This window comes from Alosa pseudoharengus, unplaced genomic scaffold, assembly GCF_046254945.1.
Source record: "Alosa pseudoharengus isolate Yale_2024_CS ecotype anadromous, Long Island Sound unplaced genomic scaffold, YU_APseudo_1.1 YU_APseudo_1.1_scf_6, whole genome shotgun sequence".
In the NCBI taxonomy this organism is placed as follows: domain Eukaryota; kingdom Metazoa; phylum Chordata; class Actinopteri; order Clupeiformes; family Clupeidae; genus Alosa; species Alosa pseudoharengus.
This window is the reverse complement of record NW_027468848.1, coordinates 20,520,139-20,588,059: the sequence shown is the minus strand read 5'-3', so window position 1 is coordinate 20,588,059 and position 67,921 is coordinate 20,520,139. Positions and strand designations below refer to the sequence as shown.

General features: G+C 41.0%; 8 protein-coding genes and 2 long non-coding RNA genes across 13 annotated transcripts in view; 8 read left to right on the top strand and 2 right to left on the bottom strand.

Moving 5' to 3' along the window:
- Positions 1–2,180: 2,180 nt before the first annotated feature.
- Positions 2,181–9,099, top strand: rchy1 (ring finger and CHY zinc finger domain containing 1). The gene is made up of 9 exons (XM_076270469.1): positions 2,181–2,253; positions 2,793–2,915; positions 3,024–3,139; positions 3,672–3,750; positions 4,106–4,150; positions 6,973–7,031; positions 7,126–7,155; positions 7,347–7,467; positions 8,142–9,099. The coding sequence occupies exons 1-9, from the start codon at positions 2,200–2,202 to the stop codon at positions 8,307–8,309; spliced, it is 795 nt and encodes a 264-aa protein (XP_076126584.1). The 5' UTR covers positions 2,181–2,199; the 3' UTR covers positions 8,310–9,099.
- Positions 9,100–26,726: 17,627 nt separating this feature from the next.
- On the bottom strand, positions 26,727–27,454 carry LOC143105750 (uncharacterized). Its single transcript, XR_012983531.1, has 3 exons — positions 27,399–27,454; positions 27,225–27,282; positions 26,727–27,124 (listed from the first exon to the last, which is right to left on the bottom strand). It is a non-coding gene; the product is annotated as an uncharacterized LOC143105750 (long non-coding RNA).
- Positions 27,455–32,552: 5,098 nt separating this feature from the next.
- lrp13 (low-density lipoprotein receptor related-protein 13) lies at positions 32,553–39,456 on the bottom strand. The gene is made up of 16 exons (XM_076271319.1): positions 39,381–39,456; positions 38,931–39,143; positions 37,859–38,032; positions 37,324–37,536; positions 36,408–36,637; positions 36,051–36,180; positions 35,741–35,934; positions 35,469–35,655; positions 35,172–35,381; positions 34,865–35,048; positions 34,357–34,558; positions 34,084–34,248; positions 33,766–33,966; positions 33,293–33,586; positions 32,840–33,101; positions 32,553–32,698 (listed from the first exon to the last, which is right to left on the bottom strand). Exons 1-16 carry the CDS (start codon positions 39,454–39,456, stop codon positions 32,553–32,555), a joined length of 3,081 nt encoding a protein of 1,026 aa, XP_076127434.1.
- A 624-nt stretch (positions 39,457–40,080) lies between these two features.
- Positions 40,081–41,079, top strand: LOC143106285 (immediate early response 3-interacting protein 1-like). Its single transcript, XM_076270531.1, has 3 exons — positions 40,081–40,191; positions 40,397–40,498; positions 40,614–41,079. The coding sequence occupies exons 1-3, from the start codon at positions 40,101–40,103 to the stop codon at positions 40,667–40,669; spliced, it is 249 nt and encodes an 82-aa protein (XP_076126646.1). The 5' UTR covers positions 40,081–40,100; the 3' UTR covers positions 40,670–41,079.
- A 124-nt stretch (positions 41,080–41,203) lies between these two features.
- On the top strand, positions 41,204–43,699 carry LOC143106284 (uncharacterized). Of its 2 annotated transcripts, XM_076270529.1 has the most exons (6): positions 41,204–41,321; positions 41,426–41,699; positions 41,993–42,156; positions 42,465–42,704; positions 42,861–43,052; positions 43,415–43,699. In XM_076270529.1, exons 2-6 carry the CDS (start codon positions 41,455–41,457, stop codon positions 43,606–43,608), a joined length of 1,035 nt encoding a protein of 344 aa, XP_076126644.1. In that variant the 5' UTR covers positions 41,204–41,321; positions 41,426–41,454; the 3' UTR covers positions 43,609–43,699. The 2 variants fall into 2 exon arrangements, with proteins under 2 accessions (XP_076126644.1, XP_076126645.1); XM_076270530.1 differs by having other exon boundaries at positions 41,204–41,699; positions 42,864–43,052.
- Positions 43,700–46,475: 2,776 nt separating this feature from the next.
- Positions 46,476–47,450, top strand: LOC143106303 (uncharacterized). Its single transcript, XM_076270564.1, has one exon. It carries the CDS (start codon positions 46,481–46,483, stop codon positions 47,177–47,179), a length of 699 nt encoding a protein of 232 aa, XP_076126679.1. The 5' UTR covers positions 46,476–46,480; the 3' UTR covers positions 47,180–47,450.
- A 2,270-nt stretch (positions 47,451–49,720) lies between these two features.
- On the top strand, positions 49,721–57,427 carry susd1 (sushi domain containing 1). 3 transcript variants are annotated; one of them, XM_076270083.1, is made up of 21 exons: positions 49,721–49,937; positions 50,459–50,542; positions 50,650–50,793; positions 51,342–51,497; positions 51,661–51,813; positions 51,929–52,108; positions 52,327–52,515; positions 52,718–52,897; positions 53,114–53,293; positions 53,534–53,713; positions 53,882–54,061; positions 54,209–54,388; positions 54,531–54,710; positions 55,012–55,176; positions 55,424–55,509; positions 55,673–55,859; positions 56,068–56,161; positions 56,323–56,578; positions 56,831–56,870; positions 57,111–57,204; positions 57,304–57,427. In XM_076270083.1, exons 2-21 carry the CDS (start codon positions 50,479–50,481, stop codon positions 57,317–57,319), a joined length of 2,904 nt encoding a protein of 967 aa, XP_076126198.1. In that variant the 5' UTR covers positions 49,721–49,937; positions 50,459–50,478; the 3' UTR covers positions 57,320–57,427. The 3 variants fall into 3 exon arrangements, with proteins under 3 accessions (XP_076126198.1, XP_076126199.1, XP_076126200.1); XM_076270084.1 differs by lacking the exons at positions 53,534–53,713; positions 53,882–54,061; positions 54,209–54,388 and having other exon boundaries at positions 49,724–49,937; XM_076270085.1 differs by lacking the exons at positions 52,327–52,515; positions 52,718–52,897; positions 53,114–53,293; ... (2 more) ...; positions 54,209–54,388; positions 54,531–54,710 and having other exon boundaries at positions 49,730–49,937.
- A 1,143-nt stretch (positions 57,428–58,570) lies between these two features.
- On the top strand, positions 58,571–59,273 carry LOC143105908 (uncharacterized). The gene is made up of 3 exons (XR_012983569.1): positions 58,571–58,630; positions 58,755–58,948; positions 59,170–59,273. It is a non-coding gene; the product is annotated as an uncharacterized LOC143105908 (long non-coding RNA).
- A 3,195-nt stretch (positions 59,274–62,468) lies between these two features.
- Positions 62,469–65,089, top strand: LOC143106555 (protein shortage in chiasmata 1 ortholog-like). The gene is made up of 6 exons (XM_076270878.1): positions 62,469–62,596; positions 62,851–63,159; positions 63,643–63,816; positions 64,158–64,250; positions 64,479–64,660; positions 64,856–65,089. The coding sequence occupies exons 1-6, from the start codon at positions 62,515–62,517 to the stop codon at positions 64,961–64,963; spliced, it is 948 nt and encodes a 315-aa protein (XP_076126993.1). The 5' UTR covers positions 62,469–62,514; the 3' UTR covers positions 64,964–65,089.
- A 1,899-nt stretch (positions 65,090–66,988) lies between these two features.
- LOC143105911 (uncharacterized) overlaps positions 66,989–67,921 on the top strand; it is a 7,159-nt gene continuing 6,226 nt past the window's right edge. The window contains exon 1 of the mRNA XM_076270052.1: positions 66,989–67,726. Within this exon, the coding sequence (XP_076126167.1) occupies positions 67,599–67,726 (128 nt within the window). The 5' untranslated portion in view covers positions 66,989–67,598. The remainder of the gene's footprint in view (positions 67,727–67,921) is intronic.

The window sequence follows — 67,921 nt, the reverse complement described above, 5'->3', positions numbered from 1 at the left end:
AGCACTGAGGATGTTTCAGTATGCAGGGTTGCATGTCTAACAGGGCTCTCTGGGAAGACCCATGTGCTTATAGAGCATTTTAAATACCATTATCCCCCCCTAAGCTCATGCTGTTGCTGTGACGTCTTAGCTGTGTCTTGTGGCCATGAATGTCTTTGGTCTTGACGTTAGAGTTTAGGCTCATTCCAAGTTCAATTTTAAAGATAATATGCTGATGACAAAACACAGGAGTTCATTATTCGTTTCCTTTGTTAGCTAAAACACTGATGAATGTTCATGCTTACAATGTTCCCTATATAATGCTTCACTAAATTCAGCCCTCAAAAGTAATAACAATACTATTAAATATTTTCTTAAACATAAAAATGACTTCCATGTAGCTCATGTCATAACTATAAGAGAATATTTCCCAAATAAATGGAGAGTATTGAGGATAGGGGGCATTTATAATGTACAGTAATTCCATTCAAGAAGAAACAAATCTCTTCACAGAAAAATAGGTCTTATGTGTCACGGAATCCACAAGTCAAAGAGGAGATATGAAAAAATCTTTTTTCGTACATGACTCTGACATAAATTAATACTAAAATAGGATTAAGGTATTGGAGAAATCATATTAACAGCTTAATAACAAATAAGACAACTGTTACATAATACATCTGCAAATGCCATGACCAGAATCAGAATGCACATGAGTTTAACTTGCCAAATGATTTGGGCTTTCAGGGGAGGTCTTAGCTATGTGATAGTAGGTCAGAAACTCAGTGGGGTGTGATTAGATTTCAAGTCAGGTTCAAAGGACTTCCTTAGTTCACTTTTAATATGGATGGTCTTGATCTGCCACACATAGGAGAATATATTAATAAGCTATCAATCAACCTGCAAAACAAAAGAATGTCCATTTATGCTCGTAGTCGGATCCTGAAACTTTCAGCTATTTTGTGAATCTAGAGCATTGTCCTGTGTGCAGCTTAGGCATGCTTAACAGATTAACTCCTCCCATAGATCAGATTAGAGACAGTTATCATTTTAGGACAACAGGAACAATGTATGTTTCTAATCTCTGTGTGGCAGATGTACATTCCCCTTGTTGCTATATTGTTGATTGTAAAAGGTCATGCTTAGGTTGTGCCTTAGTTATAGATAGATGTTATGGTCTAGTAATTGATTGTAGAAGGTCAGGGTTTTGTTTTAGGCCTATTAGGGACATTGTTTTATTAGGGACATTAGGCCTACAACTAGTAGCTACTACAATTACTTAAACATATATGAATTTATAAACACACTATAAAATGCAACAAAATCTGTTCTAGGCCTATTTTAATGGTCAATCTGGATTGTTCAGAGAAAACAGCCCTACACATTTCAGAAAATTAAATGAAATATGACAAAATTAAAATGCTGCTTGTTCTTGTAGGGGTGAGGGTTCACATGGAGGTGCAAGAGGATATTCAATTCCAACACAGGCTACCTGATGAGGCTGAGAATAGGCCCCTGTGTGTAGGCTAGCGTGTGGGAGAAAAATTATCTAAAGAGATTGGGCCAACGTGGATATAAATAAATCATGTCAACAGATGGGTAGCCTATGTGTAAATGTTTCTGCACTGTAGGCCTACAATCTGGCTATACTCTGAACCTTGTAGCCTATAGGCTACTTGACAACTGACAACTCACTCTCATAGAGCACCTTACAATGCACACTGAATTACAGGCTCAATCCTGCCCTGTCATGCTTGCATCCTTAAGTTCACTGTGTTGATTTAGTTTATATAGTATATTTAGTATTTTAGTATCATGTTTATCTTCCACTGTCTCTATTGTAGCCTACAGTGGAGTTTTTTTGTAGGCCTATTACTTTTTCTGCTGTAAGTGTATGTTGTGTGTGATGTCTCATGTCTGTATGCTAGTGAGACGTTGACTTTCCCCTTGGGGATCAATAAAGTATCTATCTATCTATCTATCTATCTATCTGATCTCTGGCATCAGTCATAGTCTATATTTTTAGGCTACACCGGTGTGTCCATGGTATCAGGGATTCAGGGTATCAGATGAGGAAAAGAAGTATGAAAGACTAGGCTATTCTTAATTTCATGGGCCTATATCGTTTTTTTCTTTTAGAGTTGCGCACTCTGGGATGTGTTGCCGTTCCTCAATTTGGCCTGACGTAAAGTTAAGTCTCGTAGCCTATCAACACAAAATATGGCTGCCACCGAAGTTGGGTGTGAACACTACGTGCGCAGCTGTCGGCTGAAAGTGAGATTTCATTTACTTAGCAAAACTACAGTGTTACACATTAACCTTTGAACAGACAATTGTGTGTGCCCACTGTTTAATGCCAAATTACTTCTCAATGATCGGGTTAGGTGCTCATGCAATGGAAACAAACGTGCTATCGCTAGCTAGCTACTAGCAGTCAACTTGCAGCGAAATGATAACACTACAAGCTAACAATCAAGTAAAGCGGCATGAGCAAGGTTCCAAATTAGTCCTGTAAAGTAGCTAGTTGAAGTTGTTCGTAAGGAAACTCATCTGCATTTACATTCTTAATAACAACGGAAAAACGATAGATATGTGCCCGGGAAATGTCATTGAGATTTAACATCAGACTTTGAAGCTGCAAGATAGCGGGTCAGCTAGCTAACTAGCTAGTTATCCTCACTGTCATAATGTTTCTCAGTGGTTGGTTGCGCATGTAATGTGTTAAAGAGGTTAACGTGTGGGTTTGCAGTTTACAGTGCCGTTTGTATGTTGTTACACAACCATTATCATCAATAAATCATGTCATGGCATAGGCACCTTGCTGTGGGAAGTTCTACGTGTGTAGACTGTGCCATGATGCTGTAGAAGAAGACCATCAAATGGATCGATTCCAGGTTAAGGAGGTCCAGTGCATCGTGTGCAATGCCATACAAGAGGTAACTTCATTCTAAGTTCATGTAAATTGCTGTTGTTAGTATTGCTTTCCAAAAGGTTATGTCTTATTACACATCGGACGCAAATTACTCAATGTTGTTTCATTACAGGCGCAACATTCTTGCAAGGAGTGTAACGTGGAATTTGGGGAATATTATTGCGGTATTTGCCATTTGTTTGACAAGGATAAGAAGCAGTATCATTGCAAACCTTGTGGAATATGCAGGTAACGTAAGATGCCTATGTGTTTGCTAGGTTTTTGATTGAGATGTGATTGTGATCCTGCTTGTCCATGCTAGTATATGTGATCATGGAACACACCATCACTGTAGTCCTTAAGATAAGTAGGCCTACCAAAAGAGAAAGAGAGAATATATCAGAGCCATTAGACAATAGCAGCTTATTTCCTCTTGTTATCAGACTCATAATTAGCTGATGGCATTGTCTGCTATGCCATTCACTCATACATTTAATTCCCCATACGTGATTTCATATTGCGGTTTTTGTGCATTAATTGGCTTGTAGAGGTCTATGTTACTTGTACAATATAATATGTACAGTAATATTATTGGACACTGTCAGTATATTATCTGTATTGTATTGTGTATAATTTAAGCTATCTGGCCTATAGACATTTTCCATATTCATTCCTCATGTGTGCTAACACACTTGTTCAATAAAACCTGATTTTTAGTCAGATGTGTAACCTGGCATTTGTTAGAGACTCATCATAGCATACCATATTTTTTCTTTCACAGGATTGGACCAAGGGAGAAGTACTTTCACTGTGAGAAGTGCAATCTGTGTTTAGCCTGTAATCTTCAAGGCAATCATAAGGTATTGAGGTCTTCATGTCCAAGCCACTAGTGGCAAACGTGTTCGCCAGTGATTTGCCACCACACTTAGCCAATAATGGCAAACTTCCAGTGAGCTTCTGGTTACAAACCTAATTTGCATATTACATTGCTGCAAATTTGCTGCAACATTGCCAAACGTTAACCACAACTGTTTGCCAGAAACCTAATTTGCATGTGAAAATATGACCTTGCCGCAAATTTGCAGCAACTGTTTGCCAGAGACCTGAAATTTCTGTAAGGGGATGTTTGCTGTATGTGACAAAAATGCTTTATCTTAGAAACCGCGCAACATCGCTTAGAGCACCTGTAATATTTGATCTTTCTTTGGATTTTAGTGTGTGGAGAATGTGTCCAGACAGAATTGCCCAGTTTGCATGGAGGTAAGGTGACACCTTTTAAAACTGTAATACTACTATCTTGGGACTGTCTTGGGGTTTTAGTTAACATCTGGAGGGCAATTGAGTTGTTTGTTTTAAGACATGCTCTTAAATGTTGGTGGGTGTATGTTGAGTGAATACAAGATTTGCCTGCATCATGACCTCTGTGCTCCAATGATTTGACTTGCCACAGAGAAATATAAAGAGCAATGTTTTATATCCCACAGAGTTTAGTATTACCGTATTTTCCGGACTATAAGTCGCTCCGGAGTAAGTCACATTAGTCAAAAAATGTGTCATGAACAGGAAAAAACATATATAAGTCGCACTGGACTATAAGTCGCATTTATTTAGAAATGTATTTCACAAAATCCAAAACCAAAAACAGAGACTTTGTAACTGGACTATTGAGGCCAAAAAGATAAATGTTAATGAAGACGAAGGAGTGAAGGCAGCCAAGAGGAGGGCCGGAAAGTCTAATTGTAAAGCAAAAGATTCACTGAAAAAAAATGCCATGTGGTACACCAAAATTTAGCTAAAATGTGGAGAATACAATGCAATCAAGCATTTTGGGCAATGTGGAGTCACAAGCTGGCAGCAGATTAATGTTCATGAGAGAGAAAAACATGGTTTTAAAAGGACGTGACCGAAGCAAGCCAGACATAGACCTATAGGCCCGAAGGTAATTGTAAAGCAATTTACAAAAGATTCACTGAACAAAAATGCTGATATAGTACATGAAAATTTAGCTAAAAATGTGGAGAACGCAATGCAATCAAGCATTTTGGGCAATGTGGAGTCACAAGCTAGCAGCAGATTAAATGCTCACGAGAGAGAAATAGACGGTTTTAAAAGGACGTGACCAAAGCGCAAACCAGGCGATCGGCCTATAGGCCCGACAGTAATTGTAAAGCAATTTACAAAAGATTCACTGAACAAAAATGTAGATGTGGTACATGAAAATGTAGCTAAAAATGTGGAGAATGCAATGCAATCAAGCATTTTGGGCGATGTGGAGTGACAAGCTGGCAGCAGATTAAATGCCCACGAGAGAGAAAAAGATGCGGTTTTAAAAAGACGTGCACAGACTGGTTTTAATTAGGGCTGTCAATCGATTAAAAAAATTAATCTAATTAATTACATACTCTGTGATTAATTAATCTAAATTAATCGCATATATGATTTTTGCTGTGAAAGTATTTTAAATATTTAAATTCAAATGAATCATTGAATAATCAGCATTAGTGACATTAAAGTTCAAAAACTCTTTTATTATTATTTTAATAATGGCCATAATAATCTATGATATGACCTAATATGCTGAGGAAATAAATTTAAAAGTGCTTCGGGAAGAAGTTTTTTTTATCACATACATTGCAGAGGACTTTATTTTAATCAACACTTTATTTTTTATCAACACCATCAGGCCGTTTTTGAAAAGTAAATGTTCCAATCAATGATAACATTACAAAAGATTCACTGAACAAAAATGCTGATGTGGTACATGAAAATTTAGCTAAAAATGTGGAGAATGCAATGCAAGCAAGCATTTTGGACGATATATTGGCACAAGCTGGCAGCAGAAGAAATACTCGGCTGGCCACCTCCGAGAGAGCGAGAGAAAAAAATATGCGCATTTAAAACCAGGGCCTACATTTCAGAGCGGGATTGCGGGTATTGCGCAGAAGTTATTAAGTATTGAGCATAATAATAAAAGTCCCACAACTCCATCATAATAAGAGAAATTCACACACATGTTACAGCGCTGTCTGATAATGTTAATCCAATAATGGAGCGGCCTAAAAGTGTGACTATTGACTGGACGGACCAACTCTGACTTCAACTGAACCCCATACACACACGCACGCACGCACGCACGCGCGCGCGCAGACCACTTTGCGGGTGCCTCTCTCTCTCTCTCTCTCTCCCTCTCTCTCACCGCTTAAGTCAAATTATAGCCTAGGTGCTTCTACATCAACCGCGATCGACAGGAAAGGAAAACAAACGTTTAGCGATCAGGAACCGTCAGGAATTTTGCGAACACAGAAGCAGAAGCAGCCTATAATGCGAGAGAACATGGATGTGTTCTCCATTTGAGGAACGTTATAATCGATTGTGGATGTGAACAGACAGATGAAACTTGAAACTTTTGTGTATGCTTGTTTGGAATGTGTGTTTGCGGGCCGCACACAAAGTAGCCTGCTGGCGCTGCAAAGGTGAATAGATTTGTAGCACTTGCCAAAAAATTTGTACCATTGTTAAAACCTTTAAAATATCTAAACAATCACAAGTAGGGCAGTTCATCACAGTCCATCCTTTGCAACTGGACTGATGAAAGGTACACCTGTAGGCTACAATAAGCCCTTTTCGCTCCCCACTTTGATGCAGCATAGATCTTCATTATATCAGTCATCTTTCCCCTAAAAGGGGGCATTTACGTGCAGCACATACAACGTTCCATTCCATTCGTCAGTGCGTATTGTTTAGTTTCCGGTCTAGCTAGATCCGTGTGGTGTTGTAGTTGTTCTAACGTTACTAGTTTGTTACACCAAAAAGAACGTTAATCTTGCGATAAAAAAATTGATGCCGTTAAAATAGGTTTACGTTAACGCCGTTAATAACGTGTTTAACTGACAGCACTAATTTTTTCATATATAAGTCGCACCTGACTATAAGTCGCAGGGCCAGCCAAACTATGAAAAAAAGTGTGACTTATAGTCCGGAAAATACGGTAATAAAATATTGGCTTTTGAGACTTATTTATTTTACTTTTTATTGGGTATTTGTTCTCGAATTAAGTGTTTTTGATCTTGCATTGTTTTCAGGACATTCATACATCTAGGATAGGAGCTGATGTGCTTCCTTGTGGTCATTTACTTCATAAGTACGTGTTATACGTTTTGCCAATTTTATATAACATAACATATCATATAACATCATGCAGCATAAAAAATACCAACATTTGTTTTCATTTGCAGAACTTGCTTCATAGAGATGTGCAAAACAGGGTAATGGATATTTCTTTTCTTATACAAAAATAAAAAATATATGAAAAGTGGTGTCTTGTTATCAGTTCTTCAGTAGCAGTAGCAGTTGTCGTTCTAGTTGTATATATGTTTAACAAGTATTATGTTCTTTGTGCATGCCAATAAAAAGTGAATGGTAAGTGGTCATGACTTCTCTATTGCCCTATATATAGTGCCTACCGCTGCCCACTCTGTATGCACTCCGCTTGTGATATGCAGGCTTATTGGGAAGAGAGGGACAAGGAAATTGCCCAGTCACCAATGCCTACTGAGTACCAGGATGCTACTGTCAAGGTATTTTATATTGATATAATGATTGACTGCTATACACATAATAGTCTGAAAAAAATGCTCAGGCTTTGTTTACACCACTGACCCGTGTTCAACTAGAAATTCCACTAATCTCTAGGTCACAATCATTGTACTCCAATTTGATCTTATCGGGTCATAATATAGTATACGGCCAGTCTATTTTGTTAAACGCTGCATTTCTTTATTTCATCCGGTCGCTCATTACAAACTTGATTTTTTTAAAAACTTTTTCTGGCCCTTTTTTTCTATAGCCACGTTTACACTTCTATTCCGATTAGAAACAGAATAACGACTCAATTGGACTGAAAATTGTCTTATAAACACCTCAATTGGAATGAAAATTCCTGATCCGATCAGAATTGGAATGAAAGAGGTGGTGTAGTCTGCTCCTATTCCGAATGAACACCCATGTATACGGTCATTCGGATTGACTGCTGTATCTTCTCAAAGAAATGTAACAACAACGGCTATTCTGATCAAAGATTCGAAAGCGCTTGAGAGCATCTGATTGGAATAGAACGTACCCCATGTAAACAGATGGCACAAATTTTTCAATCGGAATAGTTTAATCAGAATGACAAATGTAAAATGGCTTATGTTATAGCATGTTTAGGCTTTCTGATCAATCTCATGTTGATTCTCTTGTTCCATTTTAGATCATTTGCAATGACTGCCAAGCTCATTGCATGGTGCCCTTCCATGTCCTGGGTTTAAAGTGTAGCGGTTGTGGATCGTACAACACGGCACAGGATGGGGGACTGATCCAGCCTCCACAACCAGAGCCTCAAGAGCCTCAACAGCAGGATGCATCTCCCGATCCTTGACCCATTTACCTCATTACCTCCCATGTCAGACTCTGAATGCAAGGATGCACACTCCCTTCACAGTCATGTATAAAGTTTGAGATGATGCCGAGAAACCCAGTTGCTGTAATCAAAATCTCAGGACACTTATCAGAATTCATGCCCATAATAAAAGTGAGTAGAACATTTCCCCCTTAGGTTTTTTTTTAACATATAGAAGTATATTAACTATCAGTAATTGTAGCATTCATTAAATGCCAACAAGCTACATTCAGCTAGAAGTGATGACTGTATAAAATGAGAAGATGGCTAATTTAATCCAGTCTCTAAACCACTAATACTATTGTGAAACATACTGACAATGACAGCATTTTATTATTTTCAGTACTCTTGCTAGGGAAGTACCTGCACATGTCTCCTTGTCTGAATTATTCAAATGTTTGTACTCACCATCATAAAATGTTAACATCAGTCCATATTTCCTGTTTGTTTAGAGGGTTTAGTGTATAAAATGCAAATATTGATCATAAAGAAAGTGGTCACAGAGTACAGTGATGTCACAATTAAAAGTAACAATAATGAAGGAACCGGACTTGTGATCATGCATTTCCGTTGACAGTTGTTTATAGTTGAATTTCTTTATTGAAGAATGTCTCTGCTGCTTTCCACCTGGTGTCTACAGGAGCTATTGAATCTGAAGGTATTTGCATTAATAAAAGATGGCAAAACATCCAACATGAATTCAGTTTTGATAGCAACTAGAAGATGTAACAAATGAAAGATTTTAAAATTAAATAAAGATTTTATGCAATATTGTATTGAATTGCATGGTATATTTACAGTGTATTCAATCACATTCTGTGTTGGAATAGAATTTATGGGATGTATGTATAAAATACTGTGCAAAAGTCTTTACCCAAAAGCTGACCCTGTGGTGTTGAGAGCAGCTTGCAGCTTGTGCCACAGAATGACAAGGGGATAAGGTCTTCGATGTGTCAAAGTGTCATCATCTCCGTCCTAATTATGATTCTAATGTGTCCCAGCCAGATCCAGAACCAACCAGCTCCATTAACACTTTTCCCCATGTGTGACCAGTCATTATAACACTGCAAAAAGTACAAATCTAATGGTAGAGACTGGAACCAGAACCAAAAGTATGCATTTTTGTGTTTCCTGTATCTTCTGGACATAAAGAGAAATAAATATATGTGATCGTGTAACATTGCTAAAAAACTAATATAATAGGTGCCTAAGATTTTTGCACAGTACTATACATACATATATATGTGGTACCTTTATTGTGATCCATCTTGAAATCTATTTTTGGAAATACCAGCATATTATGCTTAGCCATTGTTAAACTTTTAATCACCAGTGGCTGGAGTGCTATTGGCAGAAGGGACATCTCTTCCTTCCTTGGAGATTATTGAGCCTTGGGTGATTGCAGTTGGAAATGCAGAAGTAGAATCTTGGGTTTCAGGCATAGTTGTAGAAGTAGAATGTTCGGTGTTTTCAGGTGGAGCTATAGATGCAGGTTCTTGCGTATTTTCGGTTTGAGTTGTAGGGGTAAATGCTTCAGTGGTGTCCATTGAAGTTGTTGAAGCCAATTTTTTTATGTTTTCACTTGAGTTGTAGAATCAGATTCTTGAGTGGTGTCAGTTGGATTAGTAGAATCAGATTTGTGGTTGGTTTCAAATGAAGTTGTTGATGGAGGTTCTTGATTGCTCTCAGGAGTCATAGGTGGAGATTCATGAGTGGTTTCAGATTGAGTTGTAGATGAAGGTTCTTGAGAGCTTGCAGATGGAGGTTCTTGAGTGCTTTCAGATGAAGTTGCAGAAGGAGGCTCTTGAGTGCTTTTAGATGGAGTTGAAGATGGAGATTCATGAGTGGTTTCAGATGGAGTTGTAGATAAAGGTTCTTGAGAGCTTGCAGATGGAGGTTCTTGAGTGCTTTCAGATGAAGTTGCAGATGGAGGCTCTTGAGTGCTTTTAGATGGAGTTGAAGATGGAGGTTCTTGAGTGCTTTCAGATGGGGTTGTAGATGGACGTTTTTGAGTGTTTGCAGATGGAGGCTTTTGAGTGCTTTCAGATGGAGTTGCAGATGGAGGTTCTTGAGTGCTTTTGGATGGAGTTGTAGAAGTAGATTGTTGAGGGCTTTCAAATGCAGATGGAGGTTCTTGAGTGCTTTCGTATGGAGTTGCAGATGGAGGTTCTTGAGTGGTTTCAGGTGGGGTTCTAGATTGAAGTTCTTTAGTTCTTTGAGATGGGGTTGTAGATGGAGGTCCTTGAATGCTTTCATTAGGACTTGCAGATGGAGGATCTTGAGGGCTTTCAGATGGGGTTGCAGATGAAGGTTCTTGAGTGCTTTTGGATAAAGTTGTAGAAGTAGGTTCTTGAGGGCTTTCAAATGTAGTTGCAGATGGAGGTTCTTGAGTGCTTTTGGATGTTTTGGAGTTGTAGAAGTAGATTTGTGGGTGGTGTAAGTTGAAGTTGTAGAAATAGATTCATGAGTGCTTTGAAATGTAGTTTCAGATGAAGATTCTTGAGTACTTTTATATGGGGTTGTAGATTGAGGTTGTTGAGTGCTTTCAGATGGAGTTGCTGTTGTAGGTTGTTGAGTGCTTTGAGATGGTATTGTAGATGGAAGCTCTTGAGTGCTTTCATTTGGACTTGCAGATGGAGGATCTTGAGGGATTTCAGATGGGGTTGCAGATGGAGGTTCTTGGATGCTTTTGGATGGATTTGTAGAGATAGATTCTTTGGTGCTTTCAAATGTATTTGCAGGTGTAGGTTCTTGAGTGGTTTCAGATTTAGTTGCAGATGGAGGTTCTTGAGTGCTTTGAGATGGGGTGGTAGATAAATGTTCTTGAGTGGTTTCAGTTGAAGTTGCAGATGGAGGTTCTTGAGGGCTTGCAGATGGGGTTGCAGATGGAGGTTCTTGAGTGCTTTTGGATGAAGTTGTAGAAGCGGATTCTTGAGTGCTTTCAAATGTAGTTGCAAATTGAGGTTCTTGAGTACTTTAGTATGGAGTTGCAGATGGAGGTTCTTGAGTGCTTTTGGATGGAGTTGCAGAAGCGGATTCTTGAGTGCTTTCAAATGTAGTTGCAAATTGAGGTTCTTGAGTACTTTTGTATGGAGTTGCAGATGGAGATTCTTGAGTGCTTTTGGATGGAGTTGCAAATGGAGGTTCTTGGGTGCTTTTGGATGGATTTTTAGAGATAGATTCTTGAGTGCTTTCAAATGTAGTTGCAGATGGAGGTTCTTGAGTGGTTTCAGATTTAGTTGCAGATGGATGTTCTTGAGTGCTTTGAGATGGGGTGGTAGATAAAAGTTCTTGAGTGGTGTCAGTTGAAGTTGCAGATGGAGGTTCTTGAGGGCTTTCAGATAGGGTTGCAGATGGAGGTTCTTGAGTGCTTTTGGATGAAGTTGTAGAAGCAGATTCTTGAGTGCTTTCAAATGTAGTTGCAGATGGAGGTTCTTTTGTGCTTTTGTATGGAGTTGCAGATGGAGGTTCTTGAGTGCTTTTAGAAGGAGTTGCAGATGGAGGTTCTTGAGTGCTTTTGGATGTAGTTGTAGAAGTAGGTTCTTAAGGGCTTTCAAATGTAGTTGCAGATGGAGGTTCTTGAGTGCTTTTGGATGTTTTGGAGTTGTAGAAGTAGATTTGTGGGTGGTGTAAGTTGAAGTTGTAGAAATAGATTCATGAGTGCTTTGAAATGTAGTTTCAGATGAAGGTTCTTGAGTACTTTTATATGGGGTTGTAGATTGAGGTTCTTGTGTGCTTTCAGATGGAGTTGCTGTTGGAGGTTGTTGAGTGCTTTGAGATGGTATTGTAGATGGAAGCTCTTGAGTGCTTTCATTTGGACTTGCAGATGGAGGATCTTGAGGGATTTCAGATGGGGTTGCAGATGGAGGTTCTTGGGTGCTTTTGGATGGATTTGTAGAGATAGATTCTTTAGTGCTTTCAAATGTAGTTGCAGGTGGAGGTTCTTGAGTGGTTTCAGATTTAGTTGCAGATGGAGGTTCTTGAGTGCTTTGAGATGGGGTGGTAGATAAAAGTTCTTGAGTGGTTTCAGTTGAAGTTGCAGATGGAGGTTCTTGAGGGCTTTCAGATGGGGTTGCAGATGGAGGTTCTTGAGTGCTTTTGGATGAAGTTGTAGAAGCGGATTCTTGAGTGCTTTCAAATGTAGTTGCAAATTGAAGTTCTTGAGTACTTTTGTATGGAGTTGCAGATGGAGGTTCTTGAGTGCTTTTGGATGGAGTTGCAAAGGGAGGTTCTTGAGTGCTTTCAAATGTAGTTGCAGGTGGAGGTTCTTGAGTGGTTTCAGATTTAGTTGCAGATGGAGGTTCTTGAGTGCTTTGAGATGGGGTGGTAGATAAAAGTTCTTGAGTGGTTTCAGTTGAAGTTGCAAATGGAGGTTCTTGAGGGCTTTCAGATGGGGTTGCAGATGGAGGTTCTTGAGTGCTTTTGGATGAAGTTGTAGAAGCGGATTCTTGAGTGCTTTCAAATGTAGTTGCAAATTGAAGTTCTTGAGTACTTTTGTATGGAGTTGCAGATGGAGGTTCTTGAGTGCTTTTGGATGGAGTTGCAAATGGAGGTTCTTGGGTGCTTTTTGATGGATTTTTAGAGATAGATTCTTGAGTGCTTTCAAATGTAGTTGCAGATGGAGGTTCTTGAGTGGTTTCAGATGTAGTTGCAGATGGATGTTCTTGAGTGCTTTGAGATGGGGTGGTAGATAAAAGTTCTTGAGTGGTTTCAGTTGAAGTTGCAGATGGAGGTTCTTGAGGGCTTTCAGATAGGGTTGCAGATGGAGGTTCTTGAGTGCTTTTGGATGAAGTTGTAGAAGCAGATTCTTGAGTGCTTTCAAATGTAGTTGCAGATGGAGGTTCTTTTGTGCTTTTGTATGGAGTTGCAGATGGAGGTTCTTGAGTGCTTTTAGAAGGAGTTGCAGATGGAGGTTCTTGAGTGCTTTTGGATGGAGTTGTAGAAGTAGGTTCTTGAGGGCTTTCAAATGTAGTTGCAGATGGAGGTTCTTGTGCTTTTGGATGGAGTTGTAGAAGTAGATTTGTGGGTGGTGTAAGTTGAAGTTGTAGTAATAGATTCATGAGTGCTTTGAAATGTAGTTTCAGATGAAGGTTCTCGAGTACTTTTATATGGTGTTGCAGATTGAGGTTCTTGAGTGCTTTCAGATGGAGTTTCTGTTGAGGTTCTTGAGTGCTTTGAGATGGTATTGTAGATGGAAGCTCTTGAGCGGTTTTAGTTGTAGTTGCAGATGGAAGTTCTTCAGGGATTTCAGATGGGGTTGCAGATGGAGGTTCTTGAGTGCTTTTGGATGGAGTTGCAGATGGAGGTTCTTGAGTGGTTTCAGTTGGGGTTGTAGATTGAAGTTCTTTAGTTCTTTGAGATGGGGTTGTAGATGGAGGTCCTTGAGTGCTTTCATTAGGACTTGCAGATAGAGGATCTTGAGGGCTTTCAGATGGGGTTGCAGATGGAGGTTCTTGAGTGCTTTTTGAATAAAGTTGTAGAAGTAGATTCTTGGGTGCTTTTGTATGGAGTTGCAGATGGAGGTTCTTGAGTGCTTTTGGATGAAGTTGTAGAAGCAGATTCTTGAGTGCTTTCAAATGTAGTTGCAGATGGTTGTTCTTGGGTGCTTTCATATGGAGTTGCAGATGGAGGTTCTTGAGTGCTTTTGGATGGAGTTGTAGAAGTAGGTTCTTGAGGGCTTTCAAATGTAGTTGCAGATGCAGGTTCTTGAGTGCTTTTGGATGGAGTTGTAGAAGTAGATTTGTGGGTGGTGTAAGTTGAAGTTGTAGAAATAGATTCATGAGTGCTTTGAAATGTAGTTTGTAGCGAACTGCTCTGCAGAACGCTAATTTTGAGGCCCAATTTCATGAATGAACCGTGACGTCACCTTAATTGGGGGCGTATCTGTAGTATTTAGTAGCCGTAGTCGGAAGTGTCAATGGAGAGTGTGAATGGCGGAGACCTGAACAGAGTTGTGGAATGTACGCGAGCCTGGAGAAATAAGTAGCCTATTGTGCTTAACGTAAATAAGCGGTTTCAAGTCGAGTTAGTATTTACTTGTCGTTAGAATCCGTGAATCGTCTGCCTCGTCTTCATTCGTGGATTCGTGGGATTATGCTTGTTTTGGATACCTGCATCATCTAAACGACCCTCGGATCAAAGTTAGCCTAATTCCATCACGGGAGAAATCGAAAAGGGACCTATCGTCTCGGGCATATTACATATCCCTGTGGACCTGGACAGGATCACCTTTTCTAACGCAGCGCAATTGCATACATCAACGAGGAAACGCACAATCAAACCAACTCGCTCGCCAGGTACTTTCTCTCACTCTCTTACCCTCTCGCTCGACCAACGCACGTCAATCTCCAATCGCCAACTACGCATTCAACAAACGCATACACGCATACACACACTCATACACGGACATATTTTGTTTGTTTGTCTTGTCTGATTTGTATGTTCATGGTATGTAGATTACAGTTACGCTGAGTTCCAAATAGGGTTATCATGTGGCAGATGTGTAAACTATTTAAAAGGGGCTGTAGCCGCTGACATGTCTTGTGCATATTGTTTTGATGGACATTTTTTGTGTTGAACTTCTAAAAACAAAGACCGTGGGAAAGTGAATTGTACTCGTGACTCTGAATCCTTATTTCTATGATTTATTGCTGGCGGTGTTGACCCCAGTTAAGTGGCAGGATTTAAGGCCTGTCTGGCACCTGAATTGCAGTACCTGGGGCTCGCCACCGTTACAAGTTTCAGATGAAGGTTCTTGAGTACTTTTATATGGTGTTGCGGATTGAGGTTCTTGAGTGCTTTCAGATGGAGTTTCTGTTGGAGGTTCTTGAGTGCTTTGAGAGGGTATTGTAGATGGAAGCTCTTGAGCGGTTTTAGTTGTAGTTGCAGATTGAGGTTCTTGAGGGATTTCAGATGGGGTTGCAGATGGAGGTTCTTGAGTGCTTTTGGATGGAGTTGCAGATGGAGGCTCTTGAGTGGTTTCAGGTGGGGTTGTAAATTGAAGTTCTTTAGTTCTTTGAGATGGGGTTGTAGATGGAGGTCCTTGAGTGCTTTCATTAGGACTTGCAGATGGAGGATCTTGAGGGCTTTCAGATGGGGTTGCAGATGGAGGTTCTTGAGTGCTTTTGGATAAAGTTGTAGAAGTAGATTCTTGGGTGCTTTTGTATGGAGTTGCAGATGGAGGTTCTTGAGTGCTTTTGGATCGAGTTGTAGAAGTAGATTTGTGGGTGGTGTAAGTTATAAGTACTGTATATATACTTTTTTGATCCCGTGAGGGAAATTTGGTCTCTGCATTTAACCCAATCGGTGAATTAGTGAAACACAAACAGCACACAGTGAGGTGAAGCACACACTAATCCCGGTGCAGTGAGCTGCCAGCTACAACAGCGGCACTCGGGGAGCAGTGAGGGGTTAAGTGCCTTGCTCAAGGGCACTTCGGCCGTGGCCCACTGGTCCTCCGGTTACAAGTCCAGAGTGCTAACCAGTGGGCCATGGCTGCCCCTTGTTGAAGGTGTAGAAATAGATTCATGAGTGCTTTGAAATGTAGTTTCAGATGAAGGTTCTTGAGTGCTTTTATATGGTGTTGCAGATTGAGGTTCTTGAGTGCTTTGAGATGGTATTGTAGATGGAAGCTCTTGAGTGCTTTCATTTGGACTTGCAGATGGAGGATCTTTAGGGATTTCAGATGGGGTTGCAGATGGAGGTTCTTGAGTGCTTTTGGATGAAGTTGTAAAAGTAGATTCTTGAGTGCTTTCAAATGTAGTTGCAGATGGAGCTTCTTGAGTGCTTTCGTATGGAGTTGCAGATGGAGGTTCTTGAGTGCTTTTGGATGGAGTTGCAAATAGAGCTTCTTGGGTGCTTTTGGATGGATTTGTAGAAGTAGATTCTTGAGTGCTTTCAAATGTAGTTGCAGATGGAGATTCTTGAGTGGTTTCAGATTTAGTTGCAGGTTGCAGCTTTCTTCTAGGTTCTCTATTACTTTTATATGGTGTTGCAGATTGAGGTTCTTGAGTGCTTTCAGATGGAGTTTCTGTTGGAGGTTCTTGAGTGCTTTGAGATGGGGTGGTAGATAAAAGTTCTTTAGTGGTTTCAGTTGAATTTGTAGATGGAAGTTCTTGAGGGCTTTCAGATGGGGTTGCAGATGGAGGTTCTTGAGTGTTTTTGGATGAAGTTGTAGAAGCAGATTCTTGAGTGCTTTGAAATGTAGTTGCAGATGGAGCTTCTTGAGTGCTTTCGTATGGAGTTGCAGATGGAGGTTCTTGAGTGGTTTCAGATTTAGTTGCAGGTTGCAGCTTTCTTCTAGGTTCTCTATTACTTTTATATGGTGTTGCAGATTGAGGTTCTTGAGTGCTTTCAGATGGAGTTTCTGTTGGAGGTTCTTGAGTGCTTTGAGATGGGGTGGTAGATAAAAGTTCTTTAGTGGTTTCAGTTGAATTTGTAGATGGAAGTTCTTGAGGGCTTTCAGATGGGGTTGCAGATGGAGGTTCTTGAGTGTTTTTGGATGAAGTTGTAGAAGCAGATTCTTGAGTGCTTTCAAATGTAGTTGCAGATGGAGCTTCTTGAGTGCTTTCGTATGGAGTTGCAGATGGAGGTTCTTGAGTGCTTTTGGATGAAGTTGTAAAAGTAGATTCTTGAGTGCTTTCAAATGTAGTTGCAGATGGAGCTTCTTGAGTGCTTTCGTATGGAGTTGCAGATGGAGGTTCTTGAGTGCTTTTGGATGGAGTTGCAAATAGAGGTTCTTGGATGCTTTTGGATGGATTTGTAGAAGTAGATTCTTGAGTGCTTTCAAATGTAGTTGCAGATGGAGATTCTTGAGTGGTTTCCGATTTAGTTGCAGGTTGCAGCTTTCTTCTAGGTTCTCTATTACTTTTATATGGTGTTGCAGATTGAGGTTCTTGAGTGTTTTCAGATGGAGTTTCTGTTGGAGGTTCTTGAGTGCTTTGAGATGGGGTGGTAGATAAAAGTTCTTTAGTGGTTTCAGTTGAATTTGTAGATGGAAGTTCTTGAGGGCTTTCAGATGGGGTTGCAGATGGAGGTTCTTGAGTGTTTTTGGATGAAGTTGTAGAAGCAGATTCTTGAGTGCTTTCAAATGTAGTTGCAGATGGACCTTCTTGAGTGCTTTCGTATGGAGTTGCAGATGGAGGTTCTTGAGTGGTTTCAGATTTAGTTGCAGGTTGCAGCTTTCTTCTAGGTTCTCTATTACTTTTATATGGTGTTGCAGATTGAGGTTCTTGAGTGCTTTCAGATGGAGTTTCTGTTGGAGGTTCTTGAGTGTTTTGAGATGGGGTGGTAGATAAAAGTTCTTTAGTGGTTTCAGTTGAATTTGTAGATGGAAGTTCTTGAGGGCTTTCAGATGGGGTTGCAGATGGAGGTTCTTGAGTGTTTTTGGATGAAGTTGTAGAAGCAGATTCTTGAGTGCTTTCAAATGTAGTTGCAGATGGAGCTTCTTGAGTGCTTTCGTATGGAGTTGCAGATGGAGGTTCTTGAGTGGTTTCAGATTTAGTTGCAGGTTGCAGCTTTCTTCTAGGTTCTCTATTACTTTTATATGGTGTTGCAGATTGAGGTTCTTGAGTGCTTTCAGATGGAGTTTCTGTTGGAGGTTCTTGAGTGCTTTGAGATGGGGTGGTAGATAAAAGTTCTTTAGTGGTTTCAGTTGAATTTGTAGATGGAAGTTCTTGAGGGCTTTCAGATGGGGTTGCAGATGGAGGTTCTTGAGTGTTTTTGGATGGAGTTGCAGATGGAGTTCCTTGAGTGCTTTCAGATGGGTTTGCAGATGGAGGTTCTTGAGTGCTTTCAAATGTAGTTGCAGATGGTGGTTCTTGAGTTTGTTTGTATGGAGTTGCAGATGGAGGTTCTTGAGTGCTTTTGTATGGAGTTGCAGATGGAGTTCCTTGAGTGCTTTCAGATGGGTTTGCAGATGGAGGTTCTTGAGTGCTTTTGGATGGAGTTGTAGAAGTAGATTCTGGGGTGGTGTAAGTTGAAGTTGTAGACATTGATTCTTGAGTGCTTTTAAATGTAGTTGCAGATGTAGGTTCTTTAGTGCTTCCAAATGGCGTTGCAGATGGAGATTCTTGAGGGCTTCCAGATGAGGTTGCAGATGAAGGTTTTTGAGTGCTTTCAGATGGAGTTGCAGGTAGAGGTTCTTGAGTGGTTATAGATGGATCTGTAGAATCAGATTCATGGGTGGTGTAAGTTAAAGTTGTAGAAACAGATTCTTCAGTGCTTTCAGATAAAGCTGCAGTTGGGGGTTCTTGTGTGATTGCAGATAAAGTTGTAGACATAGAGTCTTCCGTGCTGTCGGTCATTGTTGTAGAAATAGAATCTTGAGTACTGATGGATGAAAATGTAGAGGTGAACTCTTGAGCTGTTGATTGTTGTGTGGTTGGATAAATTGTTGATTTTGATGCAGTCGGCTTGACAGTTTGCTTTCCTGGCCACAGCTTCCTTATTTGATCTATAGATGTAGGGATTATGGCTAGCTTGAATTTGGAAAGGGATTGTGCTGTTCTAGAATTTAATTTTCTTTTTGTCAAATGTTGTTGAACATCATACTTGACCTTCCGTAATATAGACTTGAAGGAATGAATAGAGATGACTGAAAGCTGCTTGTTAGGATTGTATTTATCCATATATATTTTGAATGGGAGATATAAAATATTCTTTTTTAAACCTGTAGAGGTCTGTATAGATGAGTGCTGTGGGACCTAAAAGAGCAACCAAAGAGAGAGATTTTAATGGAACCAATGCAATCATTTAATGTCATTTCAAGACATTCATATTGATGTTAGATAATGGGCTTCATGTGACAACATTCTCACATATACAGTATATTGCATTTCTCTTACTTTTTCTCTTAAAGGAATTATCCGGAGTAAAATGCACTTTAGATCAATTTACGGATGATTGGGAGTACATACGTTGAGTTGACACCCAAATCATGTCATTTGGATGTGTTTTGAGAAAGTTCGATGTTACCGTTTTTAGTCAAAGCTCGTTAGCCTTGACGTGACGCGGGCATGTCATTTCGCCGCTACAAAACGCTATTTTTAACAGTTCCAAACAACATTACACTTATGTGGTAGTAACTAGAGGGTCCCTAAAGCCAAACCAAAGTATCCCGAGGTCTTTATGTGGTCGGATAGAGAGTCCAGAATGAATTTCATCAAGCCAGTACCTTTCCAGAAATGTTGGCATCTTTGCTGCCTTCTTCAGGGGAAAGTCCGTATGAGTGTGGAGTAACATGTTCTGGAAATTCACAATTTCGTCGCCGTTTAAAAAAAAAAAAAAAAAAAAAAAAACGTAGTCCAGTCCATACAACTTCATTTCAATTTCGAAAGAAATACTGGACTATGTTTTAAAAAAAAAAAAAACGGCGACGAAATTGTGAATTTCCAGAGCGTGTTACCCCACACTCAAAGATGGCAACATTTCTGGAAAGGTACTGGCTTGATGAAATTCATTCTGGACTCTCTATCCGACCACATAAAGACCTCGGGATACTTCGGTTTGGCTTTAGGGACCCTCTACTCACTACCACGTAAGTGTAATGTTGTTTGGAACTGTAGAAGAGGTATAAAAATAGCGTTTTGTAGCGGCGAAATGACATGCCCGCGTCACGTCCAGGCTAACGAACTTTGACTAAAAACGGTAACATCGAACTTTCTCAAAACACATCCGAATGACATGATTTGGGTGTCAACTCAACGTATGTACTCCCAATCATCCGTAAATTGATCTGAAGTGCATTTTACTCCGGATAATTCCTTTAACAGACAATTGAGAGAAAACTGATGCACCAAATGTTGTTAACCATCCAGATGTGCTCTTATCCTGATGTGCTAAGTGATGAATCCCACTTGATCACATTTCCTAGAGCAGTGGTCCTTCACTGATCTGGCTTTGGGACCCACAATTTTCCATGTTCATTAAGTCGCGACCCATATATTTTTTTACTTCAAATTTTCAGTAGTCTTCTTGCGTTTAACGCTATAAATATATGACCTGTCACATAAATATTGTCTATGCCCATGGCAATGACTGACATAGAAATAAAGTCTATCAAAATAACTATCCAATATTAGGTAGCATTTTAAGCTCAGCGACCCACCCAGAATGGTTCTGCGACCTATCAGTTAAACACTGTCCTAGAGTGCTTATTGTCGTTATTGGAATCATTGGACAACAATATATCTTTAGTTCAGAAATGTACTTAATTTATGTTGTGCTGGACAATGTGTGGACTTTTTTCTTTAATCTTGGAAAGAGTGCTCTCAACCACTCAATTATGTCTTTCTAAGACAACTGTAAAAATAAGAAAGCATTGTAAAATCACATGGTACTAGACATAATGTTAATTACATGATCATGAATCCTCAATCACAGTAACCTCCCCAAACATATTATCTACCAGTGTTTTTTTTATTTTATTTTGATAACTTTAAGTCTCAGTCTGTTTTGGCCTATAAAAAGAAAAAACACCGTGTCTGTGGTTGTTTCGGGGAAATGTAGGCCTAACATGCAACAGCCTCAATGAGAGTAGCTAAGCCATTTCTGACATCACCTATGAAAGCATTGCTTATGTTGTAAGAAATATGAAAGAAAGGAATGACAGACAGCTTTATGCACAAATTATTCATTTTCTAGAAGGGCGTTCGGACAGTACAGTACCTCACCTCAGAGATTCAGTGCAGTACAGCACAGTACAGCCATAGACTCTAATGTAACAGTGCCCTCTAGAGTCACAAAAGCCAATGGACAGAGAATTCTGTGCAACGCTGGTAGTTTGCGATATTGCGGATTAAAACTCCTAATGAAGCATTGGCGGCATTAATTTGTGCCTTGCAACATATAGAGGAAACACAGTATTGTGACTCAAAATGGTTTGATTATTTTCAAAATGATTTATATTATGATTTATCCATATCCCGGCCCCGAAGCCTCCTTGCCTGTGCCTGTTGAGGTGTCCATGACCATGGCAACCTTGACAGGGACAACAAGGAGGCTGACATTTTGCGGACATTTTACCCCTCAACAGCCCCCTCCCCCCAGACAATTGCACTACCCTATTCCACCCATAGTGTTTTATTTTTATTTAAAAATGTACATACTGTAATTACACTTATACATAGCCATATTCTACTGCTCTTTGTACTATTCATCCTGCACACACACTTATTTTTACTACTCTTATAATGTTACTGTTACTACACTGCACATAACTGTACATACTGTACATATCTGTCTGTACGGTTCATGCTGAATATCCATATTTATTCTGTTTTTCTTACAGTACCCTCCAGAATTATTGGCACCTCTGCTAAAGTTGACTAAAAACCAGTATAAAACATAATCACAATGAAAAAATGAGGAAAAATCCAACCTTGAAAGGAAGCAGATTTATTTTGAGAAAAAGGAAAATCTCATAAAGAAATAAATATTTTTAACAAAAACACGTCACTCACAATTATTGGCACCCCTGCTTGTAATACCTTCTTAAGCCACCCTTTGCCAATAAAACAGCTTGTAATATTCTCCTATGACACCCCATAAAGTTAGATAATACAAAGCAAGGGATTTAAGACCGTTTGGCTTTACAAAATCTCCTCAGATCGTCCAGATTTCTACAGGTAGGTCCTCACTTGTGCATTCTCCTCTTTGACTCACCCCACTGTTTTCTTATGGAGTTTAGATCAGGGGACAGAGATGGCAATGTCCGAAGCATGATTTTGTGTTCAGCAAACAATATTTGTTTTGATCTGGACGTTTGTTTTGGTTCATTGACCTGATGAATGATTCAATCATGACCAACTTTTAGTGTCATGGCAGAGATTAACAGATTTCGTTTGAAAATGTTCAGGTTTATCTTGAACATTAATTAGGTACCCAAAGCCTTTGGGAATAAAAACAGCCCCACAATAGCACAGCCCCTCCACAATAATTAGGCATGGGGTTATTTTCAGTATAGCCATTCTTCTATGTATGCCAAGAACACCTAAAGTGTTTCTAGCCAAAGAGCGCAATTTTCATTTAATCTGACAATAGACCACACTTCCAGACAAAGTCACTGTACCTTTCAATAACTCCTGCCATTTACATTGGTAATTAAATGACTGGACAGGCTTTTACCTGGCATGCCCTCTAAATAATCTGTTAGCAGTGAGGTCACTTTTCAAGATTTTTTGGGGGACTTGATGACCCCAAGATGTTACCTTTATCTGTAACTCTCCAACAGTGGTTCTTATGGAATTTTTTGCCTATCTTACCATCCTCCATACTGTACGTGGGGGCAAGATAACTATGGGTCCTTGTCCAAGCATGTATGTCACATTTCCACTTTCTTTTTATTTAAATTTAGTGTATTCTCTTGTCTTTCCGATGTTGAAAAATGACTGGAGGATTTAGCCTCTGTGTGACTATTTTCATACCATAGTGGAAAAGAAAGTCTTGAACTACTCTACAAGTACTTGTACTCTGCACAATGACAATGACGTTTAATCAAATCTAATCTAATCTAATATACCACCTTCCACTATGTTCACTAAATTCTACACTATTTTTGACATGGAGAAATACGGCAACAGTATTTTTTGGAGAAAAAAAAACAAACAGATATTCCACTTAACATTTATGTGCAAGTCAGTCAGAAACTATGTAAATATGGAAAATGGCTCTACTCACATTCTGAAGAGCCAGTGCACTCAGGCTTGGGAGGGTTAAGATGATGAAGCACAACATCATGTTCTCTGAACTGTAATGTTAGTCAGTGCTCTTGCATAGATCAGAAACAGAGACTAGTTGTCTTCCTTTTATTGAGCTGTAATCAGGCTGTGGTTTAACGATTCCTGTGATTAAGATGAGTGATGAGTGACACAGTATGGTGATGAAGTAATTAATTATTTTTATTTTTTATTTTTTTATTTCCAACATTGTGCAGTGTATCATTTGTTGAACAGTGTCTGAATAGCAGCCATCTTTGCCAGTACAAGGTCTTGCATTGAAATAGCCTAGTCATCCTTTTACACACCAAAATAATGTCATATTTTAAAATGGAGGTTTTACTGTATTTAGATTAGCACCTTCATACATATAGCATTTTATTAGACTGTATCACCAAACGTTTTGGGATACTGATACTGAAGGCTCAGTTTAGCCACATTAGTACAATGCATGATATAAACGTGAGGCAGTATGAACATACGTTTTCTCATGGCTCACCAATGAATATAGTGAGTATACTAGCAATTACCAGCCGTTAAAACTATTAAATGTTATCACCTCTAGCAGGTCCAGGCAAAGTGCTGTTGTTTCTCTCTAATGGGTACGGCTGAGGTGGGGCTACATTGGTGGTCTGCATTGTGGGAGACTCCAGGACTGGTGTGTTCACTGGGAAAGGAGGAGTAGTGAACCCTGTTCCTTGGAAGTCAAAGTTTTGGTCATTGGTCTGTGGCTCCCAGGTTGTTTCAACAGGTCCTGTGGTTGTGTTGGTGACCACTGGATGGGTGGCATTGGCTATACTCTCTGCCATGTGTGCTGGCTCGACAGGTGGGAATGGGGTGTCGGTGGTGGTGGCGCCAACTTCTTCTGAGGAAGACTCCTGAGATTCCAGTGATTCACCTCTAGCAGGTCCAGGCAAAGTGCTGTTGTTTCTCTCTAATGGGTACGGCTGAGGTGGGGCTACATTGGTGGTCTGCATTGTGGGAGACTCCAGGACTGGTGTGTTCACTGGGAAAGGAGAAGTAGTGAACCCTGTTCCTTGGAAGTCAACGTTTTGTTCATAGGTCTGTGGCTCCAAGGTTGTTTCAACAGGTCCTGTGGTTGTGTTGGTGACCACTGCATGGGTGGCATCAGGTGTACTCTCAACAGGTCGGAGTGGGGCGCCGGTGGTGGTGGTGGTGGTGGTGGTGGTGGCAACTTCTTCTGAGGAAGACTCCTTAGATTCCAGGGATTCCAGGCTGAGTTGGAGGAGAGATCGGAGCTGCTCTGCATCACAGTTGACCTGTTGGACGAGATGAGAATGCAGAGTGATTAGTTAATTATTATTTAGGGACTTTATAAAAAAAATTCAAGTGATGTAATATAAAAAAGGTTATTCTCATCTTGCTAGAGACTTACTGGTATTGAAGAGGCTGTTGCTGCGATTAAGCAAATGAAAAAAGCTATTTTAAGTCCATCCATTGTTGTCTTGTGTCCTATGAAGAAACATAATTTGCTGTTTTTAAGCATTTGAAGTGGTTAATTGCATGTCCTACGATACTTGAACTATTTGACTCAACAGACATCTGAAACATTCCACAAGGAGCTATTACTTAAGAATATTGACCGATACAGAGCAATTTACAGGATTAAATTAAATTACCTTATTCACTGTGAACACTAGGTTTCCTGGAAAAAACTGTCTTATTGAATCCAACAGCGAAAGTGGAATTATCTTCACCAGTCAACTACAGACTGAAAATAAGACTGGTCAATGACCATGCCTGCTTATATAAAGCATGTACATGATTATTATTCCCCCTCAACGGATATCCTCACTGTAATTCTTTTTCTTTGACATCGGCGGAAGTGTAATTTGCATTTTGTTTTGTCAAAAATGAATAGTGAAAATGGCCTTAAAATAAACCTAAATTAGAGACATGAACAATGACAAATGATGGTCTTGACATGTTTGTCAAAACAATGGGTGGTACATATCCCACGTGTGATTATCCTATCATTGGTAAACATGTTGTTTTACTAGACAAACCACAAAATGAAAGGCAGATGCATACCTCTAAAGATAGGTTACAATGCAAATTTTGGAATGTAATCTGTTGATGCCACAAAAGTCAACAAGTTTATCAAAGTCAAGTCAAAGTCAAAGTCTGCTTTATTGTCAATTTCTTCACATGCCAAGACATACAAAGAGATCGAAATTACGTTTCTCACTATCCCACAAGACAAGAAGACAAGACATATTTTACCAATTAAGTCCACAGACAAACATAACATTCAAGTAAACAATAAAAAGTAAATAAGAAGGCACATACAATGAAGAAATAAGAGCAGCAAAATTGGGTTAAAGTTGTGCAATTGTGCATAGACAGTCAATATAATATTACAAAGTCAGGCCAATAAATGGTTGAGGTAGTTCTGTTTGACCTAAGTAAGCAAGTGGCATAGTGGTGCAAGTTATGTAAGAGCAGCAGAAATGTTGTGTTTTCAAGACAACTGGACAACAACAAGAAGTTGCAAAGTGTGCAAGTGTACAAGTGGAGTAGTGCAAGTGGAGTAGTGCAAGGCACCCATTGTGGGTCCAAAGTCCAGGATGTTATGTAGCTGAGGGTGGAGGGGGGGAGGGGGGAGAGAGTTCAGCATCCTAACAGCCTGATGAAGCTGTTGGCTGGTTATGCAAGTCACCCTCTAGCCATAATTTCATGCTTTTATAGGCAAGGACAGGTGGTACAAACAATAGACTAGTAAAATATCTAGATTAACATTTATAGATAACATGATATACAAAATTCCCTCCCTCCTTCCTTGTAGAAACCTTTGACTGTAATATGTCAACAAAATAAAACAAGAATTTTGAACTTGGTGTTATTTGATATTCAGATTTGTTTTAGGGAAATGTATGCAAATTAGTGTTTCAATTGATAATGCCTCATTTCATTTTGCATATTTAAACATAACATTTTAGAAAACTTGTAATACAAAAAATACTTGTCTTAATGTAAGCAATAAACTGGGAAACTTTCATGGTAAGATCAATTTGTTCAAAATTGTACCCTATTCATCAGGTGTCCTAACTTTTAATGGGGGTGGGTTTATTTAAAGCAGGGTTACAAGAGAAATGAAAGAAGGAACAAATACCAAAATTGTTCGCCTACCTTGGGTGGCACTGATGTGTGTGTGTGTGTGTGTGTGTGTGGGGGGCCTTCTGGTGGCACTGATGTGTGTGTGTGTGGGGGGGGGGGGGGACTGTAACTGTCATTACTTTCACCATTTACATGTCAGGATTCAACAAAGCGGATTATTCATTCATCACAATGCTTTTATTAATTGAAAAATGCTTTGCAAATAGGCAACTGGCAATACAAAACCTTTAAACCACCAGAATATACCACAAATACACAAGAAGCCATCAGATCACAACACAACAAAGCACTGGTCATTCTTTGGTGTTTTCGTGAAAGCTGCCAATCTGATCAGTTCTGACTGAGCAACTGTGTCAGAATAGAGGCTAAATCGGTGTCAGCCGGAATCACAATGCCAGGGAACATGATGACAGGAGGTTGACGCCCATCTGGAGGAATCGGTTTTGAGCCAGGCTTGATGATGGTCAGTCCTGGAGTCTGAGAGAATGTGGAGGGCTGCGCGGGAGTTGGTTGTGGCCTGGGCCCGGGTCTGGGGGCCAGTCCTGAGTCAGTCTCAGGCACCTTAAAATCGAAACCAGGGGGGAGTGTGAAGTCACCCTGAACAGCGCTGCCACCGTTAGAAGGCAAATGGAAAACATGAAACTGCTCTCCGACTGCACTAGGAAAGAGGAAGATGGGTGGCAGGGCGGTTCTGGCAGCTGGAGCAGGGCTGGGAGGAAAAGGGACAGGTTTTGGACAGTCAGGATTTGGGACGGGATCAGGGGCAAGTTTTGGAGTGGGTGCGGGATTAGGCACAGGTTTTGGAGCGGGATTGGGTGCAGGTTTTGGAGCAGGTGCAACATTTCCAGGGGGATCTAGATTAATGACAGGTTGATCGTAATCATAGTCATCTCCCAACGTCCATCCCCAGCCCAGCTGACGAGCTCTTCTCAGCTTCTGTATCTTCAGGGAGGAGCATAAACGCAGGGGAGTCATACAGAGACTCATGAAACATACCCCAAAACATTTCAAATACAAGCAGCGGAGAGGTTTATGTACTTACTGAGATACAAGAACACACGTGAGCCATCCACACCAACACAATTAAGGTCCTCATCTTTCTGTTCCAAAAGCAATCCACAAAACAACTATTACCTAACAAGGTTGCAACCAAACAGCAATAGCAAACAGATTATAGAATATTACTTAGATAATAGATCACCTTCTTTAAACTAACCTGTCTGTTTTGTGTGCTTCTTGTGCTGCTATCAGGTCATAGATTTTGCTTTTAAAGCAGCACTACACATATACATTCAACCTTAAGCCACACCTTCTCTACTAAAAAACAGCATAATTGATTAAAAAAATGTTTGTGACCTTTATCAGCTCTTTCACAATTTCTACTGCAGCAAGGCTGTACAAGCCCATGAAGGCATTGCACATTCTCCAACATTTAGGTCAGCATGAAGATTTAACCACATACAGATGGCAAATGATTGAGATCAGTGTAAACCCAATTAAAAGCCATCCATGTACCCATTTCATAGTGAACTGAAAACCTCAGCAGCCCTCATCACATACCACACATACAACTTCACAAAATTGGCCAAGGCCAAAACTATGATCATGGTTTGTACTTGCTGAAACAGATTTACATTCCAGATTTGTGTCTCATTTCATTTGCATATTTAAACATAACATTTTAGAAAACTTGTACAAAAAATTATTGTCTCAATGTAAGCAATAAACTGGGAAAGTTTCATGGTAAGATATTTTAGTGTAAAATTGTTCCCTATTCAGCAGGTGTCTTACCGTCTAATGGGGGTGGGTTTATTTAAAAGCAATAATGATCAACATAGGCAGGGTTACAAGAGAAATGTAGGAAGGCAAAAATAACAAAACTATTTGGCTACCTTGGGTGGTACCAATTTGTGAAAATTAAGTATTTGCCCCTGGAATTACAATTGAGTTGCTTTCTTGCTGAGTATGAGATGATATGAATGTTTAGTGTGGACACTGATCCATTATGTGTGTTCTGGTTTTGTCACGTGTTTACATTTTAACTGTCATTACAGTCACAATTTACACATCAGGATTCCACAAAATTTTATTCATTCATCACAATCCTTTTATTAATAAAAAAAATGCTCATTTTATTTGCAAATAGGTAACTAGCAATACAAAACGTTTAAATACCAGAATACAACAGAAATGCAGATGAAGCCATCACAACACAACAAAGCACTTGTCATTCTTTGGTGATTTGTGTAATAGGGTAGCCGCCAATCTGATAAGGGATCTCATTGAAGCTTCCAAACAACTGTTTCAGAAAAGAGGCCACATCGGTGTCAGTTCCATCTTCAGAAGCCGGAAACACAATACCAGGGAAGATGATAAGAGGTTGACGCCCATCTGGAGGAATCGGTTTTGAGCCAGGCTTGATGGTCGGTCCTGGAGAGAAGGAGGGCTGCACGAGAGTTGGTTGTGTGCTGGGGCCGGGCCCGGGTGCCTGTCCTGGGTCCGTCTCTGGGAAGTTAGAATCAAAACCAGGGGGGAATAGGAAAACACTCTGACCACCCTTACCAGCGTTAGGAGGCAAGAGAAAAACCTGACCTGACTCTCCATCCCCGCTAGGAAAGAGGAAGATGGGTGGCAGGGTGGTTGCAGGGACTGGGACAGGGCTGGGTTTGGGGCAGTCAGGTTTTGGAGCGGGATTGGGCGCAGGTTGGGGAGCGGGATTGGGCGCAGGTTTTGGAGCGGGATTGGGCGCAGGTTTTGGAGCGGGATTGGGCGCAGGTTTTGGAGCGGGATTGGGCGCAGGTTTTGGAGCAGGTGCAACATTTCCAGGGGGATCTAGATTAATGACAGGTTGATCGTAATCATAGTCATCTCCCAACATCCATCCCCAGCCCAGCTGACGAGCTCTTCTCAGCTTCTGTATCTTCAGGGAGGAGCATAAACGCAGGGGAGTCATACAGAGACTCATAAAACATACCCCAAAACATTTCAAATACAAGCAGCGGAGAGGTTTATGTACTTACTGAGATACAAGAACACACGTGAGCCATCCACACCAACACAATTAAGGTCCTCATCTTTCTGTTCCAAAAGCAATCCACAAAATGAGCCTTTAAAACAACTATCACCTTACAAGGTTGCAACCAAACAGCAATAGCAATAAAACAGCAAACAATAACAAAGAGAAAAAGAAATGAACAGATCATAGAATATTACTTAGATGAAGCTGTCTGTTTTGTGTGCTTCTTGTGCTGCCAGGATCAAGATCAGATCACAGATCTTGCCTTTAAAGCAGCACCACAAACTAATTTTAAGCCACACCTTCTTTACTCAAAACCAACAAAAAATGCTTTCAACCTATCAGCTGTTTCACAGTGTCTATTTGCACATGAAGATGACACCCAACACTTAGGTCATTAGTTTTTAAACACATACAGATAGCAAATGTCTGAATTCAGTCAGTGCTCACCCTATTAAAAGGTCGGACTACCCATCTCAAACTGAAAACCTCCGCAGAGCTCTTCCAATAGTTACCATACAACTAGACATTAACCCCTGCCGACTCTATGATCACAGTTTGTACTTGCCAAAACATTGGTTGGCATTCCAGGTTTGTGGTTGATTGTTATTGTGCTAAGGTGAGCAAGAATATATGACTCTTCTAAATACAACTCAAGCACAAGCTGACTCAATTACAGGAAGGGGTGTTGAGGTAATTGAGTATCCAAACAAATGTTTGTAACCATCCGACCAATATCCTTATTTGGTTATGTATCCCTATATAGCATCATGGATAATTCACAATATTACATGTATTCATTTACCTACGTAAGTACTAGTCAAAGTATGGTAGAAGGAGAAGAAGGAGAAGTGGTAGAAGAGGAGGTAGCGGAGAGAAGAGAGGGAAGTGGAGAGGAAGGAAGGAGGCAGAGGAGAGAAGAGTGTGGTAATAAGTAAGTGCGCATTAGGTGTGTGAGGTTGTCAGAAGCACTAGGACAGGAGGTATTTTTGAAGACCGAGGGGGGAAGACCCTTGCCCTGATGGGACTTGGTTGACTGAAGGCCGCAGCGTTCTGGACCATCTGTAACAGTTTTAACTGGAAGGCCCGTGAGGAATGTGTGAGATAACCATGGACTGTACTAGGAGCCGAGTGGCGTGTTTGGTTAGGTACGGTCTGATTGTTCTTATATTGAATAGTGTGAAGCGGCACAACTGCGCAGCAGTATCCAAAAATAGAATACTTTCACTTCAAAGAAATAAACGTTCATTAGTGGAAATGGTGTGCACATGAATACTCATTTAGGCATCATTTGGAGCCTAAGGTAGCAATGGCATTATTTTAACCATAGAATTTCACTGCCCTCAATACATTTGTCATTCAAACCCATCATTAACATGCCAAGACCACAAGGACCTTTTTATTTTCAATCACAAGACAAGCAGCCTTCTCTTAAAGTCACTGAATAGCAAACACACTCCCAATACAATTTTTGGAAAAAAATAACCAGACAGATGGCAGCCTTGCAACACACTTTATTTGATTAACGATGTTACATAAAATTCAGCAGCAAATCTAGTCCACTGAAGACGCCACATTCTAGAGGGGAAATAAGGAAATGAAAACCAAAAATCAGTACACAGCCTCATGAATAAATCTGGAAATGGCATCAAAATTCTCCAGCAGCACATGGGACAATACCTGCGGGTGGTCTGGGTCTTTGGCAGAGGGAGGCTCTGAGGGAAGGGGCTCAGGTTTCTCCAGCACCTCCATGCACGTTTCACCTAGTTCAGGGTTGGCTCTGTGGATAGCAGGGAAGAGTGACTCAACAGTGAGGTGTACGTTCCAAAGTGAATGACATAGTAGAAACACACACACACACACACACACACACAGAGTGCATTTCTACCTTTGATTGGAGGCAGTCCTTCTCTTAAGTACTGCGACGACCACAATAATGAGCAGGAGGCCAGCTCCCCCTGAAGCAGCTCCGTAGGTGAGGGGGCTCTTGAGCTCAAACAGCTGGTCCTGACAGAAGTCTCCCCCGTAGCCCAAAGAGCAGGAACAAGAGATGTCTCCGTTCCGAGACACACATTGGCCGCGGCTGTGGCAGAGCTGCTCGTCGCACGGCAATGTTTCCAGGTTCCGCACTGCGGCGTCGTTCGCCATGGTGCCTGGAACCTGGGAGAGTGTAGTTGTAGGGAGACTGGATCCGGTTTTCACCAACTTACGGACACCTAGAAAAGGAAGAGGTTTCAGACCGTCAGGCCTTCTGTATAAACCCAGTCAAGGGCAACCCAGTGGTGTTGGTAGTGACTGGACGGCCACTGGTGCTGGGTCACTGCAGTGATCACCATTGCACAGTTCTCGTCATCACTTTTCCACAAGTTTAAATCACTTCAGAAAGATTGAAGAAAATAAAAAGGGACACTGAACTCACAGTTTTCATCTGAGTGATCTGGACAGTCCGGATGGCCGTTGCAGAACTGGTGAAGGGGGACACACGTCTGCCCGTCCAGACACAACTTGGTGGCAGCGGGGCATCGCAGGTCAGGGGTGCAGCCCCTGCCCCCCTCATCTGGCAGGTGGTCATGGGCACATCTGCAGGTCCTACCCCCAGGGAAGGGCAGGCACAGGTGCCCGCAGCCTCCGTTGGCATTCGCGCACTGGTTGGTTCCTAGATTATTAAAACAATGTCTGATAACTATGTAGACTTATTGAAATATACACTTCCATTTGGTGTGTCCTGCTGAGGAATGTGCCAACGTACCCATTTGGCTGGTTTTGCTGTAGCCTTTCAAACCGATGACATCAGTCCTGACTTCAAACCACAACTTATCATTCTGACCATCATCACTGTACCAAAACTTGCTTGTGTCTGAAGAGAACATATGAAACATGGCTTACTTCAAGACCAGACTATCTGTGTAACCAACATATCAACTGGATGCAAAAAATAATTCCAAGACATCTGTGCAAACAAAACAAACAAAAAAAGTCACATCCTTACAATATGAAAAAAAAAAATTGAAAGCTGCCACATTATCAAATTGGAGCCATATTGTGTGCAGTATCCATTTGTTGGAGCCAGGGAATGCATAGTAGACTGTATCGGTCAAGTCTGCCCTGCTTAAACTTGCTTTGTGCTGTGGTTCCATCTGGTCCCATACTTATTACAACCACTGGTGACCATTCAACAGCCAATTAAAAAAAGGAAGGGAAAACTGACTGACTGGGCTGACTTCATATGCCTTGGGCTCAGGTAGGACAGCTCAAATCTAAATCATGACTACACTTGAAAGTTGAGCATGACCTACTGTGTAATATCAACACAGCATCATCTTGTGGGGAAGCATGCACACTGCATTGTACCATTCACATACACTTTTGCCCATCATTACCACTCTGCGTCACCCAGAGCAGCATGCCATCTACAAGGGCAAATGCTCTCAAGCCTGGGCTCCTTCTCAGCTCCTTGTATCCTGATCCATCCAGGCCCATTGACCCGATAATCCCAGCATCTAAAAAAACAAAAACATAATTTCAGTAATCAAAATATATGAGAGAACAATCCCAGTGGTCCCATTATCATTCTTTATTAAATAACTAAATTACAATAAGAGAAAAAGCTAGCACACATTTTATAAATATTTTAAACACACCTGTGTCTGCCCAGTACAGGTTGCCACCATCTTCGGACAGGACCAATGACCCCAGTTGTGTGGAGCTCTCCCTGACCAGCTTCCGGCTTCTTCCGTCCATGAAGGCACACTCCACCTGGGACACCTGTTCATCTTCCATCGCTTTCCTAAGGCTCACAAAGCAGACTCGTCCGCTGGGCACGTGCAAGGCGATGGCGTTCAGGCCCTGGGACAGGCCTTCGTGGATCAGCACGGCAGTGTGTGTGCCCTGGGCCGACGTGACCTGCAAGGCAAGTTTATTTATATAATGCCATTTCATACACAGAGACCGTGTGCTTTACACTTTTGGAGAACAAAGAGTAGCAAGCAGTAGTAATTAAAAGCAAGGAGGACATAAAATAATGATATAAATAAAACTAAATGTAAAAGGTTTTAATACCTTAAAAAAAAAACCACACACACACACACACACACCTGCAGACGTGGCTGCCGTGTGCTGCTCCAGTACAAGTTGCGGGTGACCCAGTCCACAGCCAGGGCTGTGATGTATTCCTTACTGAGGCGGAACAGCTGGCCTCTGGACACGAGCGTTGAATCTTTCACCTTGAATAGCTCGACCGAGGCCTGGCCTGCATCAACCAGGTAGACCGTGAGGTCCCTCATCGTGAAGTCGAACGCAGTCGGCTCGTTCATGTTGGGGAGCGCCAGCAGACTGTGGTCTGGCCAGCTAGTCAGATTGTTGGCCCGGTTACGGTTCTGCAGGTACATCTGAACGTCCCAAATGTAAAGGCAGAACATGAAACAAACCATACGTTTACATTCATTCATTATGTTCAATCTGTGGAAATTCAAAGCGACCCTATACAGCAGCTCACTCGGTTTTGCCTGCTGTGAATTATTTCCATTCTACCATTTCATAATGGCTTTTTACGGTGTGATAAAATCACCTGAGTGAGAGCAGTTGTGGACAGCACATATACAAATGAAGGGTCCCTTGGTTTAAGGCAAGTTGATTGGTCATCATCCAAAAGCAGATGGGATGGGCACTTGCAGACAGCTTTGGGACCTGGTGCCACCACACACAGGTGTGAACACTGGTGCTTTTCACACACATTGGCAACTCTTGCTTGTAGAAGAGCATGAACAACCTGCAGAGACAGGGAAAGTAGAATAGATCCTTGTATCCAACATTTTTTAACTTCAGTACTTCACCAGCAGTCATTTTACATATTGACTGTAAACGGCATATTTATGAAACTACCCACTTTCAAGCCCAAAGGTTGACCGGGTCGTTTAAGAACCACCTTGCGTCCTTTCCCAGTGATTTTGTGAGCCATCTGGATGGTCCCCCTCTCTGTGTCTGACCAGATCATCATGTCATTGACCACAGATACTGAAAATGGGCTGGGCATCTTCATCAACTGTAGGAGCTGGTGTTTATATTAAAAGTGGGAAAAAAAGACAAAAGGTCATTGTAAAAGTTGCCAAGACCCTCAAAACCCAAAACCCTTCCTTTGCTAAATAAACAACTATGGCACCTTAATGTCCCCTCCATCAAATGTGGATGATCCAATGCATTTCAGTTTCTCATCAGTCCAGTAGATTCTCTGCCCCAGCGAGTCTACAGCCAGACCGATTGGCCACCTCAGGCTGTCTTTAATCAGAACCCTCCGGTCAGACCCGTCCATTCCAGCACGCTCAATCCTGGCTTCTCCACCCATCTCAGACCAGAACATGACCCTGATCCATCAAAAGAGATGTAGTAAGCAAATTAAATAAGCATAACTTGTATACCGGTAGTATGTTTACACTTGCAAAAAAAATCTCTGGTCACTAGTAGCCCTGAGGACAATGCATGGACAACATAAAGACAATGATATTAAAGTGAAACAGTGAATTGGCAGTGTTAAGTAATGACGAGCCATACCATATATCCAGGCACAATAATGAAGGCAAAGATAAAGAGAAGGAAATATGCGCTTACATGTTCTCTCGGAAAACAAAGGATCCACAGTGTTCCCCATTAAAAGAGAAAAAAATTCTCACCCTTGTTCTGGCAACAGTGCCAGAGAGTGTGGCTGTTCCAAGTCTTCATTAAGAATCACAACGTAGTCATTGGCATCCATAAGTGACTGGTCTAGTCCAATGGCATTAATTTGGCTCCCAAAACCATTAGTCCAGTACAGGTTCCTTCCCACCCAGTCCACTGAAATGCAATCTGCACTGATGCCTACCACAAGACAAAAAACACAATCTGCTACATACCCATGACCAGGGCCCACAGCAACACCTCACATCAAGTCATACACATAAAATAAAGTTATACAACTTCCCATTCATTCACAGGACCAACCTTTGATGATCATTCCTTTGCTCCTCTGGTCTAATGAAGACCACTTGATGGAATCTGCATTGGGGCTGATCCAGAACACTCTTTGCTCTTGCCAGTCATAATCCACAGACAAAATAGACCTTTTTTCAGAGACCAGCACTTGAAGGCTTGAACTTCTAAGACCAAGGAAGACTAACTCTGACTGCACAGCAACCAGCAAATAGGGCTGTCCTGTGCACACACACACAAAAAAAGACATAAAAAAAAAGACTCTAGAGTTGCACATTTTGCAATTCCTTCAAATAAAGTTAGATTTACCTGTAGTCTTGCAACTGTGGCCATCTGGTTCAAGCACATAGCCTTGCTTGCAGTGGCAAATGAAGGAGCCCTCAGTGTTCTCACAAGAGTGACTGCAGATGTTAAGATGACTGTCCCCACACTCATTCACATCCACACAGCTCTGCCCATCCTCTTGAAGCTTAAATCCAGTCCTGCACCCACATTTCTGCAAAAGAGATGCACTAGATTGATCCCCAAATTGTGACAGTAGGGCATTTGACAAAAAAAAAAAAAAAACACAAAATACCCACTGTTCCATGAGGTGTCTTGTAACAGAGATGAGCACACTGGGATTGGTCAGCGGTAGGGCATTGGTCACTGACACAGGCTCCGCCTTCATCAGAACCGTCCTGACAGTCGGCCGTGCCGTTACAAACCAGAACAAGGTCAACACACTCGGAGCTCTCACACTGGAACTGATGTGAGGGGCAAACAGCACGAGCACCTGCAGACAAGGAACAGGATTCATGCTTGACATTTTTAGCTTTAAGTTGATCATTTTCTTTTTTTTGGACTTAACAGATCTGTACTGTATGTCGAAGGGTAATTACAAAGACTCACAGCCCGATTCATCACTTTCATCAGTGCAGTCCTTTACACCATCACACCTCCATGCTCTTGGGATGCACTGGGTCTCTGAAGCACAGGACCACTGGAGCTCTTTACACGTCACCTGGCCCTTCTCACAGTTCTGAAACATTGAGTAATGCATAATAAAAAGTCCATTCTGCCCCATCCTATCAAAAAAGTTAACCCTTTAGAAACAAGACCAGTCAGGTGACTGCAGACTCATGCCTCCAAGTGTGCAGACACAGACAGGGATGAGGGCAACAAGGACCTCAAGTAGTGCTGCTGTTGCTGCTGCTGCATGTTGTGATTTAGACACATGTGCAAGCTGAACACACACTCACTCATCACCTTCTCATCAGTCTCATCTTTGCAGTCTTGCTCGCCATCACACAGCCAGTTCTCCAGCAGGCACTCATGGCTATGGGGGCAGCGCAGGTCAGTGGAGCAGGGCGCGGGCTGTGCACAGCTTTCCTCGTCGGAGCGGTCCTTGCAGTCAGGGTGCCCATCGCACTGGACGCTCATTGACACACACTGGCCACTAGCGCACCGGAACTCAGAGTTGCTACAGCTCTTGGCAGCTGAGGGGACAGAACCATGGTACTCAGAAGTGGTCAAGCGTAAAGAATCTCTCAAAACATTGCCAAAAAAAAAAAAAGTGGTTTGGCTTGATGGGAGAACACTGAATTCAATGTTATTTATCTAGTGCTATAACATATGGTCATGTCTCAAGGTGCTTTACAGAGCCCAGTTTGAACATTTACAATCTGAAATCTGCTGTTTCTTATGTGGCCCAAATGGTACTTAATGACATACTTTAAAAAGTAAACTAGGACCTCAATTCAATAATTATCTGTACATGTTAGATTTGTTGGCTAAAGGCAAAGTCTTTTCACAATGCTAACCTCTACTGAAAATAATGTTGACTTGGCTCTTGAAAAGATCACCTTTATATCAATAATCATTTATCAACAGAATGCAGAAATAAAGTTAGAACAACTGTTAACACAATAGCAAAAACAACTATAGAGGTCTGAGTAGTTTCGTCTTTATATCTTTTCTTTTCCTTTCACCACACTGCAGGTTGTCACTGGTCATTGCCAGTATTCATGGGTTTCATCAGGTCCCTTTCCACAGGTGTATTAATCAAGCACCATGCAGTCTGCGTTCATAATCTAAATGCTTGATTTTATACACCTGTGGAAAGGGACCTGATGAAACCCATGAATACTTAGCCATTCCGAATTTAGGAGTTAACTAAGCTCACAACAGTGACTCTCATCCGTCCCGTCCTGGCAGTCCATCTCTCCATCGCACAAGAAGGTGTTGGGCAGACAGCGGGTTCTGTTGTCACACTGATGAACGCAGCCGTCAGACTTTAAGCAGTCCCTCTCATCAGACCGATCCTGGCACTGGCTTACCCCATCACACAACTGGCTTTTGTCAATGCACTTTTTACCATGGGCACACTGGAACTGATCTATTGAGAACCCAAACATACAAAGCCATGGTTCAGTGCAGCTACATTTTTACTCAAATTACACTAAGCAATTAATTTGCATCTACAATTTAATTACATTCTACAACCACAATATATGAATCAAAAGGTTCTGGTTACATATTTGAAGGTACTAGTATTACCCTTCAGTAACACTGCACAAGTGATTACAGTGATCCAAGAAAATAAAACCCGGTTAGCAGATTGAACAATAGCAATTAAACACATTCAACTCAATTTTCCATATAAAGTGAAGTACAGCAAGCAATTCACACAGTACCACCAAGTCATCTCCCTCTCCCACCTGTACTGCAGTCACTGGCACAGTTCTTTTCGTCAGAGCCATCTGCGCAGTCCGGCTCCCCATCACACATGTAACTGTAGGATATGCAACCGGAGCCATCTGCACATGCAGAGGAACCAATGCGGCATCGCTGAGGCACCGGCTGAGTGGTAGGAGGAGTGGTCACCTCTGGACCTTCAGGTGGAAACAAGCAAACAAAAACATTTGATAACATGGACACATATGTATACAAACTCCTATTAACACAGGCATGCTCACAAACACCTGTGTTTGACTCAAACCTTCAGAGTTTAATAATGGATTGCAATGTACATGGAGAAACCTGAGCCTCTTCAGGAGTACCTACTAGTCAGATATTATATGGAGAAAGAAAGAAAGAAAGAAAGAAAGAAAGAAAGAAAGAAAGAAAGAAAGAAAGAAAGAAAGAAAGAAAGAAAGAAAGAAAGAAAGAAAGAAAGAAAGAAAGAAAGAAAGAAAGAAAGAAAGAAAGAAAGAAAGAAAGAAAGAAAGAAAGAAAGAAAGAAAGAAAGAAAGAAAGAAAGAAAGAAAGAAAGAAAGAAAGAAAGAAGCTGCACTATGCATAAATTATTTTATTTGCAAATAAAGGCATTTATGCATAGTGTGGCCTCTCCTACTTTATGCGATCAAACTATTCAGGCCAGCACTCTAAGAATTTAAATTAAAAAATACGCATTGAGGGAAGCCTGCTCCCATGCTCACTTACTAAGTTTTTCAACAACACTTAAAAACCCAAAGAAATACATGATTACAGAAAAATCTTCCCATCATTGACTGCATTGTGAGCCTCCATTCATAGTCATGATAATTCATAGTCTTGAATTTCCCCTAGGGATCAATAAAGTATCTATCTATCTTATCTATCTGATAAGACTTTCCCTAGTGTGAAAGGCAGTAGATCATCAAGTTCACCTTTCTGGTCAAATACATCAACTGCAAAGTCAATGAGTTTCATTCAAAAAAAAAAAAAAATTCCGAAAAAACACCCTTGCACAATCCTATATGCTAATACATTATTTTTTAGCATTATTTCCCCCCATGGCTTTGAACTTACCACAAGCTAGCTCATCAGTTCCATCCTGGCAATCCTTCTCTCCATCACAAACTAAAGTTGCCGGCAGACAGAGAGCTTTATCATCACACTGATGAACACAGCCCTCAGGCTTTGAGCAGTCGTGCTCATCAGACTGATCCTGGCATTGGGCTACCCCGTCACATAGCAGACTCTTATCAATGCACTTCTGGCCATGGGCACACTGAAATTGATCTGCAAACAAACAACAACAAAAAAAGTCACAGAACAGTCAGTCAACATTCCTCCTGGAGTCATGCAATCCAAGATCACCAGCCATGGAGTGTGTGAGTGTGTGAGTGTGTGTCAACCTTTAACAGTAGGCCTATGCAATGTTGGTGAAATGATACCAAGGCAGCATTCAAATTCTGATTTCACACTTGCTAAGGGCACAGTATATGTAATATGCACATCCAAAGCACTGTCGGTTACCTGAAGTGCATTCCACATCACAGCTGTCTTCATCAGACCCGTCTCCACAGTCCAATTCTCCATCACACACATGCATGGAGGAAATACATTCAGATCCATCCTTACATGCAAAGAGGCCAATGCTGCATCGCAGTGCTTTCTGGGCTGAAGAAACTGCAAAAATCAAAATAATCACATTACTTGCCATATACATACTGAAGACGTCGATGTACTTTATTCATGGCCCATGTATATAGCCAATCATTTTATCCTCATCCAGCCACTATGCCATTCATTTTGAGTATATATTTCAACTTTAAACACAGAAGTCCTTGAAAGCAGCTTACACAGGAGTTCATCTGAGAAGAAAATTGAAATCCCACATGTTACCAAAAGAAACCACGTTCGCCCCATGGCCACGAGACTAACCAAACAAATGCAACTCGGTTATTGCACCTGGCACTTTATAGGGTGTCCAGGTGCAACAATTATCTCTTCCAAATGTGTTGGATGATCTCATTTCCAGCTACCAAACGTGAATTTCAACGTTTTTTGATAACCGACATTCACACAATACTTACAGAAAGATGAAGCAAACATGCCAAGATGGACAGTTGGCCAAATCATAACATCCAAGCGTTCTGTAAACCTTTATTTTTTTATGTTTCATATTTGGATGTTATTTGTCCTTTCACAGTTACCATACCTCCCTGTCCCTGACGTCAGTTGTCAATAACCAAGATGGCGTTCACGTTATATGCGTTAATACAGGCAGTAATTCTTGGAGTAAACGCTGTTGCTGTACTACATGAGGAGCGATTTCTTAGCAAAAGTAATCCGTTTTTGCCCAAGCATTTAACTTACATGTGTGTTATATATATTTGCTAACGTACCAATCCTACTATGTTCCGGCTAGATCTAGCTAGCTAACTTGCAGTCCCTGGATGTTCTCGTGCTTAGAAAACTCAGATATTTCTGTCTGCAATTTAGTGAAGACACCATTTACAATCTCATCTCTTTTTCTTTCTTTTGTTCAGTCGGCTGGAGTGTTGATCAAAATGTAGGGGGATTTGGTGAAGAACCAGGAATCAAAATACAACTCATCAATCTCGTACGTTCTGTACGGACAGTGATGAGAGGTTTGTACGCCACATTTAATCCAAAATTGGGTCATCGAAGTACCTAAGCAACTTGCATCTGACTTAAATTTTGGGAGACCTTAAAGTTACAGTTTATTTCTGTTTTCATTTTCAGTGCCTCTGATAGCAGTCAATGCTGTCTGCATTGTCTTGTTGCTGCTCTTTGGCTGAACAACTTAGGATACAACCATTAAGTGAATTATTCCATCGTCGGCTGCTACTGGACTGGGCCTAAAAGACGTGACTACACGACTCCTCGTCTCCGTACAGTCATGCACCTTGCACTAATGTTTCTTGTAGACAGCGTTATTTAAGCAATCGGATGAATGTTTTGACATATTAAATGATTGTAAGAAATTGGCCTTACTTTTTTCATGGTAACTACAATTTTTCATACGACATTTTATGGTAGGCCTAATCTCAGGTACTGAGAGGTGCAACTTTATTGTAACGATCAATTAATTTAATTTAATATCTGTAGAAGGACGTTTTCACAAGGACACACACACACACACACACACACATGGGGGGGAGGCATGGCAATTGGGCAATGGTAATAAAGTTGTAAAAGTGAGCGTGAATGTTGTCTAAAGTTGTCTTCATCACTGCATTTTAACATTAACTGATACTATATCTTTTGCATGTGTAGTAGCAGCATTTTATGTAATGTAGGGTAGGCTACCTAATCTGAGTTCTAACTCACACACGTTAAATGTGTCATGCCAAACCTCGAGGTGGCGATAGAGACAAGCCAAATGCGGGTCAAAACACCACAGTGGAAGGGTAGCCTGCCTGCCTACACACACAGGCAACAAAGATTACAGTTGAGTGGTTTCAGAATAATTTGACAGTTTACTGACTCGTCTGTGTTACAGTAACAGCAGTTATTCTTCATAAGCGGTCATCTGATATTTGGTTTGTTTGCAGCTGCAATGTCATGAAAATGTGGGGACGTCATGGATCGTTACAATAAGTTAATTTTGGTTGCTGTGCCTGCATATGCCCTTTACGCCATCTGTTCAAACTTATATAAGTCATTCAGACGGAACAAATGTGTAGTTTTCGAATCCAAGAAAACCCTTCCGTGTTACCTGTACCTTTACGGCAGGTACACAATTCAGTCGTTCCGTAAACGGAAGGGTCAGTTGTATCCTCACAGGGACAAAACTGTAAACCCCACGTTCACTATTCTCAACTGCAGGTACAGTGCATTGCTTTGCTCTTAAGATACTGTGTTGCATGAGCTTTAAGTCTGGGATAACAGCCATAGATCTATAGCCCATTACCTTTATGGTGCTTTTTATGATTAATGTAAATATTAGGTGTTCGGCTTAGGTCTTAAGTTTCCGTGGAGAGCCATGGACTATATTTATGGATCCCAGATGCCTCATCTATTGATTAGCCCACTCTATTATAATGTGAAATCACTTAAGATACTGTATGTCTAGTCTAGGACTCTAGGCTAAATATTGTGTAATGTCCCGAATCCCACAGTTTGAAGGTGGATGATGTACGATGGTACTGCTGGGCAGCCGAGTATGGTTGGGACTACCCAGACAGTGTCTTCAGGGACATCCCACTGTGTTTCTGTGACGTCCTTTGTTGTCGGTTGCTGGCAATGGTAATATCCTCCGATGATTTCAGGTTAAGCCCTCAAGGTAAAGTGTTATGAATTTATACTAGTTATCTACTATTACCCTATAGTTTCACATACATTTATATTAGTCCCTGCTAGTCACTGAAAGAGAACGTCAGTGGAGGTCTCCATTGGGGAAAAAGCTTTGAGTGTAGGCCCTAAATGTTTTCAGTGCATTTATTCAACAGATTATTTGGTCTGTTCATACACATTTCATTATGCCTTTGTACATGTTGAACCATAAGTACATTGTCTTTTACACTTTTGAATGGGAAGTATCTACAAATTCAGGAAAACATGGATAAGTATTTACTACATTTTTATTCATAGGTCTTTTCACTGTGTGCCAAACCATAAGGAAATTTGAGCCAATAGATGAGTTGAGGAGAGCCTCCTTCTGTCTGGAGGCAGGGGTGGCAGACTATAGGCCTGTTGACAGTGGTGTGGAGGTGGATATCTGGTTTAAGGCCCTGAGAGCTGATCACCCAGTATGGGAGAGTGTTGTGACCATGCTCTCCCCGAGAGATTGCCCAGCATCTAATGTCAAGCTCCAGTCCAATTGTGTAGATGGTAAGAGAATGGAATTGAAAGCATTTTTTCTGATTGTGCTTTATAAATAATGCAGAATTGCTGTTTTTTATCCAACACAATAAACACATTCTGTGTTATAAATATATATTATGTAAGGAATAGAATGGTTTACATGATTTTTGTTGTGTTGTGTAGCAGCTGTTGAAAAGAAGTCACTGGACATCAAGGTGCCACTGTTCACTGGGCTTAAGTCTGTGTGGGCCTTCTCTGACATCTCTTTGAAGAACTTTCTTGTTCTTCCATCAAGATTGGGTATTGTGGGACGTTCCACAGCTCACAGCCTATGGATGGTGTCCCAGTGTCTAGCTGAGATTGAGAAACACAACGGTAGCTAATAACAAAATAAAAGATATATTTTAAAATTTCCACTGAATGTAAGGGAAAAGGTGAACACATTGCAGAACTAAACACTTTCTACTGAAAGAGGTTTTTTAGTCTGTTTCTACAATTATCAGTATCAGTAACATATTGGGTCATGGAGATAATATACCCATTGCTCGTCAAACCTCCATTATTTCACAAACACCCAATCTAATTTGGTCTCATCATGTCACAGGATATACTGACTTTTACTTGAATGTCTTTTGGGTGTTTAAATAGCCCAATGTAGCTTTACCTTATTGTCCTAGGGCAGGGCGGGGTGGGGGGGGCACCATTTCTTTGCTTTAAGATTAATTTTCGCTTTACAGGGGCTGATGCTGTACGAGCTCCACTGTCCGTGTCAGTCCAGTTCAAGCAGCCACTGGTGCTGCCAAGAAAGGTCATCATCCATTTTTGGCAAGCCACAGATGAGAGCTGCCAGCTGCCTGTGTGCAGGTTTCAGCTTCAGGATTGCAGAGGAATCTCCTACATCTTGGGAGATATAATCAAGGAACCTGGCTGATGGACTGGATAACTGAAATTACACTCATTGTTATGTAAGATTCTCTACCAGTGCCACTATTGGTGTTTAAAATAAAGTTTGTTTTTTTGTATAATAAGTCTGTGAGAGGTCTTTAATATGAAAAAAAGTACTATTGATCTGGAAATAGATCAGTGTTATCCTCATCTTCCTGCGAGATGACTTACGCAGTGAACTGATGGAGACCCCCATCGTCATTGAATCTCAGTCAGATCATTGCATTTGTAGTTACACTATATGCAGCTGTTTTGGTTTAGGCGTAGGTTTAGCATGTTCTCTACAGTTATACAGTAACATGTCTGTAACAAGAGGAAGAGCAATATATAATTGAGTGTGTCATATTTAATGAAAGAACAATGTGGCATTCATCCCTAATATTCCTGATCTCCAGGCTTTGTCAGCTCCTACAGAGCATGAATGAAAAATGCCACAGAAGGTTAAGACATGTTCCTATAGTGTGATCTCAGCAGCAGAATAAAGCCAAGATTCAGTCAGAATCACAAAGATGGCCCCCTACAGGGAATCGTAGGGCTATTCAATATTTCATGTTCTTGATATTCTTGGTCTCGGTGCACATGTATGTGGAAGTCTTTCATGTGTATTATTCATTTAAAAGTATTCAGAGGTGGCAGTGGATGAAAGCAGGCTTTCACATAAATGGGCCGGTGCCTTTGTTGTGATGGTCTGAATAGACAGGGAAACACTTTACATATCACCGCTAGATACTGTAAATACAGTATAGTTTTCCAATAAAATATTATTTATATTTTTACTGATGGAATTTGAACTCGGGTGTCTCACCAACCTTGGCTGATTTTCAAATGAGAATATTATTTTCCTTTGCCTGTACTCCTGGTGATAGAAGGGACAAATTGCAAAGTAAGACTTTTGTTTGTTTCATCTGTCTTTTCCCTTAAGTTTTTTTTAGGACAAAATAAGTTGGTATACAACTTGGTATAGTGAGAACAACTACCACTCAGCTATACTGAGTGGTAGGCTGCGCTGTATGTGGGTCAATGCACAGGGATATTTTTCTTAGCACTCTCCCAGAGTGGTGAGCAGTTACTTTCGATGTTCTCCATCTACCAAGCCAAGCATACCTAAAGGCATACACTTAGCCTCATGTTAGTCCATAGACGGAAGAGAATTGCATGCTTGCTTCTACAAGGCTCTACAAGCTTGTGTGTGACACTAGCCTTTCTGTCTCTGTCTCCTGCAACATCAACAGGATCATTACCAACACTTAATGGCTGACGCTTAGCGTTTGGAATAATTCAGGGAACAGATTTATTTTTTACCAAGTAAATACTGAGCTGTTCCTGTGGTTATCAACTTAACATCATGTAAGTAACTTTAAATGGACATGCAAATATTTATATATAAAACATGTACTATGTATGTATTGAAAAGTATGATCTGTTTTATCCTGATTACATAGTTGCATTGTTCTGAATCTAATAAATAGATAATAAACTTTTATCCTGGATCTTTATTATATTGCTATAGATCCAAGGACAAAATAATCCACAACCTTTTGTTAATGGAACCTAAATCTCGTGAAAGATTCCATATGGTTTACTGGGAGAATAGCCGGCCGTTTCAACCAATGAAGGTAAACATTGCATTTTGTTTACATCTTGTATTTTCAGTGTTGACTGTTTAATGATATTGGGATGCTGTCACAGTACTTGTAGCCTATTTGAAACATGTACACTAACGCATGTCCAAAAGAAACAATATACAGTATATGTCGTTTTTTCTAATGATCTCTTAACAGCAGTTAAAAAATCCTGTTTTATGGTATTTCCAGACTATTCCACAAAATTGGGGAAATCATTTAGAAACAATGAGACAACTCTGGCATATATTCTTGAACAACATAATTCTCTAGCAATAGTGGAGACCATAGTTGGTAATGCCAATAGATTTGTATAAGCATATATTTTAGATTTATTAAGGTGTATGTTGCAACTCAACATTTTGCTGTTATTATTCATTCATAGAGTTCTGATTCTGTCACTTTAAGGGCCCAGTCATGTGTGAAACGGGAACATTTGTTAGGCTTGGAGAACCACTGCAAGAGCCATATTGTAGTGAGTGTGGTTCAGATATAATGAACATACATGTCAGCTTTCATCATGGCTTCTGGATGTTGAAACACAAAGCCCCCCTCACAAAAGAGGGGTAATTTATATTGAGGTCACAGAATGCATGGGAATGTCTGCCTTTTCTTTGTGTCTTTGGTATTACGTTGTTGATTGACTGTTTATTCCATGACAATGACAAAACATTATTACTTTCCAATTCAACAACTACTGAGATAGGCAAGTGTACATTGGTTGATTTGTGGTTATATATAATCAAGTAATGTAATGTGGTGTAGTTACATTATGTTGGGCTCTTCCCTACATACAGCTCAAGTTGTGGTCAGACACTTTTGCCCTCAACAGAGATTTAGACTCACTGTGAACTTCAGAGTTATTTTTGTTTTTCTAAAAGTGTTTTTCATTCCCTATTCATTCCTCTTGAATAGACAGTACCCAGTGGTGCAGTTTGTAACTTCTGCTGTAGTTTGAAATGCAAAGGCTAAGGTCTACATTGTTTTAGTTGTTAGATGTAAACATGAAAAGAAAGTGTTTGTTAACTTTTACATACTGTTGTTGATTTGCTTTTTTTGTAGATGTGACACCTGTAATCCAACATAGTATATGGCAGGGCTCTGTTTGGAAAGATTGACCATGGTGACAGAAGACAAATCAAGTAAGTTGCCATGAAGACTTAATGAAACAGCATACAAAAATATTGATAACCTGCCGATATCCTATCCATGTCCTGTTTTTTAGGGGAAGGCAACATGGCCAAAAGCACAAAGACATCAAAAGTGACAAAACTTTCTGGTGCCATAACTGGTGGCCATCGAGAGGTGACCCAGAGGACTGCAAGGCTTTATGACGACAGGGAGAAGGTGATCTATGAGGAAAGCCTGGGAGAATCCTCCTGCACTGGAACAGAAGAGGGTGGAGATGATAAGGAGGACAGGCGGCACAAGATCGTGCCACCGACAGAGATAGCATCCAATGGCACAATTCCATCAGACATGAGAGAAAAGTCCGTTCACGAAGAGGCCAGTCCAGTGGTCATATGTGACCTACGACTAAGAGGGTCAAGTGGGCAGGTCTGGAGTGGGACGGAGGATGACATCACAGAGGAGCCGGATTTGACCTCCGTGGAGAGGTCTTCCTCACTGTCCTTCCTGGACTGGCAGAACAGGGATGACTCGGACGTGCAGACTACGCTGGCCATCGAGGTGGACATCAACAAGACGGAGGTGGTCCTGATCGACGAGGACGACGACATGTCCCTGAGGGAGAAGACGGTGACGGACGTCTCGATGATGGACGGGAACGCAGCGGAGCTCGTGTGCGGGAGACTCCTGTCCATTTCCACAGACTCGTCCTCTGAGTGCAAGCAGGAGAGCCTAGCTGCCGAGACTCCACTACCGGCCAGTGATGAAATCAAAAAGCGCCGTTGTTGTTTTTGCACAATCCTATGAATGCTTTGTATTCTTGCACATGGAAGGGCGCACTGATGCACATGTAAACACTGCACTTTCACCAGATTTTTTTTTTTATTGTGAGGTGGGACTCACTTTTAGCTTGGCTGTGTTTCATTTATATTTTGAGCAAGCTTACTTAACTCATTGAATGCCAAAGCTGTTTTCGGAAGCTTTGTCCTAGAGTGCCAGCAATCTAGACCATTGTTGATGATTTTTGTACAGCCACAATATATTCTGTGTTATAGCTATGAACACATACAATGGCTCGTTTAAAAGGTGAGACTTTAAGCTCTCAGTGGGTGAAAACCGTGTATTTCTACACGCCTCTGTTCCTGAGAAATCCCAAGCTAAACAGTGGCTAGTTTTCATCAAAATCGCTGTTTTTTTTCTAGAAATGGAGATATAACGTCTTTGTTATAGTGTTAAAGTGTTGCCTGTAAACTTTTCGGGAAGTGATCAGCGAGACCTGGCGAGACTGCCACCTAGTGATAGACCCACGAAAATGGCCTGGTTTTGACCTGACGTGCATGCGTCAATGATTCGACCCAAAGCGGCAACCGAGTTATGATAAAATGTCCAGATAAAATGTCCAGATTGTGCGTTTTCATGAGTTTTCGATCGGCATATATTTCATTTCCATTCATCACAGAGTTCCCAAAATCACATATATGGTGTGTTAGAGTGTCTAGTTTCGTAATTTAAAAAAAAAGCTAAAAACGTAATATTACGTTTTTGGCACTCAACGCATGGGAATGAAAAACGTAATATTACGTTTTTGGCACTCAATGAGTTAAAGGAAAATTCCGGTTTTTAGCACTTTAAGGCCCTTTTCTGGTTTGTTTTGGATGAACTAGAGTGGTGGACACCGAAATTTTGACGATTGGTCCTGTCTCGACTTTTCTGACTCGTTTTGAATCGCCTTTGACTTCTCAGGGTGGCTGGCAATGGGCATACTGTAGTAGGCTACTCAAACATGTCCTAAAACAACCCTTAACATTCGTTTTTAAAACTGTGCAACTCACCGAGTGGTTAGTGGTGTTTGTTGATGTTCCAAAACAAGCAGCGTAGCGAAATACAGTTTCTGTCGTCTTTTATTTGGCATTTTGTAAAATCCCATTGATTTCTGTTGGAAGACTCATTGCACGTTGATATTACTGTGCCACCGTCTATGCTTCAGGCTCACAATTGAGCGGAAGTTTATATGCGGTTGTGAGGTGTAGTATAGTTCCACAATAGCAAATAAGACGGCTGGAAATCATACATTGTGCCGATATATTTGATTTTAATAATCAACGAACACCACTAACCACTCGGTGAGTTGCACAGTTTTGAAAACGTTAAGGGTTGTTTTAGGACATGTTTGAGTAGCCTACTACAGTATGCCCATTGCCAGCCACCCTGAGAAGTCAAAGGCGATTCAAAACGAGTCAGAAAAGTCGAGACAGGACCAATCGTCAAAATGTCGGTGTCCACCACTCTAGTTCATCCAAAACAAACCAGAAAAGGGCCTTAAAGAGCTAAAAAACGGAATTTTCCTTTAAAACTGAAATAAATGCTAAAGAAAAACGAAAAGAGAAGTCTTTGAGTGGATTCAGCCTTTTAAAGACTACAATTTCATCAATTGTCTTTGGTATGAGTGATGTTTTTGCAAAGAGATTTTCTAAAATTTGTAAACATCTGTGAGTTTTGTGTTGTTATACAGTCAATGTAGCACCTTGTTTTTAGACTATAGAATATGTCCATTACTCCACAGCATTTGTCTTTTTAATGAAAAAATACCAGATGCTCTTTATTTTTAGAGATTACAATTTGTGTATAAGTTGTTTTAAAATGTTGTCACTTTTAAAAAAAAAACAGTTGATAAGTTCATACATAAATATGTTTGGATTTAAAATGGTTATTGTTTCACTTGTGGATTCTGCTGTATGCTCAGTGTAGAATTGCTGTTATCGCTCTCCAGAGAGTTTTCTGAATGGGCTGAAAAGCCCACTCACAGGAAGTGGTATATTGCCATTCTACATTGGGATTGGTGGGTATTTGGGGCTCCCACTCTTTAGCATAGAGGAATTCTCAGAAACCAGCTAGAAGAAAACTGAAAAGCATTTTAAAAAATCTAATATTTAATTTCTGTTATCTTCTGTGCTGTTCAGTCTTTATCTAATGATCACATGAAAAAAGGCCTTTCAGAAGCAATTAAACCCCGACTGCACCATAAATTAACTTTAACAATAATGAATGTCTCAACCATAGAACATAGGAAGTAGAACAATGGCCAGCTCTACAACACCCCTTTCCTGAACCTTTGGATCACAATCCCAAGTCCCCATTACTCTTTGTGTTGGTGCATGCTGACATTGAAATGAGAAGGGAGCAAATATTTCTAAAGGACAGGTTGTATTTGATCATAGTCCTCCAACGCTCAGTATGGAAGGAGGGGGGACCTTGCCATACAGACGTTATATCGCTGGTGGGCAGGGCGATAGCAGCTGAGGGCTCTTATCTTCTCCTCCCATACCAAGACTCCTTACCAGCGAAATGCGGTGGCAAGTGTTACACAGTTGTACACTGGTGCATATACGCATAGCCTTACGCCTGACCCCCTGCTGTAATCGCGATGACCCTATTGAGGCAGCTTAACCTTGAACATTTGCAAAAATCTTGTAGAGAAACTTTCTTTGAGCTACTCAATGTATAGCAGATTCTTTGAAAAAGAAATGGATAAAAATAAAGTTGACCTGGAAGAGTACTGACAAAGGTAGGATTTAAGGCAGATATATTTTATCATTTGATCATTTCTGAATATTTAAATTATTGTCAGCACATTGTCATCATTTTATTTTTACTCATGACTTCAGATCATATTTTTCTTAAATGAAATGTAGCCTAGTTTATAAATGGTTGTAAATTTAAGTTGTTACCACATATTCCAAAATAGACATGAGACTGTTTGTATGTGCTAAAAATAGGCTGCTATCATTGTAACAGCTCTTGGACTGTAATAGCACATTCCTCTCTGCACGTTTTGATATGACGAGAATATACACTCCATACTCCAGATACGCGAAATATGCCAAAAGAACTGACAATGATAGACATTACCCTGAAACCACTAACACCAACATGTCCCTCAAACCCCCATCTGTGGAGACCCTAAGCATATAGGATCCCCGAGTCCGACACTACATGTAGTCATCTGCTTCAGCTAGTCTCTAGGAACACCACACAGGTCACTATCTAATGTCGGGAGTGCAAGTAACATGGATGTGTGATTGACAGAATCCTAAGATTAAAGAAGCATGGCATTGATGGGGACAGTAATCATGGCTTTTCTTCTGCATAGCACACCAAGTATTCTTAAAGGTAAGTTCCATACACCTGTATGTATGGAATTGTATATCCTACATATCCCACGGACGGACGGAGGCGTGTTATTTGCCTTATGTGATAGCTCTTTTTTTACATTTTAGACACAGAAGTGGCGGGTAATATTTTCGATGTGTGTGTGACATGCCACCCCAACGCCACCTGTGATCTGAAGACAGATGGAAGTGGGGGCTATGCCTGTAACTGCATGTATGGCTTTGTCGGCAATGGAAGAACTCATTGTGAAGGTAGGTTCTTGAATATGTATGTGTAGCGATTTTGGATGATTAGCATTTTGTGCATTTTTTAATGAAACATGGCACTTTGCCAGATCACTGTATTATGCCATAACTTATTCAGCATGTGAAAATGCAATGATTAGTAGTACAAAACAACCAATTTATTTTAGAAAAGAAAGGAAGTTGTGAAACGTCAGGGTGTGTCTACTTAACTTTTTTTTTCTTTAACCTCAACTGTCAACAAAGTGTTTCATCTCAGAGCATTAGGATACCAAGAACAGGAAACTTCCCACACCCTCTACCCGCCACTTGTGAAAACATAGTATTGTGAAAAATGAAGCAAGATTGCGTGCATGTGATGAAAGATTTTGTCACAGTTCCCATAATCAAACATCATGTTTTCTTTTTTAAATTCAGAGCCTCCCACCTAAAAATTGCAATAACATTGACTTGTGTAAAAGGACAATATTTAGATCTGCCATGTTCTTTATTGCACTTTACTGTCCAGGGGCTTTGTGCTTAAAATGATTCTTAGTGTTTCCATATACATTTAATAGACAAGGACGAATGCCAGATTGGTGCAAACTTCATCTGTGGGGATCATACAGCCTGTCACAACACCCATGGAAGCTACTATTGCACCTGTCTATCAGGATACGCTCCCACTAACAACATGCCCGTTTTCATTCCCAACGATGGCTCATATTGTCAAGGTACATTATGGTCAATGGGTGACCTGAAGAGCAAATTCAAATTTGCTAACACGTTTGTCTGGATTCACCCAGGCTATAAAAGCTAGTAAAAGTATTACAATGTGTCTGATACCATGCCCACAACAGCCCTGCAAATACATGATATACTGTTTCTTTTGATCAGATATTGACGAATGTCAGGTTCAAGGTGTCTGTGGTGAGGGTGGTCTGTGTAGAAACACTGACGGAAATTTCGAGTGTGAATGTCAGATCGGGTACCATGTGAAGGGAGGAACTGTTCCGTTTCACCCTCACCGAGGAAAGGCCTTTTGTGAAGGTAATCTCCATCTCAATCTGTAAAGTAAACTAAATCTTTTCACAAAATCAACTATCTGCTTACAAGGGAGCTACTGATGAATCATGAAGCAGCGTTTCATGTGTTTCAATTGCAGCTGTTGACTGTGGACCTCCACCTTCAGTCCCGCATGCTGTTCAGGTCTCAGTGTCGAACACTAGTTATAGGAGTGTAATCACCTATGGCTGTCAAACGGGGTTCCTATGGCAAAGAGGGGACAACTCATCCCTTTGCACGTCAGAAGGGAATTGGACAGGCCCGAGTCTTATTTGTGAAGGTAATGTCAGATTGTTTCCTCAAGATTTTTTCTTCTTCTTTGTGCTTTTTGTCTTATTAAATCTTATCTTCTCATATTTGTGAAACAATCACTCAATGATATTCAAGTGAACCAATGACTTTACAAATTACTGTGAGCTGATTTTTTCGCAAATATGTACACAAAGGAACAGTAGATGGTTAATGAACAGGCATAATCCCATTGTTGTCCTGTCGTAGAGGTCGACTGTGGTGAGCCCCCTGCTTTTCCGCACTCTAGTTTTATCTGGAAACACCAGACTAGAAACACCAGGATGGGAGCTGAGGTGCTTTATGAGTGTGAGGTGGGCTTTCGTCATGTTGGACCTGCAAGCATAACCGTTTGCACAGCTGGTGGGCTCTGGAGCCACCCCAGTCTACAGTGTGAAGGTATACAGTATACAGTAGTATACAGCATCACACTGGCAACAGTCTTTCATGAAGAGATCATGTTAGGGTTCCCCTGCATCGGTGCTGATTTTTTTTTGTGATGTTGGATATTTGAAATGGTGTAATATTGCTTCACTAATTTCCCTTATTGTCTCGTATCAGCGGTGACAGTGCTTAATATTACCTAATGATTTTCTTTCAGAAATAGTGTGTGGCAAGCCTGCTGCTGTGCCTAATTCACATATGTTGTGGAATAGAAACATCAGTGTTGGTACTAACGTGTTTTATAAATGTGCGGAGGGATATCACAAAATGGGTACTGGCAACATGTCAGTCTGTACTGAAAATGGATTATGGAGTGAAGTAACATTCACATGTGAAGGTATTTTTTCCTCTATTTTATTTTTTTCCATCTGTGTGGTGGAAATATCATGTTCAAAATTATCTTAGAACTACCGGTAAGAGATATTAACGGGCTGTAGATGGCTGTGGAAAAAAATTGAAACCCTGAGCTGAAAAGCACAGTGATACTCTTTGGAACGTTTTTGATTAATCAAAGGTGAACTGACATGTTTGGTCCTGATACTTTTCTCCTCAGTAATGACCTGTGGAGATCCACCTCGGCTGCCACACACTGGACAGGTGTGGAATGGCACCACAACGGTTGGCAGCAGTGTTCTATATTACTGTAATGGAGCGTTTTATTATGTGACAGGAACTAATGTTTCTGAATGTACTACTGACGGTTACTGGACAAAACCAACTGTAACTTGTAAAGGTAACAGTTTAAAGTTAATCTAGTTAATCTAATTTTGGTCATTTTTTATACAGTTTTTCAGACATTTTTGATATGGCCTAAAAGTCTTTAAAAATAGATACCACTACCAGGCTATGCATCAGGCTATGATAGTCTTATTGAGTTTCAGTGGCATTTGTCCCTTTTGTTCTTTTTCTATTGTGAATGCAACCCAAATACCAGTCTTTGCATTTGTACATATCACGTCTATTTCCCCCACAGAGATTAATTGTGGTCTCCCTCCTATCTGGCCACACACTCATGTGTTGTGGACTAAAGACACTCGTATGGGAGCTAAAGTATTTTATGAGTGTGATGTAGGATATTATAATGCAGGACCTGGAAATGTCTCAACTTGTACGGTTGATGGTGTATGGAGTCCACCATACATAGTTTGTCAAGGTATTGATGCAAGAGCTTTGTTTACTCTTCTGTCCTGTTGATTACATAATTGCTCTGTGTTACAAAAACCTAAAATATTTTAAAAAAACTTTTAAAAGTAATATAACTAACAGGCATAATGCATAATGTAGCATTGCTATCTATTGCTAAGATATTCTATCTTGACAGACATACCATGTGGAAATCCTCCTGCTATCCCCAACTCAAAGATAGTATGGGATCAAAACACCACATTTGGTGCTAAAGCATTTTATGAGTGTGAATCTGGATACAGAAACGTGGGTCTGGGAAATGTTTCGGTTTGTTCCACAAATGGACTGTGGTTGGAACCATCTTTGATATGTCAAGGTGATACAGCACAAGCTTGTTTTGAGTATCCTATTGTGCTTTCTGACCAACTTAATTAAATGTATCTAATTTAATTATTACACATATACAGATACCCTCAATTCACCAAGACACTTCCATAACCCCTTTCCTGGTTTCACCAAGCAGAAATCAGTTGCGGCCCACCACCAGTTATATCTCACACTGACATGCAGTGGGACAAAACAAGCGGATTGGGGAGTGTAGTTCAGTATACATGTAAAGATGGCTTTTACCAGGAAGGGGTGCAAAGCTTTTCGACTTGTACCCCTAGTGGAGAGTGGGGAATTGCCTCCATTCAATGCAAAGGTACAGACTAACATTCTATGTATCAGTATTCTTAGCAACTGATACTGTGATGCATTATATTCACAGATGGCAGAAATAGTATTTTAGGCTACACTTCACAAGTTATAAACAAATTGTATTATCTTTTATTTCCCCCCCACAGAGATTAATTGTGGTGTCCCTCCTATCTGGCCACACACTCATGTGTTGTGGACTAAAGACACTCGTATGGGAGCTAAAGTATTTTATGAGTGTGATGTAGGATATTATAATGCAGGACCTGGAAATGTCTCAGTTTGTACAGTTGATGCTGTATGGAGCCCTCCTAATGTAGTTTGCAAAGGTACTGGTGCATGACTTCTGCTGTGACCTTTTGTTTGTTTGTTGTTGTTGTTGTTGTTGTTGTTATTTTACCATATACAGGGTAATCTACTGCTGTCAGTCTTCTTATTGATTTCCATCAGCGTTCAAACATTATATGCATAGTGTACTGTATAATTCCCATAATATATTGATGTTTAATTGTTGCCAATTGTGTTCATTTCCTCTTCAACAGGTTGTGGTGGTGAAGAGAGTCCCTGTCATTATGTCAAATAGTATTTGATAATGTTCCATTCTAAAACCCTTTCTGTGCCCTGCTGCAGCGAGATGTGGGCATGTGCCTGAGCTAGCCCATGCAGAGCTGGTGTGGGATAACGAGAGCATCGCCATTCACCGCTGTGCGGATGGATACTACGCCCACAGCGGACTCACTGTGTCTACCTGTGGGGTGGACGGGAGCTGGCAGGCTGCAACCCTGCAGTGCAGAGGTGGGATTTCAGCTTCTTGTGTGAGGAATGAACAAACACAGGCATGAATGTGTGGGACACCAGTAGAGACACCAGTAGAGCTGTATTTTCCATTGTTTGTTGTGAGCTAATTTGAGCACATTTACCATTAACTGATGTGATTGCTGGGGTAAGGATATCAAAGAACGTATTGAGATACCAGTAGTTTTCTTGACTCAAGATTACAAATAAAACATCTTTTTACTTACATGACGTTATTCTTTGACAGAAATCAGGTATGGAATCCGTCAGTTGGAAGTTTTTAATGAAAGATGTCTGCGCTGGCTCTCTGATGGCAAAAAGGAGGATTACAGAGTAAGTTTTTGCAATATACAGGTATATTATTATTCAATATTAAACATATAAAAAAAACGTATCTGCAAAAGTATCAAAGCGTGAAATAGATCAGGCACAATGGTAGATTTCTTTGTCACAATCTTCTCATTATCCTGCATTATAATTCCATATTTTTGTACAGGTTATATTTGTTGGCCGTAGAGACTATCAAAAGCCATTTGTTGATAAAAGGAGGGAAGCCTTCAGCTCTCAACATCTTAGGCCTCATGTCTGCTTGAAACTGCTGCCAGCTACAAACTACACCATCAACATTACGGCTGTGCTAGCTAGATCCTCCACTGTTATCACAACCAACACCACAATCCCAGGTAACCTAAATCTTGGCCTGAGGAATTATCACCTAGATGTTTATTTGGTGCCCCTGTGGTGTGTTGCTGCTATAAGGTCATAAGATCAAGGGCTGGACATCTAGAGCATGAGCATCTATCCATTACTGATTTACATTTACCGTGATGTATACTGGTGTGTCTAGTAGTCTATAAATGTGATTTTTTAAATGTTGCTTTCCTCTCATAGCTGCCCCAGTACCAGAGGTCATGTTTAGGGATGTTGAGGGACCACTGCCTTATCTTTGGGTGCATAGGTCTCACCACACTCTGGATCCAATCTGGTAAGAATTCAATCATATCTTATTCATTCTATCAATTCTAAATGTGTGACATTTGCTTATTTTGATAATAACAATCGGTGTTGCATCCTTCTTAAAGGGTTGTGTTTCCTTTTGTATTACAGTAAACAACACAATAAACTACCAACTGGCTTTTTTTACAGTCTGTACGAGGTGTTTGTGCTACCAGTAGAGGGCACTCTGGGGTTTGACTGCAACTCCCCCAAAAGTCCACATTTCCTCAAAGACAGCAGTTGCCATGGTGAATATGTGGCAGCTCAGATCCAAGTCAGAGATGTTGGAAATGTGCTGAACTTCACTGTTGGGGATGAACAACACTATGGAGAGTTTTACAATGCTCCGTTAGAGAATGGTAGAGATTACTACATCATATTGAGGACTACATGTCGGTGGGGACAGGTAAGAGATGGAGGCTGAAGTAATCCCTTACATTCAGAGTGTGATTTATGCAATAACAATTATGGGGGGGGGCTTTCGGTCAAGGTCTTATAATGTAACTCCACCATTATTACAATGCATTTGTCGTTTAGTCAGGATGCTCAGGATAGGCCTAGGGTTTCATGTCAATACATTTAAATGTTTGCTTGGTTTTAATAGCAGTAATCACTTTCTTTAAAGCTCCTAATCAGTTCTTTTTTGTGACATCTCCAGAGCAGTAAACACTCATGTGTCTTATGGGCCAAGGCAAGAGGTGAGTGGTTTAAAGCGTTGCTCTCTGTTTCTGTTTTACCTCTACGTATACTGTGAAATAAAAGTTTGCATGGGTAGTAGATGTGCCATAGGCCTTCATTATTTTTCCCCATACTATTTTAAGCTGAATTTAAGGGAATAAATAATAATATCACAGTAGCCTGCACTTGTATCACAGTAAGTTGAAATTGTTGCTGTTTGTTGTTGTGAGACGACTTTTTCTCAATGGAATTCTTTTCAGGGACATCCTACAGGATGAGGATGTCAGTTCTTGTGGTTTGCGGAACCATTTCATTCTTTGGCTTCGTTGTTCTTATAGGATATTATTTTACTGGGTAAGAAGCACAGCTACATTATTTTACCCGGTTGGTTGTATCACAGTGGATCAAGGCCAAATACAAAGTATAATCTATTTTACCATCTTTGTCTTTCAGATATTTCAAGAATTGATTGCCAGTGCCATAAATTAAGACTTTACCTCATGTTTTTCTAGATGTTCCGGTTTAAATGTTTTTTAAATGCATTTTTGAATAATATTTCATTAAAGAAACAAACAGATGTTGGTATTGTTGTCTTCATTAGGCCACACACTTTGCATTCCTCCACCCTGCAGTTTAGTTTTTGTTACATTTTGCTGTACTGGTTAAAGTAATTTTTATCAATCTGCATATCTTACCTGAAGTAGGCTACCCTAATCTTGTTTTGAGAAACGGGCTACAAAACGGCATTGGTAGAATCAGAGAATGTCTAGGGCTCTGGTAGAATTCTGATTTGGCCGGTGGGAGACTTCAGAGGCTGCTCATCACCACGAGCGCACTGAGGGAGGAGGCACTGCTTCAGTTCAGAGTGATAATGCAGAGCTTTAAATCCTGAACTATAATTAAATGAACTACAATGTATATCTAGGATTTGACATTCACTAGGTCGGGATTGTTATGGGTAATTAGTTTGGCCTCGTAACTTAGTAACCATACAGACAGCCAGAGGACCTGTTGATCTGAGTAACTTTGATAACAATGGCTAGCATGGCTAGCTTGCGCTAACGTTAGCCAACCTAGCTGTGTTGTCTGCTATACTACAGACTGCACACAAGCCATCTTGAAGCTTATGTTTACTTAAAAGTGGTTCGTACTAGGTAAGTGAAACAAAAAACAGGTAGTTGAAGTTCAAACTAAAGACAAAGTGCAGACTGATTTAGCTGTGTAGAATAATTAATTTAAAGTTAGCTGCTAACCCTGTGTTTATCCTTGTAGATAAGTGAGAATAACTTATCAAATTACCTGCCCACAAAACAAGATGTTTTCGGTCTTGAAGTACAAGTCAATTGACTATGTGTTTGAGGTATGGTCATCTAGTCTTTGATCTCAAATAATTGTTTTTCAAAATCAGAAGCAGCTTCCAGCAGTAAAAGTCCTTTGTAATGAATTACTTCTCAATTTGAATAGGCCACAGCCAGGCGTAAATTAACATTAAGTTGCCTGGTTCTACCAATACCTTACAACCTCAACACTCAAGACATCTATCTTCACTGTGGTTCTCTACCTGATGATGCCTATCGAAAACCATGGATTCGAGGTTAGACTTCAGGAGGTTTAACACCAGCTTCTAAAGATTTCATCCACAACGTGTTTTCTCAGAACTGACAAATTGGTTGCACTTCTCTATGACAGGAAACACAATTTCCTCCAGCAGCCTGAACATGAAGGGATCGATAGTGGAAGAACTAAGATCTAAAACACTACCTATGGATTCTGTAGAAAAGTATGATGAAATTTAGATATTTGGCTATAGACATCACATTTGTTAAATAAATACAATAATACAGTGTTTTAATGTATACTTCATATATTTTGTATTTTCCCTATAAATTGATGATGCAAATTAGAATGAGCGCTACTCACACACTGAATGAAGCGGAAGCTTTGGAGATAGTCCCCAGCTCCAATCCTGCTTCCCAGGCCTATCCTGAGGTAGAGGAGATCCTTTGGCAGGTCACCCACAAAAAGAGTGAGGCTGATTTATCTTTAGTAGATGACTTCACCAAAGCCACAGGAAGTGACATGAGTGTGGGTCATGAAGGTAGGTATATATTTGTAGGTGTTACACTAGTGTAATAATTATCACACTATTAAGCAAATAAGTAGCAGGGTATTGACAGTTCATATCAATACATCCAAAGTAAATTAAGTACAGCCTGTTAAAAGTAAACAAAGTAAATTAAGGACAGCCTGTCATAAATGCATCTTGTAATATATATTTTGACATTAGTGGCATGATATATCTATAACATTTTGTTTTAGAGCTCCTGCTTGAGGAATCGCTGGGTAGCTCTCCCCTGCACCAGTTCAAGAAACACATGCCGACTTTACGAGTCAAACTAAGCCGATTGAAAGCTGTGTTGGTGTCAGACCCACTACAAACTCCAGTGGGAGATTCACTGTCTGAGCATATGATTTTTGGGTATAGAGGAGATATATATTTGCCATGTATTTAATTGTAACCAAATGCTTTTTTCCCATCTGATGGTGGAAATATTTATCATTTTCAAAGGAGATGTGTGTCCTATGATGTCAGTTCATGTCGTGATACAAACAGCTCTCAGATGAGGTCAAGTGTTATAGAAGAGTTTAGCAAAGTGTCACCTCGGGATGAAGAGGTAGTCTGTTTATATGAATAACAAATTGTATTTTTTACTGTAAATATAATGCATTTATTTCCTATCAGTGGACATTATCACAAAATAATTTTTATAACAACAGCTTGAAAAAAGATATTCATTGATGTCTGATTTTGCATGTGTTTTTACAGTCCTTAATGTTGCTTGAAGTGGAATCCTGCAGCATGCACAAAGAATCCTTCATCACATCTCTAGCCTACCTTTCTAGCATTCTACAAGTAAGAAAAGAACCTGAGGGAGACCAGGTGTCTTTGGTGGAGATGCTTAAAAAAGGTGAGCTACCTGGAAATGAAACTTAAGTGCATTTATCAACTTTTGTCAGAACTCTGCTAGCATTGATCCTTTTCTTACAGTGACCCCAGCAGGTCAACAGGAAATGCATCATTTTAGAACCCTTGACGCTCCTAGTAACAGCTTGAATCCTCTCAACCCATTAGACCCAAAGACCCCAGGTATGTACTCTTCCCGCTCTTTTCAGCAAACACCATAGTTGTTGTCACACATTGTCAGCTGTTGATACAACATACAAGCTTTGGTCCATGCTAAATCGTCACCATTTAGTTGGTGTCAATCGTCACCATTTGGTTGGTGTTGGTGGCACAGGCAATTTTAAAGGAGTTGGTGGTAACACAGTGGTGTTACATTACATTAGCTCACTGCTCCAAGTTGCTGGAGGGAAAAGTCATCTGATTATTGAATAAGTAAACAACAAATGTACACGATTGGATTTCACTATGCTCTAAAACCATACTCTAACCCAGTGGTTTTCAAAGTGAGGGCCGGGGCCGCGAGGGGGTGCCAGGGGGGCCTCAACAAGTTGGAAAGAAAAATAAAAGCAACAAATAAATACATTTGAAAATGTTTTAATATACCCATTACTATGAGGGTTGTTATACAATGCCATTATAATAATTTGTCGCATATCCGAACATTATTTTCCATGATAATGATTGGGAATAATAGTAGAGTGATAGCTCTCATATAGCAGAAAGCCCCAAATGTAATTTTACACACTGTATGCTCCATCACAAAGTGCTTGTGACTAAAATAATTATTAGGATTAGCTTAATGTATTTTTAAATTTGCCGTAGTATTGTCGATGGGTTTAATAACAACATCAAGGGGTCCTTGGCCAGAACCTAGTGGTATTTGGGGGGCCTTGTCAAGGAAAAGTTTGGGAACCCCTGCTCTAACCATTCACAATAAAGCATCGGTCACCTGTATTGCACTCTGGGTGGCTATACATCTCTGCCGTCTCCTCTCTCAGTGCCTCTTAGGCTGTACCCAGAGCTGGAGTTGGATGTACCCTTCTTCCCAGCTCGTGGCCCTGAGCGGTCTGAGCTGCGGTTGCCCAACAGTCACCTTCAACCGAAGCGTTTGCCCCCCGTCTACAGGCAGTAAGTCACCATGGATCTCCAGACAGAAAACATTGAAACACTGTGGCATAACTAAAATGTGTGCATTTACAAATCATTTCTCCTGATTAATGTGTGTTAAATGAAGAAATAACCCATCAGTCCTTGTGAAATAGGAAATGAATCATAACCTTACACCATTCACATTAACTATGTCAGCATTGTAACCAATCAGAGTGGTGTCCCAAAAGCTCACTGTTTTTGCCACAAATTGTCTACCTCATTAGGTAAAAGACTGTTACAGGATGAAGGCCCCATGCTAATAATATTCTTGTGTGTCAGTTGGCTAGTGTCAGATGAGGAACGAAAGGAGGTAGAGCGGGTTCTGTGGTCCTCAGAGAAACAGCATAACGCCATAGGAGGTTTTCTTCTGGCTGGTACGTACTGACATGAACAGCCATCAGAAAACCATACTATGTGTAACACATTGTAAACTATACTTTAATTTCTGTTTGTGAAATGAAAACTGCGTACCATTTTTTTTTCAGAGCCTCCTAGTCTTGAGCGTTTTGAGAAGAACCAACCACTGACTGATGCCTTCAAGCTCTTGGGCATCTCAGCACCAAAACAAGACGTTGAACTCACTGGATTCCCTGAACAGCTCCAGTCTCTGGGAAAAGGCTGCGCTGAAATTCCAGAGGATATGACAGCTGAGCCACTCAGTATTGAGAAAAGGGATTTGGTTAAGCCGGAGGGCTTCACAGTGCTGTCAGGCTCAGAGATTGATGGTGAGTGTGTCTCCTCCAGGACCTCATGGGGGCCACTCTGCACACTACAAACAGATTGAGACTGATATTTGTTTTTCAAAGCAAGTGGGAAATATATTGAATGGAAATTTTTAGATGATCAAAACTGTGTGTGATATATGAAATATGCTGTTCATATGATAGAGCTGGACTGTATGCTTTATGGATGTTATATGACTTAATTTCAGATGTTCTGAGAGAAGTCTCCGGAGATGCGGGTTAGTATTTCTCCTCTATCTCTCCTTACTTACATGAAGAGATTTACAGTTGTTCTCCCACCTGCTCAAGGGGCAAGTGGAGGGATAACTTTTTATTTAATATTCTATGAGATAAAGAAGTACACCTCGGGGAAGAGGCACAAACTAACCATTCATCCCTCTTAAAAGATGCTGATACTAAAGGTTCTCTCTCTCTCTCTCTTTCTCTCTCTCTCTCTCTCTCTCACTCCCTCCCCCCCCACACTTTCTCTTTGTCTACATTCTATTAGGTAAATCCCCATTTCCTAATAATTCAGCGAAACCCACCCAGCCTCTCGCCACCTCTGTCCAGGGGAAGCGGCTAGCGGTACCCTCTCAGCAGGAGGATGAGACCACTGTGAAGAAGCTCATCATGGAGGAGGTGGCGTGGCCCTCTGAGATCTTAAAGCCTGCCTGGGAGCGTGGCCACCAGAGAACGCCTCAAGGCACCCCAACCAAGAGAGAGGAGAGTGTGGCCAACTTCTCTCCAGTGAGACACCCTCCAAAGGAGCTTCCCAGCATAACTTCAGTGCCCAAGCCAGTGACGCACTCTGACCTTTTGACATCTTTCATGATGCTCAGACAACAGCAGCGTATGCTGGAGTCTTCGGAGAAGACCAACTCCAGTCTGACAAGTGCAGCAGGAGAAAAAAGTAGGTCCAAGCTCAATCTCTCAGAGTAGGTCCAAGCTCTACTCTACTACTGTTTTCAGAGAGTTTATTTGGGCTCAGCCGTACTAGACAGAAGTCTTAGACTGATTCAGTATACAGCACAAAAAGCAATTCCATTTTCCATTATGCTCCAAGTCCCTTCGGTATGTCTCCACATAAATGGCAATCAGTAAACTGCTATAAATCATTTTTTTTTGCTATTGGAGATAATGGTAATCTGAGTGTATTGTGTTCAGATTTACAGGTAAAGAGGTTCACCAGCCAGAGTCCCACAGAGCAGATGAGGCCAGGTGAGGTCGGTCAGCCTCAGGTGACGGGGATGGCGTCCTCATCAGGCCCTCCAGAGAGAGGCAGCTCCTCCGTCGTCCAGGGAACCCATAGTATCACCTCTACAGGACAGGCCATCAGAGCAAACACTCCTGTCTGTCAGACTAACAGAGCAAGTACTCCCATGACTTCAGATAGCAAAGATGGCAAGGCTGTGGCTCAGGAATCCACTGAGGGGGACAATAACAACAGCAGGGTCATACCTGTTCAGGCTACAGGTAAGTCACTCTACCTAAAGTCAAACGTCCCATACGGCAATGAAGATAGTATTATCGTGGTGATTCAATTTAAGAAATGCCATTTATAGGTGATGCAACTGTGTATCTGTTTGGTGTGTGTGTGTGTGTGTTAATGTGTGTGAGTTCATGTGTGTGTGTGTGTGTGTGTGTGTGTGTGTGTGTGTCTGTTCATGTGTGTGTGTGTGTGTGTGTGTGTGTGTGTGTGTGTGTGTGTGTGTTCATGTGTGTGTGTGTGTGTGTGTGTGTGTGTGTGTGTGTGTTTGTGCATGTGTGTGTGTATGTGCATGTGTGTGTGTGTGTGTGTCCATGGGTGTGTGTGTGTGTGTGTGTATGTGCATGTGTGTGTGTGTGTGTGTGTGTGCGCGTGTGTGTTCATGTGTGTGTGTGTTCATGTGTGTGTGTGTGTGTGTGTGTGTTCATGTGTGTGTGTGTGTGTGTGTGTGTGTGTGTGTGTGTGTGCAGAGAGTCAGCTGCTGGCCCTGCGGGCAGTGCAGGCGGTGGGCGAGCCGTGCTTCTCTAGGGCGCTGGAGCTGGGCCTGAGTGCCACCGGTGGCTGCAGGGACTTCAGCAGCCTGGACACGGAGCGCAGCCACTTCCTGCTCAAACAGCAGCAGAAGCAGCTCTCCGTCATGCCAGGTCAGCACTGCATCTGTTAGCGCTGCAGCACTTAGCCAGTTATTTAGCATTCAGGTAACCTTTTCCCCAGTGGGGCTTTAGTGTTTAGGAACTTTCCCTTTCAAGTGAGAAACCGTATGCTGGCCGACAGCTTCCAATGTCCACAGTTGTTGCTCGGTGTCAACTGTTTCCTTGCCAAGAGTAGTGCCACTGTCCACGACCAGCTGTCTTTAGAAATGTGTGGTGTTGTCTGTTGTCTGAAGGCCTCTTAAGACTGAATGTAATAATGAGAGTAGTCCAACCTGTGTAAAGGTCATGTGATATATCTCTTATTTGGACGGATGATCTCTGTTCCACTTCAGGCCTGGAGCAGCTGTATGTGGAGGTGGCTTTGCTGCACACCCTCGTCACTGTGAAGGAGCTGGTGCTTCGGTGTGGAGTCACCAGAGCTTGTGGTCAGTGCACATGTGACGTTCAATACAATAAGGACAATTTTAATTAGTGTTTTAATCCTCATTATTTTCTGAAATATATCTTTAAGTTACTGGTACTTGTGTCTGTTTTAGGTGGTGCACATGTTTTTAAAATGTTGTTGTTTTCAGTTGGAACGATGTAAAATGCTTTCTCACTGTCACCTGTTACTCAACACTGCTTGACATCATCACCTGTTTCTGCTGTGTCAGATTACCTGGCTAAGGCCAAAACTGCCCACGAGACAGATGTGTTAGACCTGCTGCACAAAAAGTACCTGATCTTGCAGTTCCACAGCCAGAAGAACCGGGAGCCAGACCCAAAACTCCTGGAGCTCCAGGATGTGATGAAATCATGGCTGCAGTCTGTTGACACTCAGCAGCCCCTTTCAAAAGTGAGCTTCCCTCCCAACCCTTTGATGAATTAACAAAATATTTTATTTCATATAGCATGTAGAAGTTCATGTTTTTTTTCTGTTGCTTATATGATGGTCAACTATTGAATTTACAAAATTATACAGTTATAAAGTATACAACATACAATTACAGTTATTGAACATTTTAAAATATTTTTCTTTTGTTATGAGCAGGTTCTCTTACTGATTTCTAGCAACTCGGACTCTATGAGGACGCCGCTGATTGGAAGTCTTAGTGAGATATCAGGTGAGCCAGTCATAGCACTGGGACTAGAGCAGTGATTCTTAAACAAGGGGCCCAAATGGGGTCGCCAAATACTTCCGTGGGGTCGCCAATTATTTTCTGTATTCAGTCTGAAATTATTATTAGGTAAAACAAAGGAAAATAATATTGGCCTTTTTCTTATTTACATGCAGTTAAGAGAAGAGAGAGAAATGTTTTCGTCTTTCAACGAGATCTGGTTCAGCCTATGGGCTACTGGTCCGCTGATAGAAACAATGTAACTATCTGCTCCACTACACAAACTCAACTTGTTCCCGCTATTTTAAGTAAAACAAAACAAAAGACATAGGTAGCCTATTAGCCAAAATGGACAGGTGGCTGCTTAAAAAATGTAACAAAAGCTCGGAAGTGCCATCTACCAGTGCGTCTACTCCGGGATCCTCAGATGGGACAAATCTACAGGCCGGTGAGAATAAAAAAGGCGCGTCGGCTTTATCAGAAAGAATTTCTGAAATATGGATTCACTTGCCAAGTTAAAGATAACCTCGACCACCCACAATGTGTGATTTGCGGCGATGTTCTGGCGAATGAGAGCTTAAAACCTGTCAAAATGAAACGACATCTCAAAATACAGATGTCGGCTCAGCAAATCTCTGTGTCGTCGTATGCAGCATTCCTCCTAGAATTAACTTGCTATGTTCACGGAAGCATGCCCACCCTTCCCATTGAAATTGTTAAAGATAGTAAACCAGAAAAGGGAAATAAAAAAATATGTAACGTTGTAGGCCTAATGCTGCAGGCTATGTGTGTGTGCGTGCTTGTGTGTGCGCGCTACGCACATAGCGCTCTGATCTGATATGGCGGCAGCCTACACTTGTTTAATCGTGATTGTTTGGTTTTCTCGGTTCTTGTTCATATGGAGTTAATAAAACAAATGACTTTGCTTTCTAGGTTTTGCTTGATTTAGTTGTTAACGTTGGAGGGGGGTATTTGAGTAAGGACTTAGAATGGGTTTGGGGAAAGTGGGGTCGCCAGACCTCGTCATACTTTTTTGTGGGGTCGCCAGACAAAAAGTTTAAGAACCACTGGACTAGAGGACACGTCTGTTGTACAGGAATGGTATGATTATCCAACAGTGATTATCTGACAGTATAAGGCAGTGAGATGATAGGGATGAGTTGTTATCTCCTGCAGGAGAGGGTGTGGTGGACGCAGTTGTGTCTGAAGAAAACTGCTGGCAGGTGGATGGCAAGAAGGTGTTGAACAGGTGAGTCTTCAACTGCACCATCAGACCTCTTAACAATTAGCCCGCCTAACACAGTTACATTGCGGCAATGTTATGAGCATGTACGGCAGTGGTCGCAGCAACGTGGTTGGATAATGTCGTGGCTACGCACGTTTGTGAATCGTCTGGGGACGTTGTGGCTACGTCTTACTGGTCCATTCCTGTCATTGATACACAGGGTTCCCACGGGTCCTTGAAATCCTTGAAAGTTTGTGAATCTGAAAAAAATAATTCAAGGCCCTTGAAAGTTTTTGAAAAGAGACATACATAAATGGAGGTCCTTGAAAGTCCTTGAATTTCTTTTTGAGGAAAAAAAATCCATACAATTACGTACAATTCCGCTTATTAACATGTACACGGCCAGCGTGATTTCTGCGTGTTTCCCGCGTGTAGTGTTTGTTGCCCAAATATTTAATTTAACATTCTGATGAATAAACCGACAGGTTCATGGTAACGAGTTTAACTTGTTTAGGACAAGTTTATTTCAGTTCAGTTTTATGCAAAATACAAACATGAAAAATAGAATAGGCCTGTCTTATGACCAAAAATAAAAGAAAACTGACAAGGTATCCTTGGTCTGTTGAGGTAACATGATTTAACCATGCCCGCGCTTGAAATTTATCAACACATTACAGTAGGTCCTTGAATTTAAGGATATTGGGCCTGGAAAGTCCTTGAAAGGTCCTTGAATTTGATATTAACCAAGGTGTGGGAACCCTGGATACAGTATATACAGTACATGTGTTCTCTACAGACATTTACACATGATGCAAAGTTCTACTGGAGTTTAACGCTGACGTCTCTTGTGTCCCTGTCTCGCCCAGCCTGAGGCGTAGCAGCTGGGTGGTGGTGTGCAGCCAGCACCTGGGTCCTGACTTTCCCTGGCACGCCTTCTCTGTAGTGGTGGAGTACGACAGCCTGGGCCACACGCCCTGGCCCTCCATCTGCAGGGAGAGGAACATCAGCTATGTTACCTTCGCCACCGTCACCCCCGCCTCTGGTCAGGGTCAAAGCTGATCTTAACCAGTTCAGACCAGATTGGTATTGTTGTTGTCACAGTGCCTTGTGGAGAGGTCATGGTGTGACAAGAAGCAGCATTTGAGCCCTGTGTCAATATTTGGCTCTGGAGTGTTGGAAGGACTCAAAGGATCTGTATGATTAAGATGCTTATAAGTCAGTGCTAAAATGTCTTTGTGTCTTCCTGTTTTGTGTTTTGCTGATTTTGTTAATGAATGAAAAGCATCTATGAATCTAACTCAAATCAATCTGACAATCAGTATTTTTCTGGAGTTCATTCCAGAGTATTCCACGATTGCATATTAGGCTTAGATATAGTTAAATGAAAAGAAACATTGTAGCACACTATTGTACAGAGTATATGTTTGAGATTTTGGTTTGTGCTTTTGTTCATGTTGAACGGGACAGACCCCACAGCCCCCTCATCTTCATCAGCTCATCTGGAGAGAATCCCTTTCACGCTGTTTGTGACTGAAGGTCTGCTGGATCGCTCATCTTTACTGCAGACCCTGGAGTCCGTGTGAGTGTCTGTCCTATTTAGACAGTCTGTGGTGTCTACAAATCTGTCTGTGGTGTCCACTACAAATTTGCATTCAGTTCAGTCTCCACTATCCAAACACAAAAGCGATTAAGCTGAAGGACACCTAAATGTCAGCCATGTCCCCGATATCTAAATTATTACATGAACAAGTACGCCTCAAACGTTTAATTAGCC

Excerpts from the sequence above, each read along its gene's own strand:
- rchy1 (XM_076270469.1), top strand. The coding sequence starts at position 2,200 with ATGGCTGCCACCGAAGTTGGGTGTGAACACTACGTGCGCAGCTGTCGG. Across the intron at positions 3,140-3,671 it reads AAACCTTGTGGAATATGCAG|GATTGGACCAAGGGAGAAGT; the intron begins GTAACGTAAGAT and ends TTTCTTTCACAG. Across the intron at positions 7,156-7,346 it reads ATAGAGATGTGCAAAACAGG|TGCCTACCGCTGCCCACTCT; the intron begins GTAATGGATATT and ends CCCTATATATAG.
- lrp13 (XM_076271319.1), bottom strand. The coding sequence starts at position 39,456 with ATGCATGTGTGTGATGGAGAATTGGACTGTGGAGACGGGTCTGATGAA. Across the intron at positions 35,382-35,468 it reads CCACAGTTGCAAGACTACAG|GACAGCCCTATTTGCTGGTT; the intron begins GTAAATCTAACT and ends GTGTGTGCACAG. Across the intron at positions 33,587-33,765 it reads CCACAACTGCTCTCACTCAG|ATGTACCTGCAGAACCGTAA; the intron begins GTGATTTTATCA and ends TGGGACGTTCAG.
- LOC143106285 (XM_076270531.1), top strand. The coding sequence starts at position 40,101 with ATGGCGTTCACGTTATATGCGTTAATACAGGCAGTAATTCTTGGAGTA. Across the intron at positions 40,192-40,396 it reads GGAGCGATTTCTTAGCAAAA|TCGGCTGGAGTGTTGATCAA; the intron begins GTAATCCGTTTT and ends TCTTTTGTTCAG. Across the intron at positions 40,499-40,613 it reads TGTACGGACAGTGATGAGAG|TGCCTCTGATAGCAGTCAAT; the intron begins GTTTGTACGCCA and ends TTTCATTTTCAG.
- LOC143106284 (XM_076270529.1), top strand. The coding sequence starts at position 41,455 with ATGGATCGTTACAATAAGTTAATTTTGGTTGCTGTGCCTGCATATGCC. Across the intron at positions 41,700-41,992 it reads TTCACTATTCTCAACTGCAG|TTTGAAGGTGGATGATGTAC; the intron begins GTACAGTGCATT and ends CGAATCCCACAG. Across the intron at positions 42,705-42,860 it reads CCAGTCCAATTGTGTAGATG|CAGCTGTTGAAAAGAAGTCA; the intron begins GTAAGAGAATGG and ends TGTGTTGTGTAG.
- LOC143106303 (XM_076270564.1), top strand. The coding sequence starts at position 46,481 with ATGGCCAAAAGCACAAAGACATCAAAAGTGACAAAACTTTCTGGTGCC.
- susd1 (XM_076270083.1), top strand. The coding sequence starts at position 50,479 with ATGGCATTGATGGGGACAGTAATCATGGCTTTTCTTCTGCATAGCACA. Across the intron at positions 54,711-55,011 it reads TCCTAATGTAGTTTGCAAAG|CGAGATGTGGGCATGTGCCT; the intron begins GTACTGGTGCAT and ends GCCCTGCTGCAG. Across the intron at positions 56,162-56,322 it reads CACACTCTGGATCCAATCTG|TCTGTACGAGGTGTTTGTGC; the intron begins GTAAGAATTCAA and ends CTTTTTTTACAG.
- LOC143106555 (XM_076270878.1), top strand. The coding sequence starts at position 62,515 with ATGATGCTCAGACAACAGCAGCGTATGCTGGAGTCTTCGGAGAAGACC. Across the intron at positions 62,597-62,850 it reads AAGTGCAGCAGGAGAAAAAA|ATTTACAGGTAAAGAGGTTC; the intron begins GTAGGTCCAAGC and ends TATTGTGTTCAG. Across the intron at positions 63,817-64,157 it reads GCAGCTCTCCGTCATGCCAG|GCCTGGAGCAGCTGTATGTG; the intron begins GTCAGCACTGCA and ends GTTCCACTTCAG.